We start from the raw sequence: 72089 nt of genomic DNA, 5'->3' as shown, positions 1-72089 counted from the left end.
CAGACATAGAAGTACTATAATAATAAAAATAAATTTGTGATTTAAAAACATATCAATACTGTGTATTGTTTTATCAATATTACACCAAAGTAAAGTCAATTGAATATTATTTTAAATAATTATAATAGAGCTTGGCAACCGACGTCACTGCGCAGTGCATTCTGGGACGTAAACAAGACGGCGCCGCCATATTGTGAGGCCACATCGGGCGAGAATTAGAGTTTGAACATATCTGTAAAAATATGTTGAAAAGTCAATTAAAAGAACGTAATGTACTGTACAGAGACAAACTTCTACCGGACCCAAGAAAACGGTACCTGGAAAAGATGGCATTGATTGGAAATCTGGATCCGTATGAGGTGCTTGCAAGAGAATGTAGTCAAGACCCCGACGATTTACCTCCTCTGACATTTGCAGATATTTTTGTATATCTAGTCTGTGGTGTGAGTGCTTATACTGAGGCTCAGTTTCGTAATTTTAAATCTATGGAAGCCCACGTTCAATTTACAAATGGCTGGGTCCATGACTTGGATGCCTACAAGCCACTGAGCCGTGAAAACACCGTCGTTCGCACAAGGTGTGTATCATCTTACTTACCTACCTGTGATTAGTGAAACACGCATCTTTACACAATATTTAATCAGATTTTTATAATATCCTCCTGATAACCAGCTATGGTGTTTTATGGACATTATGTTTTAGCGATTTCTCTGAGACATCAGTTTTAAGTCTGGATGTCCTGTACAGAGCATGTTCAGGGCTTTTCAGAGATAAATGATTGGATGTTTCACCATGGCCACTCCCTCTCCTTGGTCTTTAAAAATGGATGACATTAATTTAGTGATCAAGTGTAACACCCTTTTGGAAATATGATAATATTTTGTGCTATTATTATTTTTTTTTTAAAACAGGACTTTTTAAAGTCCAAATGTCCTCTACAGAGGATATGGCATAACATATGAATAAAATATAATTTTTCTTATGCCCTAATCAATGTAATGACTTGACAAAATACTAAATTCATCCATTTTTTCCTGGTAGTCAGGAGGATAATGTGTGTGTGTGTGTGTGTGTGTGTTCTTTTCATTTACTATTGTTCTGTATGTACACAGGTTATGCACTCACAGAGATTGAGTGAGCCTCCTCTAAAGCCCTGGGTCATTGTGAGCAGTGCCGGGAAGGTGGTGTGTGCCCATTGTACCTGCATGGCAGGGGTAGCTGAGACCTGTACCCATGTTGGTGCTCTCTTGCTTAAGTTGGAGGCAACAGTTCGAATTCGCGGCACAAAGACCGTCACTGATGTGCCAGCATACTGGGTTTTGCCTAGTAACTTGAGCAAGATTCACCCAGAAGTGGGATATAGGATCGACTACACCTCCTCAGTTGCACAAAGGAAGACATTAGACCAGTGAATAAATACAGTCCACAGCACCAGCCATAAGGAGTCGGGCACAGAAATGGAAAACTCCTACCGGTAATCTGGAAGATTTATCACCACTTCTTGATACGTTACTGCACCATAGCAAGGCCGTTGGTTTGTCAGGGATGGAGAAGTACTGTGCACAATACACACAACACACAGCTGCTGCACCATCCTCTGCTTTACCTCCATGTCTGGCAAAATCCCTGTATGATGAAAGCATAGATGCCAGTGACCTGTCGGCTGTCCTGCTGGCCTGTGAGAAGAACATGAATGCTGTATGTGTGACGGACGAGCAGGCAGCAGCTGTAGAGCAGTACACCAGGCAACAACATCTGTCTGTGTGGTATGATTACAGAAGCGGAAGAATTACAGCGTCAAAAATGCATGCTGTATATGCCACCTCTCTGGAGACGCCATCCCACACAGTTTTGAAGCAGGTGTGTTACCCACACGCACAGCACACAATATCACCTGTCCAAACCAGATGGGGTATCAGTCATGAGGGTGATGCTAGAAAGGCCTACACTGAATCCACAGCTGCATCTCACACACACTTCAAAATCAAACCACGTGGCTTCATAATTAACAGCAGCTTCCCTGAAATCGGAGCATCACCGGATGGCCTGACTATGTGTGAATGCTGTGGAAAGGGCTGCCTGGAGGTGAAATGTCCTTACAAGTATCGGTCCTGCAGCATCCAACAGGCATTGGCCATGAAGGACAAAGACTTTTGTCTCCAGTTGTCCTCAAACAACCTTCAGTTGAAAAGAGACCACCGCTTCTACACACAGATCCAGTCACAGATTTATGTCACCCAATCAAATCACTGTGATCTTGTTGTTTGGACTGAGTGTGATTTCACTGTGGTGCGGGTCTTTCCAGACCAGGATTTCTGGGAACCTCGTCTAAAAAAAGCACAAGAATTCTTCAAGAAAGTGTGCGTCCCAGAACTTGTGGCAAAACATTACTCGAAGAACATGCAGCCTCATGTTCCCAATGAAAAAGAGCAGTAGTAAAGAAGTGGCTGTTGTTTATAAAAGAATTGCCCTTAGGCCTACTCAGTTAAGAGTTTTTTTTAGTTTTGTTAAGTGTTATACTTGACTCAAAGAATATTTGTTTGTTACTTGAAGTTTAGTGTTTCAAAGTAGTTCAACACAAGATACTAAACATTGCAATTTGCTGGTGTTTTTTTTATTAAAATATAAGTTTTTAATTATCAAATTGTCATCTGAAGTATTTCATGTACAAAGAGCATACCATGTTCATTCTAAGGCAGGTACACCCCCCAAAAAAAAGTTCAATCTCAGGAGGGTACCACACATTCACACACACCAAATAGAAAACCATCATTTCTCCTGGGGTCTTTTTACCATTCAGCATGTACAGTACATTTTTCGGTTTCATCTGGCCTTACAACAACACTTGGACACATGTTAACTAGAATACAGCAAACATTAACAATCTTATCAAGAAGGGTAAATTCTTCATCCTTACAGGGAAGCAACAAACTAATTGGTACTGTGTTACGTAATAGTTTGTATTTATTGCACAAGCTACCTATTACCCTTTCTACGTGTATCCTAAGGTGTGCTATAGCACGTGTGTCTTCCACATCCTTAGCATCGAGTTGACATCTGCTTTTAGTGATTGCAGGAGTTTTAACTTCCGCGCACATCATTCCCACACTGTCTTTAATATCAAAGACTCGGTCAGCTAACACTAAATCACCAGGCAACAGTTTGTTAAGAAGTCCACAATTCTCAGTTATGTGCTTGTCAGATGCTTGTCCCCCCCATCCCTTTGAAATAAATTAAATTAGGCCTTGGGGTGTAATTCTGATCAAGTATTTCATTGTGTGTGTACCTTTGTAGTGGGAAAAGGATTGTGCGCACGCCATTCAATTTGACGGCCTCTCTGTACGTATTTCAAAACAGTCGACAATAATCGCAACACGCTTTCCAAAAATTGATGTGGCATTGTGGCTTGTAAACAGTGTCTCTCAGGTCAGTACACCAACGGAGAAAGGCGTGCATACAGCACATCGATGGTGTTGGCAAAGGTAGCAGAAAGAGTTCTACGTGACACATTAAATATGTGTGAAAGATACTGGATTGGAAGATCGAGCCTTAGACGAATGAGTGCAAGTAAAACCATTTGAAATTGTGACAGCTTCTTTGAAACTGGCAGGAAGGGCTTAACTGTAGCAAACATTGACAACAAAATTGCAAAACATGGAAGCCCTGTATAATATCGTACCTTCTCTGTATTATCTCTGAAAAATTCTTCATCCATCTTTAACTTGTTCAACTCAGACCTAAGCTCCCTATTTTCCTGCAAAACACAGGTTAGTTCTGCACTGCTTTGCTCACAGAACTGGCATTCTACTCTAAGTCTCTTAGCTGCTGGTTGGTCTGTTTCTGTCTGTTCACTATATTCCTCCTCTTCCACAGCTCCTGCCTCTGCATGATCCACATGTTCCTCTTCTTCTGCAGCTTCTGCATGTTCTAGGACTCCATCTCTCTCATCTTCATTCATGTTGTTTTGTTCACTTTGGCCTCCTCCCTCAGATTCTCTCAAACAGTGTCTATGTTGTCTGCGGCCATGCCGATCTGACACTGTGGCCGTGACTTCACAGTGACCCAGGTGCAGGGTTGGAGCCCGGTCTGGATGAGACTCGTCCATCTCATATGCTGGTTTACCTTTGGGAAGACAAAAGTATCCACATTGAAACAAATTATTGCAATCAACAGTGGAAATACTATATGTAATGTTATACAATACTACATATTATGTTATAATGTAATTATTTATGTTTATTTAATATGAAGACTTCAGATGCAAAAGCCTCTAAGTGCCGTCTGAAATTTCAGACAGCACTCAGAGGCTTTTGCATCTTAAAAAAAAAAAATAAATAAATATATATATATATATATATATATATATATATATATATATATATATATATATAAAAATTACGTACTAGATACTATGCTTTCAGTTCCAACTGAACTCATGAGGCAACATATTTAAGTGTTATTAAGAGAATTTCTCATGCTTTAGTCATAGTGATATGGCTGGGTTACACCTGGTAATATCTGAGTGGCTCAGCTGAGTGCTCTGTTTTGATCACATGCATTTATTTGAACTAGCTTTACTTAGCCTGCTCTTGTTCTAGTGTTTAGTTACAGGTAACAGAACAAAATGAGAACACAATCGTTTGCTAAGTGAGGTTTATACACTTACCTGAATGAAAATGCCTGGAACACACTAAGTGATCTTGGGATGTCTGTGAAATGTATGTCCGTACGTCTTATGGCGGATATCCAGGCCATCCATCTCTGCTTTGTTACATCAGACACATGACTCCCTTAATTTTGTTTCCAGGCCGGAAAACAATAAAAAGAAAGACCATTGTCTATTTTTCTCCCACGTCGATCGTGTGAACGGACATTACATCCAACAACACAGCAGGTTCTTCCCATGACTAAAACTTCGTCGGCGCTTCAGAACAAGTGGCCTCACAATATGGCGATTTTTCCCATCAGCCATCGCGGCGCTAGAGCCGTGACGTCACGCCCCCATACTCTATTGCATTTATTCTGATGAAGGTAAGGTTTTTGGCATGTCCCTTGAAAATGGTCTTTTTCAGCAGGACTTTTAATTTGCAAATTGAATGCAAAATGACACAAAAAACACATTTGCATATTGTTCTAAGTATAATCTTGTTAGCAAGCAATGTTTTAGCATAATTATACATTATTTTTCATAAAATATAAATCATTTTATCGGTGTCCCCTATTTCATGTCAGCCCTGTTACCCTCGCCAAAAAAACCCCAGTAAAATAATGGTACATTCCAGTGACATCACTTCCAGGAAGTTACATCATTTCTCAATCAGGATGCCAACTGTTAGAACACAAGGAAGTTTCTATCTCTCTTCTATGATTTTCTATTTTTGATGATTTATGAGGTTTGACTGAGGGGGGATATCCTGCAATGTCAAACCTGTTACCATTTTTGAAGTTTACATTTAAACACTTGTTTATTTTATGTAATATAATCGTTATCTACAAGTAACATCCTTTCAAAGTGTACGACATGTGCTTTTGTGATTTGGTCTGTTAGCTAGCAAATTAGCTTGAAATTGTCAAACCTGTTACCGTCAACCCTGTTACTTTTCCAGAGTAACAGGTCTTGACATGTGGGTAACAGGGATGACAGTCACCTTAGCCACACTGATTTTCTGATTTGTCTGTGTAAATTTGAAACATTTTAAAAGGTCATACCATGTGTATTATTTATCTTATGTCTTTATTATTCATTGTGGGTGGCATATGAACATCAGTTACATATTTTAGTTAGTATTTTTAGTATTGTTAGTATTAGTATTGCTGGTACACTGAATCTCATAATTTAAATAGTTAATACTTTAATAGTTTTAACATTGTGTTAATTTTATTTTGATTTTATATTTTCACTATAATACACTTTCACAGATGATAGTAGCATGCCATTAAGTGCAGCAGAAAAACAAAAGGCGCTACCGCACTTGCCGAGATGCGGATCCTGAAAGAAGGGCAAAATACCTTGAATGTGAGAAGCAGAAATGGAGGAAAGACAGAAAGCAGGGGAAGAAAAAAGACATTCAAGAGTGCAGCGAGAGAGAGCAGAGGTTAGAGTGAAGAAAATGGAGAGCAGCGCAGGCAAAGTGTAGGGCAGCTAAAAAGGCAGCTTCAGTTGCACTCAGCAGCCTGTCCACACCTCCAGTGAGCCCAGAATCACAACAGCCAGATTGACAAGAAGCTGGTCCTTCAAGGTCAGAATAGTAAAAAAAAAAGTGTGTATATTATATATATATATATATATATATACACACACACACGTATTCTTGAATGCATTGTCCTATGTCTCAATGCACTGCTTATACTGTTAGTCTTATACTGTTTGTCTCATCATTACAAGTATAGAATAAATAGAGAGAGAATATACAGACACAAGTATAGAATAGCTATAGATCAAGAATAGATATAGAACAAGTATACTACACAAGACCAAGATTTATCCTAGTGGAATTCAACTTATATATAAGGTTAAAGTTTTTGGTTTATGATTACATTTCAGGCAACATCAAGCAGGAAGAAAACGTTTAAAAAGACACCACAAAAAAACAACTGTCCTTTTCTCACGCCTGGAAAGAGAGCTGCAAAAGGAACGTAAAGAGAAGGAGAAATTCAAGAAGAGATACCAACGTCTGATAAAAAAAACACTGTCCCCAAAATCCAAGTTCAACCGTGAGCTGCACACTTTGCCCAAAGTTGTTAGAAGACGTATAGTTTTCCATACTGCCCTAACCAAAGACCTCAGTGACCGGTATCACAATGCCAGTGGTGAAAAAGAGAGAAAGTTAATTGCAAAAATATGTGCAGGTGGAAAAATAGTACAGAAGTACAGGCTTAGAAAGTATGCTCAGGCGGTTTTGGGGTTCTCAAAGAAAAGGTGGAAATACTCTGACAAAACCCCACTCACATTCATACGAGAAGGAAACATTTGGACAGCTGATGCAATAAAAGACTGTGTGAGGCTGTTCTTTGAACGGGATGATGTGAGCCGTTTGACTACTGGAAGGAAGCAGACAAAGACAAAAAGCAAACTTAAAAAGCAAAAACGATTCCTCATTGACACAATGAGAAATGCGCACAGGAAGTTCTTGGCAGAATACCCAAACAGAATAATTTCTTATTCTTTATTTTGTCACCTGCGTCCATTTTGGGTAGTCAATCCAAGTCTGTCTGAGAGAGAGACTTGTTTGTGCAAGATGCATGAAAACCTTGGCTTCATCACAAACAAGCTCTACCACCTGAAGATACTAAAACACTACAACACTGAGGAGTTGGTAGAACAGGTTGTGTGTAACTCCAAGAACAAGAAGTGCATGTATGGCCAGTGTGAAGGGTATAAGCAGAATGGACGTCCTGTTATCAGAATCAGAATCAGAAATACTTTATTGATCCCCGTAGGGAAACTCTTTGGCTACGGCAACAGGCAGCGTGCGGGCTGGCGCATGCTCACTATATCATTACACCATACAATCAAACAGCCCTTGTTTCATATTCCCAGTGGATAACAGAAGAGAAGCAACGATCAGAGAGTGGCAAAACTCAGTCATTCATCACTGGCAAAAAAGAGATGGAGACCACCACGGAAGCCCTCATGGGCATCGGGTATATAGTGATGATTATTTCTGTAACAGGGTTGACAAAAATATCGAAACATGAGGAAGAAAAGTAGTAATAAAATAAAAAATGATATAGTCTGAGATGGCCCAATACAATTTCTTGTCATTTGAAGTTGTCTTCATTCCATATATATAATTTTGTTTTTAAATTAAACTTATTTTTTTTTTTAATTTTTCAAAGTTGAAAAGGCACCGATTTCGTGGAATGACCCATAAATGCTGTTGGAAAATTTCCTAAAATGTAAGTTTTTTTGGTGGGCAAACAAGTGTGTCCCAGCTATGTCTTGAAGCGTTTCTTTATTTCCTGTGTTTTCTGTATTTGGTTGTTGTGTGTATTTTCTTAAGTTGCAGTGTGTTGAGCTCACAGGGCCACTGTATATGCATGATACAACGCAGTGTAGCTAACTAACAATATTAGTTCTAAAGAATATAAATATCTTATATTTTATATAAGTGTGGTTCCATCCAACTGTTTTATGCGCATTTTCAATTTGTGCATAGAAAAGCTGAGTGGAAACACTAGAAATTCAAAAAAAGGAAAAATATTGCAAAAAGGTGGAACAGTTGGTGTAACAACAAAATGTGATATGGAAACAGACTTAGTGAATAAATCATGCAGTACATGAAGCATATCACTTAAACGTCACCTCAACATCAGATCTGTGTGGAGAGATGAGGAGAATGTAACCTTCCTCAAATGAATACATGAAAACAAACAAATGTTATATTTCCATCAACTTTTCCACATGGTTTTCATTGCACTCTTTTAATAAATTTAATAAAATTTAATAAATCACTTTGTTGTATCCTCTTCTTCTGCAATGGTTGAATGATATCTGACACGAACAACTATTTGTCTGGATGTGCCCAACTCTTAATATTCACATAATAACAATAGTGGATGGAAACACTCATTAATTTGCATAATCTTTTGCAGATTATCCGGAGATTCGGTTAAAATTTGTGCTAAACTTGGATGGAAACATGACTATTGATTGTGTAGATGGGAATGACTTTAGTGTGGGTTGACAGGATGGCTCATTTATCGTCAAGAGTTTAGGAACCGGCGGACAGGAGAATAGCATCCGGTTCAGGAGGGCTATCCAAGGTATAGTGTTGCCAAGAAAGTGCGTCAGGTTTGGTGTTCTTGGATCCAGGACGGTAAGTAAGGGTGAACGTAAAACGGCCGAAGAACAGGGCACAGCGTGCCTGGCGGTAGTTTAATCATTTAGCCGTCTGGATGTATTCTAGGTTCTTGTGGTCCGTCCACACGATGAATGGTTGCTCAGCTCCCTCCAACCAGTGCCGCCATTCCTCCAAAGCCAGCTTGACAGCCAGGAGCTCTCTATTCTCTACGTCATAATTCCTTTCGGCCAGGGAGAGTCGTCGGGAAAAGAAAGCGCACGGGTGGAGTTTCTGGTCAGTGGGAGAGTGCTGGGAGAGAACCGCTCCGACGGCAGTGTCCGAGGCGTTTACCTCTTCTGTAAATTGTCGTGTGGGATCAGGTTGTATGAGGATTGGTGCTAAGGTGAAGAGGGCTTTAAGTCATGCCAAGACCGCGTCTGCCTCCGGGGTCTAGACGAAAGGGATCTTGGAAGAGGTGAGTCTTGTCAGAGGAGCTGCCACCCGAAGCGCTGTAGTTGTTTTCGGATAATGTGTGTTGGCCAATCCACTACTGCTTGCGTCTTGGCAGGGTCGGTCCTCATCTGACCACTTTCAATGATGTAACCGAGGAAGCTCACCAAGCTGACGTGAAACTCACAGTTCTCCACCTTGACAAATAGCCGGTTCTCTAATAGCCTTTGCAGCACCTGTCGAACATGGAGGACATGGCTGGTTTGGTCCGGAGAAAAGATGAGTATGTCATCCAGGTAAACAAAAACAAAACGATTTAGGAAGTCCCTTAGTACGTCGTTGACCAATGCCTGGAAGACAGCCGGGCGTTTGTAAGTCCAAACGGCATTATCAAATATTTGAAATAGTCGTCTAGCCGTCTTCCACTCATCCCCCTCTCTAATGCGCACCAGGTGATATGCGTTCCGGAGATCCAGCTTCATGAAAACCGTGGCCCCCTGAAGCGGTTCGAAAGCGGAGTTGATCAGCAGGTATTTATTTTTGATGGTGATCTGATTCAGACCTCTGTAATCAATGCAGGGGTGTAGTGTCTTGTCCTTCTTCGTAACAAAGAAGAAGCCCGCCCCTGCTGGTGAGGAGGACGAGCGGATAAGCCCAATGTGAAATGAATCCCCGATGTACTTCTCCATGGCCCCCTCTCCGGTCGTGACAGGTTGTACAATCGGGTCACTGGCAGTGGGGCTCCAGGGAGGAGGTCAATAGCGCAGTGATACGGGCAATGTGGTGGTAAGGACAGCGCTAAATCCTTGCTGAACACTTCGCCTAGGTCATGATACTCCTTGGGGACTAGAGACAGGTCCAGGGGGTCCAAGCTGAGTGGGGGATTGCCGCCCTTTGGTGGTGATTGAGCGGATTGCAGACAAGTAGAGAGGCAAAATTGGCTCCAACCCATGATTCTTCCCTTGGCCCAATCAATGTGTGGGTTATGGCGATGCAGCCAGGGGAAGCCCAGGACCAGTGGTGTGTTAGGGGATGAGATGAGTTGGAGCTTGATTATCTCTCTGTGGTTTCCGGAAAGCACCAGGGACTGTGGGTGACTCGAGCCAGAATCCTGCCATCCAGTACCTCCACATTGCGTGGGACGTCCAGTGCTTCCGTGAGGAGACCGGCCTGTCGGGCCAACTCTGTATCCAGAAAGTTTCCCTCTGCTCCAGAGTCGATTAGAGCCAATAAGGGGAGAGACTTGTTCTGGTAGTAGAGGGTGGCTGGAATCTGTAGTCTGAGCGGACCTGGGTTACGGGTGTTGTTGCAGCTCACCAGAACCCCAATTGTGACGGTGAGCCTAATCTTTTGGTCTCCGGAAACACTTTGGTGAATTCCTGGTGAAAAACAATTTCTTTAATGCTTTTCAGTCTGGATTTCAACAACATCACAGCACTGAAATTGCACTTGTTAAAGTTTTAAACGACATTCATCTGGGCAGTGACGCATCAAAAATTTCGGTTTTGGTATTACTGGACCTCAGTGCTGCATTCGACACAGCTGACCATAACATACTTCTCGACAGGCTAGAAAAGTGGGTGAGACTCTCTGGCACTGTGCTAAATTGATTCAAATCATATTTACAAGATAGGTACCACTAAAGCATTATGCCGACACTATCACAAGTAAGGTCATTGATATTAATTATTCATTGATATTAATTCCTCTCTTATTCTCTTAACCAATAAACAATTGGTTAAGAGAAAGATTGCGGTTATGGTTAAAACAAGAGTAAGAGTTTACAACCATGCTAGCAGCTCTGTAAGGCTGTACTTTGGCACAGCTGTGCTTTGAGCTAAATGCTAACATCAGCATGCTAACATGTTCCCAATGACAACGCTTAAATGCTGATGTTTCAGGGACATCTTGTCTCAAAATGATGCCAAAAAACTAGTGCATGCATTTGTTACTTCTAGGCTGGACGATTGCAATTCCTTAATATCAGGCTGCCCGAATAAGTCCCTTAAGACTCTAAGACCATGACAACTCAGAGTTGAGACCAGGAAGCAGAGTGGCAGTCCTACATGCTTCTCTGTTCCTCCAGAGCAGTTACCCACCCAAAACTCCTTAGTGACTGTGTCTGCCCCCCAACCACTTAAATTAATAAAACCAAAAGTTAACAGAAGAGGAGTTATGCATAAAAACCTAAACAAAAATGCTGAACTAGCGCTACAAAATAGGAGAATTAAATGTGGACTCTTAAACATCAGATCTCTGTCTGTAGCTGTACTAGTGAACAAGTATCATATTGACTTATTTTGTCTTACTGAAACCTGGCTGGGTCATGAAGAATATGTTAACCTAAATGAATCCATTCCGGCCAGTCATATTAATGCTCACATTCCTCGAGGCACCAGTCGAGGAGGTGGAGCCATCTTCGACTCAAGCCCATTAATCAACCCTAAATCTAAACTAAATTATAACTCATTCAAAAGCCTTGTTCTTAGTCTTTCACACCCAACCTGGAAAACACGACAACCAGTTTTATTTGTTATAGTGTACCGTGCTCCTGGTCCTTATTCTGAATTTTTATCTGAATTCTCAGTTTTTATCAAGTTTAGTCCTTAAAACAGATAAAGTAATTATTGTAGGTGATTTCAATATTCATGTGGATGTTGAAAATGATAGCCTTAGTACTGCGATTATCTCATTATTAGATTCGATTGGCTTTTGTCAGAGTGTACATAAACCCACTTACTGTTTTAACCACACCCTCGACCTTTTTCTGGTATATGACATTGAAATTGAACATTTAATAGTTTTTTCACAGAACCCTTCATTATCAGACTATTTAATAACTTTTGAAGTCCTATTACTGGACTACACGCCATTAGGCAAAATCTCCTACTCTAGATGTCTATCTGATAGTGCTGTAGCTAAATTTAAGGAAGTGATCCAATCTGCATTTAATTCTATACTATGTCTCAATATAACAGACTCCTATGCAAATCGCAGCCCCTCCCAAATTGACCATCTTGTTGATAGCGCTGCAGGCTCAATGCGAACGACACTCGATTCTATTGCCCCTCTGAACAAGAAGATAATAAAACAAAGAAGGTTAGCTCCATGGCATTTAAACCAAACATCGAGAAAACTTGAAAGGAAATGGTGTTCCAACAACCTGGAAGAATCCCCTGAAGAATACCCTTAGTTAGCACTTCTTTACTGGATATGATCAATCTGTCTTTATTAATAGGCTATGTACCACAGTCTTTTAAAATAGCTGTAATTAAACCTCTTCTTAAAAAACCCACTCTTGATCCAGGGGTTTTAGCCAACTATAGACCTATATATAACCTTTTTCTCTCTAAGATTATTGAGAAAGCAGTCACCAATCAGTTGTGTGACTTTCAAAATAACAATAGTTTGAGGATTTGTTGTCAGGATTTAGAGTGCATCATAGCACAGAGACAGCACTGGTGAAAATTACAAATGACCTTTTAATTGCATTGGACAATGGACTTGTCTCTGTACTTGTCAGATCTTAGTGCTGCATTGTGACCATTGACCATCACATCCTATTAAAGAGACTGGAACATTTAATTGGCATTAAAGGAACCGCACTAAGTTGGTTTGAATCCTATCTATCAGATCGATCTCAGTTTGTACATGTTAACGGTGAGTCCTCCGTGCACGCCAGAGTTAGTCACGGAGTTCCACAAGGTTCTGTGCTTGCTGTTGTGTATCAAAGTTTCATGGGGAATATCAAGGGGGGAGGCTCGGCCATACATCCGCCACTGCCATGTCAGGTTTTGAGCGAGAGAGGGAAGGGGGGGCGCAATGAAAATTCCACCTAGAATTTAAAATTGTAATAACGTAGTGGTAGTGGTAATATCAATATGAATAAATTAATAATAACAGGAATGACAGTCATAGGAATAATAATGACTAATAGTAACAGAGCCAATAAAAACAACTGTAGTAGCAGTTGTCGAGCAGGAATAGCAGGTGGCCCACAACCACAGATCCAGTCTCTGCAGCTCCGCAGGTAGAAATACCTGCTCCTCATCTGGGTCTGACTGAGGCTCAAACATGTATGGCCGGATCTCTCCAATGTTTCCTCTAACTCTAGCCATCTTGACGTGCACTGCTCTCTCACCATGGATGTATGTCTCTCACCCACATCCATGAACTCACTGGTACCAGTCAGCCTAACACGCAGCGGTGGTGAGCGGGCCATTCAGATATTCAGAATTTCTCAATGAGGGAGAAAGAGTAGATGTGCTTCCAGGTCATTTTCAGAGTTTTTGTTTTTTAAAATTTTTATGTGGGATAACCATGTTCAAATATTATCATAGCAGAGTATTTTTACATACTTTTAAAGTGTGTCTGGAGGGGAACTTTAAGGTTGTTTATTATTGTTTATGTAAGGGGTCTGAAATATTTTTCAGGTGCAAAATAATATTTTAAGGGATTCAAGTTAACCCACATTTGGGATAAATTAATGGATATATTAAAGGATTATAATATATTAAGGGTTTTAATGGTTTATCTGTAAAAGCCTTCAAATTGACCAAATAGTATGAAAGTTAAGCCTTAATTTTAAAGTTAAGTCCCTAGTAAGACATAAATTAATGGATGGCTTTCATGTTATCTGGTCAATCTGGGGTTTGCACATTAAATTGCCCTTAAACTGTGCAGATAATCCAGAATACCTAAACATTACTTTATTCTTTAATTATCTGCCTAAAATACCATTCAAAATACCTAATTTACATCATTATTTATAGGCAAATTAACAACAATTAAACAATGACAATGGACACAAAAGAATGAGAATTAGAAAATAACTCTATTTTCACATCTGATAGTTTATTCCATGTTTCCATGAATTCTGACAATTAGCACTCTGCTTCTTGACTGCAACACCTGCCACAGCGAACAGCAGCACATAACCACACAGAACCACAACAACCTGCTGAAACAGTTTCTGCATCTGTGTGACCTGTGCTAATGGTTAAGTTCTCATCTCCAGTAGAGCAGAGCATTGTGTTTAACAGTTGAGCAGGTGGTTATGGGGCTCTCGCTGTGCAAAACATCCTGTGTAAATGTCTTCAGGTTGTGACCGACATCAATGCCTTTTTATATACCAGCTTTATTTGATGCTAAATTATCAAATTGGTGTTGAAAAGCTAAATACTAAAATTAAACTTCTCAGTTCCACTACCTGATGCATGATTGAACAGTTATAAGTCAACTATATGATTTGTTGCTAATAGTACTGAATAATCATTAATGTGTTACTAAAAATATTGAGTTATATATACATATATTTGATTCCTTGCTAAAGTTGCTGGATTGAATTTGATTAGTTGCTGAAGGCATTGAATTGTATTTGATCTGCTGTTACAGTTATTGATTGACTTTGACTGGTTGCTAGAGGTGTTGATGTGTAGTTGATTTGTTGCTAGTATGTGATCTGAGGATTGATTTTTGAATTTAATTGGAGTTTTTGTTAAAGTGATAGAGTGTTATCAGAGGCTTGATACCGCCTCTTTTTTAACCGGGCGGGGCTTTTGAACCCAGTGTCGAGTCTCCCTCAGGCAGTCTCTTGTTTGTTCTAAGACTATTTTCATATGAGGAACTCTAGTGTCTCTCTCCGTTGTGTGCATGTTGTCCTTGTCTCTCTCTCCCTCAGTGTGTGCTTGTTCTTTTCTCCTACCTGTGTGAATGTTGTGCTTGAGCTTTGCTCTTGTGAGTCTGTGTAGTCTGTTCTCTTCCAGGTTTCCATGGTGGAGAAGAGGTGGTGTGGCTCAGGTCCTATCTGTTTGGCAACACCTGAAGTTGCTCAACATCATCCTGGATCCATTCTTCATATATCTTTAAAATCGAATCTATAAATTTGTCCATCCTGTAATTTTACTATGTTGGTCTATTTAACATCTATTGCAACTATTTATCCTACCCTATCTTTTGATCAGCACATTAAAGAAATCACCAAGACCACCTTCTTTCACCTATGCAATATAGCTAAAATTAGGTATTTTCTGTCTGTGGCTGATGCAGAGATCCTAATTCACGCCTTTGTTTCATCCTTCCTCAGTTGCTCTTCCTGAGGTTTCTTAAATTTTTTTCCCTGTTTTTTTTTGGAGAATTGATTTTCAAGGGTCTAAGGATAGAGGGTGTCGTATACTGTACAGATTGTTAAGCCCATGGAGGCAAATTTTTTATTTGTGATATTGGGCTATATAAATAATATTGACTTGGCTTGACCTGCCACAAAGAGATGCAAAATGACTGAAAATGTCGTTTGTTGTTGTTTTGTGTCTCTTTCATTCTGGGTCTTTAACCTATGTAGGAGGGGGTCTGTGCACAGGGGCCCATTGTCTCAAAATCCATCCATGGTTGTGGCAGTTCAACATGATGAAAAGTTCAGGATGTCAGCTATTCATCCATCCCTGCTACAGACCTGTTGTTAATGGTTATCCCATCTAGCTTCCCCTCCCCTTCTTATTATTGATACTTGATCTCTGCCTGTTTGTCTCCCAGTCTCAATGGAATCATTAAACTCATGCTTAATTAGAACTGAAATTTGGAGGCGACGCATCAAGGTTGCAAATAAGGCAGCATCTGCTACAGCTCAAGGCATGTTTTCTCTTAGTGTATCACACAGGACGTGTTCAAGGCTGTGCTCTGAAAGAGTAATGCAATGGCACATTAGCATGGTTCAGTGCTTCCAGAACCACTCTGGAGATAATTGCATTGCAGTGTTTACAACACGTTAAGACCATGATGTATAATGTATTCATGTCCAGAGAGTCTGTGTGTGTTGGTTTTCTGTCTCTCTTGATGAAGACAACAGCAGCTCATGCAGCACATGTAGCAACCACAGAAAACAGTGAAACAAAAGTAATCATCACACTTTTTCTTCAACAAATGCCCTGCTGCATCAGTCTTAAATTGCAAGAATACTTGTTAGATCAACTCTGGGTCTGGAAATTTAGTTTCCAGGTGATTGATTAAGGGGTGGACAAAATAACAGAAACACCCTTTTGTTGGGTCTGTCTCAGAGACAGTGTTGATCTTACTGTATACACAGTAGGCAATATGAGGGGAGATACCATGCCCCTTGTTAATAATAATAATAATAATAATATAATCGCCACAGTCTCAGAACATATGAGACATACTGGTTTTGAACTACCTCTGAGTAGATTGAACATGTAAGAGTCTGTCCATTCTTGATTAAAAGCTCTTTCTTCAATGTCTATTTCACTCTTTTTAGAGCATGCCATGTGAAATTATTTATCCAACTTGTCTCATCTCTACCCTGTGTTTGCAATTCTCATCAGAATGCACAGATTTGATTGGCTGAGTAGCATCATGTGAGATGATTTACAACACATGAAATCGGTCGGTGAGTTTCCTGGTCCACTAAAGCCGCATCGGTTAAACTAGAAATGTTCTGTCAAAATGTAAAAATTCTCAATAATTTAGTGAAAACATTTCACTGCATATGTAAGTGAAAATTTGAGTGTATGAATTTGAAAAATGATTTAGGTGTTAAGCTACAATGCTAATTATCATTAACAAAGCAGTGTACAAAACCTAATTTTTATTCGCTGATAACCGTCACTTGACGCAGGTCATATCAGCTGTCAATAATTAATTTTAATTCCATGAGTAACTTGATAACAGGCCAAAAACTTAAACTTGCCTGTTGTTGGTAGGAGATAATTTGTAAGGGAAGGAACTTATCTCTCTATCTATATCTCTATAAGCTATAGATAGATAGATGATAGAGAGAGAGAGAGAGAGAGAGAGAGAGAGAGAGAGAGAGAGAGAGAGAGAGAGAGAGAGAGATCTATATGTATCTACAGTGGTGTGAAAAAGTGTTTGCTCCCTTCCTGATTTCAGGTTCTGGTTTCAGATCATCAAACAAATTTAAATATTAGTCAAAGATAACACAAGTAAACACAAAATGCAGTTTTTAAATGAAGGTTGTTATTATTAAGGGAAAACAAAATCCAAATCTACATGGCCCTGTGTGAAAAAGTGATTGCCCCACCTGTTAAAACATAACTAAACTGTGGTTTATCACACCTGAGTTCAATTCTTTAAAAGATCTTCAAAAGCTAGACATCATGCCGAGATCTAAAGAAATTCAGGAACAAATGAGAAAGAAAGTAACTGAGATCTATCAGTCTGGAAAAGGTTATAAAGCCATTTATAAAGCTTTGGGACTCCAGCGAACCACAGTGAGAGTTATTATCCACAAATGGCAAAAACATGGAACAGTGGTGAACCTTCCCAGGAGTGGCCGGCCGACCAAAATTACCCCAAGAGTGCAGCAACGACTCATCCAAGAAGTCACAAAAGACCCCACAACAACATCCAAAGAACTGCATGCCTCACTTGCCTCAGTTAAGGTCAGTGTTCATGACTCCATCATAAGAAAGAGACTGGGCAAAAATAGCCTTCATGGCAGAGTTCCAACACAAAAACCACTGCTGAGCAAAAAGAACATTAAGGCTCGTCTCATTTTTGCCTGAAAACATCTTGATGATCCCCAAGACTTTTGGGAAAATACTCTGTGGACTGATGAGACAAAAGTTGAACTTTTTGGAAGGTGTATGTCCCATTACATCTGGCGTAAAAGTAACACATTTCAGAAAAAGAACATCATACCAACAGTAAAATATGGTGGTGGTGGTAGTGTGATGGTCTGGGGCTGTTTTGCTGCTTCAGGATTTGGAAGACTTGCTGTGATAAATGGAACCTTGAATTCTTAACTACCATGAAAAAGGCAGTTCATGCTCGAAAACCTTCCAATGTGGCTGAATTACAACAATTCTGCAAAGATAAGTGAGCCAAAATTCCTCCACAGCGCTGTAAAAGACTCATTGCAAGTTATCGCAAATGCTTGATTGCAGTTGTTGCTGCTAAGGGTGGCCCAACCAGTTATTAGGTTTAGGGGCCAATCACTTTTTCACACAGGGCCATGTAGGTTTGGATTTTGTTTCCCCTTAATAATAACCTTCATTTAAAAACTGCATTTTGTGTTTATTTGTGTTATCTTTGACTAATATTTAAATTTGTTTGATGATCTGAAACATTTAAGTGTGACAAACATGCAAAAAAATAAGAAATCAGGAAGGGGGCACACTTTCACACCACTGTATCAGGTTGCTGGCCAATAAAAAAACTCAGGCTCTAAGAAAACAGTCTGGAGGTTTTCTTTTACCTTTGCTGTCAGTGGTGGTGTCGATGTTTGGAGAGCTGCTTGGAGGGCTTATTAGAAGATCAATCATGAGTCAAAAGATGTTTTTGATTTCGCCTCAACAGCTAGACCATCTGAGTCAGTCGGTAGCTTCTGCTCCAACACCAGGAAAACGATGAGATGTACGGCCAAAAATGATTTGGATGTAAAAATGAGGGATGTGTTAAATGAAAAGGGTTTGAACACCCATGATATTTTTTTAAAATACAATGCTATGCTGCAAAGATACCTAGCTTTCCTCAAACAAGATGAGAAAGAAGGCCGTCGTATCACTTTGACTCTAACCAAAGAATCTAGGGAGCAAGACGATCAGCGAGAAGACAAACAAGTAACGCTGGATGAAACTGCTAGTGAGGTGCTGCAAAACCTACCTGCTTGCTACCGTAACAATGCAGAGCACATTATGGAAACATTAACCAAGAGTGGATGGGCTCCCTCTGGAGAGTTTGTCCGTAAGGGAGAGATTGTGAAAGGCTCACACCTACTAGACCTGTTTAAAAATCTCTCCGTCACGCATAAAAAATCGTTTGGAATTGATCTCCAAAATAGACTCGTATCAAGCATAAACAATGAGGGAGTAGTAGGGGGCAAAGGTTCCCTGAATTTTTCAGGTCGCTTGCCTTGACCCAGCTGTTGAATTTCTCAGGCCAGTTTTTCCAACACACCAGCATTTGTTTTTTACCCCTGACAAGACGCTTGTCCAAAATTTCTTCCACTTGAAACGCTTTGTCTTTACCAACCTTGACTTTTTGCAACTCTGCTTTGTAAAACTTGCCTTGGATAGGTTCTTTGTCATAATCTTTCAGTTTGTACACAGGGGGTTGGCGAGGTATGCGTTCAGTTACTGTAAACAATTCATTGGTATAACTCTGTTGATATTTTTTATCAAACACTCCTCTCAGTTTGGATATTCTCACCAAATCTCCCTCCTTAAAATTCATCTTTAATTTGTTTTGTCGAGTATGGGAAATGTACCGTACAGGTTTTCAAACACTTGAGAGACTTTTTCTGACGTCACCTGCATAGGCGTCATTATTATACTTTTATGATAACTGTTATTGTAGCTGTCAAGCAATTCCTGTAAGACTTCCGCGTACCTACGGCAGTTCGTAGCCGTAAAATACCTCCACATTCGGGTTTTCAGCGTACGGTTAAATCTTTCAATAACAGACGCTTTCAGTTCACTGGCTGTTGCCAACCCCTCAAAGCTCTTGTTAAAGGACTCTTTAACCGCGTCCGTTTGTAACTTTTCAGGGGTACGGTTTTCTTTTATTATAGAGTCAAAGGCCTTAGAGACCTCAACCCCTATTTTTGTCTTTAAGCCTCGGGCATAAGCCCGTTTTGAAAATACATCGATGACCATTAGTAATAATAATAGAATAAACTAATAATAATTAGTAAAGGTCTGCCTGGAACTGATTTAGAGGTTGTGGTACAAACACTATTTCTGACAAAATGTATCCTGGCTGATCTATGCACAGTATACGAGTCCGATAAAAAATCTTTGACTCGTTTTACATTGTCTTTTTTCCCCCTTTCATCCTGCACGGCTCTGCGTAGTCACTGCACTCCCCCACACGCTGTCTAAAAAGCACCTTTATGAAACTTCCCGACTTTCAGCAGGAGAACTACTTTTAGGAGAGAGTGTGACGTCGGTGTCACACTTCATGTGTATAGGTAAATAATGGAAACTAAGTTATTAAGGTTCTGTATACAATAATCTGATTGTTTTTTAAAAATACATACAAATGCATTCGGCTGTAAGTAAACACTGGCAAGCCACTCGCATGAATTAAACAATAAATGTACAGTATATATCATTTAAATTTATAGGCTTGATTATTTTAATCAGCTGCGAGACACTTCCAGTTAGCCATATCCAATAACATTGTTTTACAATGCCAGTGATGGTTTTGCAAACACACTGGGACACATGGGAATTTATCTTCTCATGCACTGTCCAACTCACCTTTCAATTCCACCTCCTGTTAACTTATGTATCCTTATATAGGTGGGGAAAATTATTTCTGTAATGTTACGCAGTGTTGGGAAAGACACTGTAACAATACAGACATATATTTTAAATATAGCCCAAACAAATAAATGAATAAGTAAACCCATGATTTGCATGAATGCAGCTTGTTTTTTCATAACTTGATGCTGAGTGGTGTGGAAATGAATCAATCTGCGCATTATCTGAGGCGCTGTAAAAGTTTGATTTATTACTGCTGAAACTGTTGGTTGTGACAGACCCATCACTGTTTCAAAACTACATTTTAAGTTCAAGTTAAGAAAGTTGATAAAATGCTTTTACTCCCAGTCCTTAGTAGGACCAAAATTGTGTCACACTGAGAATTTTGGCCAGTTAGGAGTAAATGTTCTGCTCTGAGACATTTGATAAATACGGGTGAAGAGCTATGAAAATAAAACTTGCTGTAATAAGCCGTATTTTTGTTTAACCTTTCCTTCAACTTCTTGTTTTAGACACTAGAAGTAGTCTTTGTTGGGATGTGCCAGAAAGTGAATGTGACGGAACTGCTGTTTCTTCAGGGTTGATGTGCATCCTGATGTATGGACTGTTAAGATGGATAAAGAAGTTAAAAATATAATTTGGACAAAAACAGAATAGGAACATTTTTGAGACTGACTTTGTGGGATGCAGAGCAGAGCACATGATCTCTCTTCACAAACCAATGTCCTCACAACATTACACTTTTTTGGAACAGGGAAAATGCAGCTGTGCAACAGTGATGATTCTGTCAGAACCAATCATTTCGGAAGCCAAAGATCAAAATGATCTCAATGATGCACCGCATGAAGAGGTTCATCAAACCTCATAAAGATAAAGCACATGACGAGGTTCCTCAGTGAGAGTGAAGTATGTCACCTGCTTAATGAAGGACATCGCAACTTAATTATAACAAGTAACATTTTTATTTATTTATTTTAAATAATAGCACATAAAACCTGCAACTGCAACTGTCATAGAACTACAATGCCTCATCACAGTTTTGTACTTTGTGGCTAAAACAGCATGTTGCTGTTGCTGTTTCAGCAACATTGTTATAGTAGTCATTCTCCTTGCTGAAAGTAAGTGTAGGACACTTCATAAGTAACTCTAAAGTCCTGCTCTGAGGTAGGAGTGTTTTTTGTCCTAGGATCACTTTCAGCGTGTTTCCCTGTAGTAGTGGTGTTAGATTTGTGAACGAATCATTCTTTTTGAATGACTCTTAAAGAGGAACAATTTAACTCCATTCACAAGCGGAAGTTAATCCAAAATCCTGCTTCTGTATGGCGCATGGGCAGTTGTGCATAAGAGCCTGGTTAACTTACAGAACCAAAAGAGTCGTTCATGAGTCGGTTCGCTAGTGCGGGTGAACGAAATGAGCCGGGTTACTTAAAAGAACCGGTCTTCTCATCACTACCTAGGAGTGATTCTGAGATGCTTGATAAATATGGGCACTGAACTCACCAGAAACTCAGTTTCTTTCTGTTATTTCACTCTACTCTCTCCTTTTTACTCTCGTCTCTATACATTTATGAAGCAGATTCATAACTTTGGGATAAGTTAATAAGTACATTTTTCGCTCAAGTTGAAATATTCTTAACTTGCATGGACATGTCTTCATGTCAATTTGTGCCACCACAAGTGAACTTGCATCGTTCCATAGACTTTCGAGCCACCTCTAAAATTTGCTTTGTTTTGTCTGAAGACACATTAACATTTTCTTTACACATCTTCTTGCACTGTATGGCGAAATAATCATAACTCTCCGTTTGCTGTGCACTATAGACATGACATTTCGACTTTCATGGCAATGAAAATGTCTTTAATCCACCCAGAGGAGGCGATCTAGAGCTGATAAGAGAAGCATTCTGGATCTATGAGCTGCAAACACTTAAACCAAAAGGTCACAACTAGGACTTCTCTCTCAGTGTGATGCTATATTGTATACAAATATTTTTGTCTCTTATGATGTTGTGGGCAAGGCCCTCTTTCAACTTGTAGATAAGATGGATCTTCTTTTTATAATCAGCTTTTGAATTCTAATATCTTGATTGCCTGTGATGGCCCCTTCAACCCCTGTAACCTCCAGTATTTACAAAAGATGTATTATTTTTTTTATCTTTTTGGATTTTGTGATTGGTGATTAGATTATTGGGAGCTTCGAGTTGTTATTTATAAAATAGGATTTTTAGGCTGTCAACAGGTCCTCCAAATTAAATGACAAAATATAGTAGTAAATAGTTTGTAACTACCCTTTAGAAAGACACATGGGAGCATTTTCTGATCTGACCCTCCTATCAGCAGGACGACATCCTTTGTCTGTGCCGTCAAAAACCGTTATATATCGATGTGGAAAAATAATTCTGTTTCATGATGTGACAAGACGATAACACTTGGTTAAGGTTAGGAAATGATTGTGGTCAGGTTAAAAGAAACTCAAACTGACTAGGTATGAAACAGGAAATGAACAACAGTCTCCTGTGTTAACATCAGAAGTAATACCACAGATGAAAAAAATCATTTTGTGAACCTTTGAAATTTAGAAACATGAACTCAACATATACAATTTTCAAAGACAAACCTCAAATTTAAACAGATCCACCAACAGATAACAAACAGATACAGCAAATACAGAAATGTACACATTTAAAAAATCAGACATAATTTGAAAGCCTTGAGAAAGTGACACACATTAATAATTTAACCTCTCTTATGTGGGTGATGTCCAGGGCTGGCACAAGTCTTTTTGGGCTCCATACAGTGCGTTTCCCTACACGACACCTCAAGTGTATTTTTTAAATTTTTTAAAATAATTATTACACACACACATTCCCATAATTAGTAGAAGGCATTGCTTTTCTTTTAAATCTTGTCTTCATACCTCCTGTTTTGTACTGTGGTTTTTATTTTATTTATTTATTATCTTGTATGTTGTACTGACCTGAGCAAAATGAATTTCCCTTTGTGGAATCTATTTATCTATCTATCTGTGTTATCTGTAGTTATCTGTAAGTAAAACTAGCACACTATGAAATTAAGCTTGGTAACACTTGTTGTCTTTCCCCAACAATTTTGAATTGACCTTTGTGTTGGACGTACCAGCAGAACAACTATATTTAAAATAGACTAGATCAATTACATTAAAAATTTTGAAAGAGAGATTTGAAGGTGGTGAAATTTAAACAATATCTGCTTAGTACAGTTTCCATTCTATGTAAAGTGTTATTATAAAGACAGTACAAATAGGCCTAAATAAAATATTTAGTTGAAGATATACCTCCTGATTTTATGTAATGCCCAATAGCACCCCTTAATTTCCAAATTTCCTCCCAGCTTATGTTTGGTCCATTATTGTTTATTTTGTATATAATTGATTATGCAAGGTGTCCAAAACAGACAATAACAACAAACAACTTCTGGATACAGTGGAAAAGAAATTGGAGCTTTTAAAGGGTTGGTTTGACTAAATTTGGTAATCATATAATAAATTCACAAAGCAAGCTTATAATAAATTATGTTTAAATTAAAAGGGTACATTTAATTTAATTTTGGGGAATGATAACACATAAAGCATGCTGCAAACTACGTATAAATTATGTCACAGTATGTTAAAATGCTCTAAAGATGCTTAAAAAGAGAGCCATAAGAATTATAAACAAAATTACCTAACAATAACCAACACTGTTTATCAAATTAAAAGGCTCTTGAATTCAAGTTTCTGTAAATTTTAAACTAGTCAAACATAAATCTTAACCTGGTGCCAACTGCTCACCAGAACAAAGAAACTAATCATTCACACACACCGAAGGCACAGCCCTCAGGAGCAATTTGGGGTTCAGTATCTTGCCCAATGACACTTCAACATGTGGGCTGGGGATTGACCCGCTCTACCTCTAAGCCACTGCTGCACCATATCTCTCCCGCCAGCTTCTCCCGGATCGTTCCTAAGCAGCCTCTTATACATAGGGCTGACTATAAGTCACATCACAGAATCATAATGTTAATTTTGTGCTTATGTTCACTTGTGCAATACATCCTTTCCCACTTGAAAACAGAAAATTAGTAGGATCCTTACAGTTATATACATATTTTTCTTTGTCAGTTTTTCCCCCAACATGTCAGTCAGCTGGACTGGCTGCTGTACTGTATTTTTGCTGCTCATTTTGCTCCATTAGCTGTTTTGTAGGGTTTCTCTACTTTGTGGCCCATCCCAAAATTCTCATGACCCCTGACATTAAAGAGTTTACATTTTGTCAAGTCAATTTTTGTATGGCACACTTGTGTACTCAAGTGGATATTACATATAAAGGACGATGTATTCGGAACCTATGTAGCTTAGTTTTTTATCACATGTATATCACCCCTGTGCAATCCCAAAGTTGAAAAGCTCCTCTTTAGGTCGTGGCTACTCCTCGTTTTAGGTCCTGTTCTGGTTGAATGTTACACTGTGGTTGTACGGGAGGTATATGTCCCATTGCGAAACACCATATCAGAAGCCATACAATCCTTGGGAAAATCCAGAGGGCTACATGTTGCTTGTCTCTTTAAAGCTATAGCACAGTAATCCACCTGCTCCGCATCCAACCCAGACTCCAGCCACCGGAAACACACAATACGCTGGAATGAACGCCGGAAATTGTCGGACACAAAGCCGTACAGTATAGGATTGGCGCCGCTGTTGGCGTAACTCAGGATGACAAAAAGCTGAGTGACCATGGGGTCTGGGGGCCGGTGGAAAACACTGACCAGCTGGACAATATAAAAGGGCATCCAGCAGAGGACGAACACCGCCACGACTAGCAGCACCATGCGGGTGATCTTCTTCTCTGAGCGCCGCCGTTGAAGCCAGCCTGCTTTTAGCCCCACTGCTCGCATCCTGGCCACCATTAAACAGTAGCATAAGCAGATAGCTCCAACCGGCAGCAGAAACCCCAACAGGAAGGTATAGACCACGAATGCTTCTGACCACGCCGGTTCAGGCCACAAGAAATTACAGTCCACGCCACCGTCCTGCGCTGGGACAGTGTCGGCAAAGATAATGATGGGCAGGATGACTATGAGTGACAGCCCCCATACACACACATTGACTACTTTGGCTACAGTGGGTCTGCGGTAGCGGGCAGCCTTGATAGGGTGGACCACTGCAACATAACGGTCCACACTCAGCACAGTCAGGCAGAAGATTGATGTAAACATATTGATACCATCTACACTGAGCACCAACCTACACATCAGTGAACCGAAGGGCCAATGACGAACGGCAGCTGATGTGGCCAGAAAAGGAACACTTAACATGAACAACTCGTCAGCAATTGCTAAATTGAGGATGTAAATGTTAGTGGCTGTTTTCATTTTGGCATATTTCAGAATAACGTAGATGACCATGGCATTGCCAGTAAGACCTACACAGCAGACAAGAGCATAGATGGATGGGATGATGATTTTATTGGCGTCAGGCCCCTGGTAGTAGTCCTCATAGTCCATGCTTGTGTTATAGGGCAGTCCTGTTGGATAGGACCCATTGAAATCCATGATTACTTTTGGTGGGTATGTGATGCTAACTTTAAGTTTGAATGATGCTACCCAATGGAACTATAGAGAGCTGAAGTGATGGCAAACTTTGGGCTTCTTGGCATTGTAATGCCACATATTAGCAGTAAAACATTATCATGATCAAAAGTAAGTTGTGCGACCCCCCTACATTTATCTAGACAGGGAAGGGTTTTTTTTATTTTTTATAAACAATGTAAGGTTGTTGTTTATTCAATAATTCTGTTTTCAGGAACACCATTTCCCACAAGCCCAAGCCAGTCAAGTGAGGGACAGGGAGTCCCGAATGGCGTAGCTGTGTTTATCGTATTTGTTACTGTCATCCAAGAAAGAAGAAAAAGTCCATTGTTCCCTCTTCTCACAGTCCATATGTCCTCAAATCTCCTGGGTCTCTTGTGCCTTTGCTTGTCAGTGATTTCTCATTGTAAAGTCCAGACAACCTTGATCATTTTTTTTCCTCTTAGCTATTGAAAAACTGGGTATGCAGCAATTGCTCTCAAGGTACCTACTGTACACCCTGATTCACAGGATACTTAGTAGGCAATCATGCGCCATTCAATTTTCATCCATGAGTAAACACATCTTAGTGAGGGTAAAACCATTTGGACAAACAGTACATACAAAACACTCCATCTGTTGATTGAAACGGGGTGTTCTGGCAGGTCAAATGACATTGAGTGTTTTCTTAAAGGTGGTGTTGTTTGGCTCCTGCGCTCATGTTGTCTTGTTGAGAGTCTCACAGCCCTTGCAGAGTGCAGAGAAATCACAAGGTTCCTGCCGAAGCTTCCCTTCAGGATACATTATGCTCCCATTTTCTGTGACCTGAATTATGAAGCCCTGTGAGAAAACAAAGAACTGTCACTTAGTTTGCCTTTGACAAACACCAAGCACAACATCAAAGTACAAGTCAGTCATAAGAGAAACTGACACTGCATTAGTTCTCCTGAGAAGCCAATGCCTTTACCAGGAATTTATAAGCCTGAAGACAATTATCTGAATTATGAGCAATTACTTGAATAAAAAATACTTACAGCACACAGGCAATAAAACACATGCACTACTAACTCTCAATGCATTGCACATGCGATACAATATCAGAATTAGAAATACTTTATTGAGCCCCAAGGGGAAACTCTTGTTACAGCTGCTCACGTCAGTGCACACAGGAATAGAAGTACCAAGCAAATCAAAATATAATACACTATAATAGGCAAGATAAATTAGGTTTTTATGTGCGCAGGTTCACGTGACGAGCCACCCACATGGTCACGTCCATAATCTAATCCATATCACACACACACACACACACACACACACACACACACACACACACACATCTACATACCAGCATCACATGCTTGCTGATTGTTGTATGCCTTTATTGTTCTTTGAGTTGATAATAGTGGTTTATTGGCTGACATTTATTGATTATTGATCGATGCTAAAGTTAAATTAACTCTATTGTACCTTTAAAGAGCAGTTGCTGGTGGTTATTTGTGTATGTGTTGTAATAACAGCTGGTTGTAACGGTCAGTGATCGGATTCACCCTTCACTGTCCATCTTATTAATGCAAAATAGTATTTTAAATATTGGCATTTATAAGTGGACAACCACTTTTGAGACCCCAGGGTGGTAATATTAATAATGTATTAATATTAATAAATGTTTTATGTTTGCTAATAACTAAACCTGCCCTACCAGATTCCCAACATCTGTGTTTAAAGGATAGAGCTGGAGTCAGAACAGTTAGCCTAGTTCAGCATAAATAGGGAAACGACTAGCTAGCAACTCTGTCCAAAGTTCAAAAATACACCTACCAACACCTCTAAAGCTCACACACATTGTAACTCATTTGTTTCATCTGTACACAAACAGTATAGTAACTGTTACTATACAGCTATTTTTTTCCAAAATGTTTAACTATTCTTAAAAAATATAGTAGTTGAGTTTTTTGATTGATGGACCCCAATAAATCCCAAATTGATTTGCCTTAAGGGCTCACATTGTGATATTTGAGAGAATAGTTTTGAGTATGTGTGATACTCAAGAAACTTTGGTTTAAAGCCATTTCTTTTGCAGAGTTTGATTGATTGACTTTATTGCTTTTTTCTGGGTTCACTGTAGGTTTGACCACTAAATTGAAAAACAGCAACAGACTGAATTAACCTCTCTCTGACCATCTATCCAACCCCCCACAGTCTGGCTAACAAAGGCTAACAAAATTACTAAATCATCACTAACACCCAAATTTGGCACAACTCTGATTTCCACTCACAACCAACCCCCATTCACTTTTCGACATGGCAACGGAATGAAAAACGTAAATGATGTGCATGTGCTTCCACAGAAATATGAGCCCAATCGGGCACATGTAATTAAGTAATTAAGGCCCAAAATGCTATTTTGAACAGGGCAAGCCCCTCACACCGTTAGTCTGAATGACTTGAAATTTCCAGCTCAATATGCTCTACAAAAAAGCCTCTTGGACCACTAAAGTCCGCCTAACTAGATTTCCCACTATTTCGAATTTTTGGAAAACACATTTTTGACATCTCCTCCTAAACCATAGGTCTGATTGCTACCAAAGTTTCGGTGGATCATCATTGGACGAAACATATCAAAAGTTGTATGAAGCTTGTTGATATCTTGTTTTGTTTTCAAGATATTGACCAATTAACAAAAGGGGCGTGGCGCAGCACATAAATAGACCAAAGTTAACAACTGTCAACAGTCATCACAAAACTTACAGGATATGTCCACGGAAGTACCTAAAACATACCCGGAATGTTTCATTCAAATTGACTGCTAGGGGGTGCTACAAATGCTAAAAACTGGGCATGGCAGTACATGTACTGATATGTTTTTCATTGAATTTTATTGTTGTAATGTCTTTTAACTGGTGATTTGGTAGCCACATGCTGAGTTTAACTATTCTCTTTTACCTGGGCACCATTACCCTACACCGATCACACACATATACACTTCAATTTGGCCTTTTGACATAGCCACACTCTTTATCAAACATGGCCTTAGCAGCCATTGTGAATTAGTTTTCCTTTGTCTAACGTTGTTACATCTGACAGACAGGAGGGAGACACAGAGGATGACTGGTATACACTTTATTGAGAAACAGCCAGGAGTGAGAGGGTTAGGATAGGGGAAACGGGTGTAGGGAAGTCACTGGAGGTCTGGTGAAGCCACGGAAGACTGGAGACCGGAGATACACAGGAAACAGGGGACAGTACTGGAAACAAGGGAAATCGCTGAGCACTGACACAACTAACACTTGTGTAGTCAGGCACATGGAGTCCTAAACACGAACAAGGTCAGACACTGAGTGAGGAGAGTGGAGTGGTTTTATACTAGGTGTGATTGGGGCTGATTGAGGGCAGGAGTGTAATTAGGAGCAGGTGTGGGTGATTACAGGCTGCTGAGGACATGACAGGCTGTGACAAACGTCATGTGGCTTTGCTGCCATTTTTGAATCTAAGCAACCATTTTGGATCACACACACCTGTATAAAGTGCATTTAGAGCTAAAAGACAGCATAGGGACACAGCACACACCTACACAATTTGGTGCCCCTTTAACCATTGTAATTCCCAACACTGGAATACTGGAAAACATCATTTTTCTATGCTTTATTTTTTAATGCCTTTCTGTTATTATTATTTTGTTGTTTTTGTTGTTATGACTTTATTATTGCCATTGCCTGGTATTATCATTTTCATAACTATACCTCCATTATTCTATTTTATTGGGGGTTATGTTGGCCCAGACAAATGAGGTTAGCATTTAACGGGAGGCCTTGCCTAACAAAAGATGATGATAATAAGGATGAAGATGATGATGGCAGGGGTCATTATTGTACACTCTGAAACCCACAATGGACAGGCCCCCTTTTAAGGGATCTGGGTGCGGCTAAAATAGGGGCGCCTCACTCTGCTTCACTTGTCAATGAGATAAAATTAATTGAATTAAAATAATATAAAAAGAGAGACAAACTGTCCTCACCTCTGACTGCCCAGGGTCATCTCATGCCTTCTACCACTGGGAACTCAATTCCCTATGCCATCCCACCTCCTCATCACCTCGCCCCATTATCCTTACCCCTGCCAAACATCTGTCAGCTTTTATTTTATTTGAGAATTCTTTTTTATAACTTCTTTCTCTTTCCCATCTTTCTCTTTTTTTGCGAGTCACAAATCCAACTGAGTTAAATGTAAATCCTACATTAAATGTGACATAAAAGGATATACTGAGGGATAATCCATAACAATTTGTTGTTGTGATAATCCATGTGAGGGGTGTTTCATAATGGTCACTTTCTAGTGAACAAAACATACATATATAGATTATTTATGTTTTTGGGTGATACATCCTTTTAAAGAAATGCAAAGATCTGACTTTTGAGTCTCTTCAATCTACATCAGTTATCAGTGTTTGCTGGCCCCTTCAGAAAGGGGAGTGTAGGAGGCAGGGAAGCCCGTATTCCATGCTGTTTTTCACCTCTTTCCTTTTATCGAATCCTACACCATCCTCTGTGTGGTTGCAGACTTTTGTGAAATGTATTCAATAATGATTTGAAACTGAGAAAAACTAGTAATTGTATACTGAAGTGTCACAATTCAAAACAGAACTCAGTAAAGTGACCATTTAGCCTTTGCCCTCGCCCTCCATACTGATTTTTCTCACTACAATGCAATTCTAGATGGCAAGAATGAATTGCAATTGTCAATCTTCCACAGTGGTGGGAGTACTAAGGGCATTTCATATTTATGCCTAATGATATATCCCAATTAGGGCTTCAGTGAATTCCCCTAGAAGGCATGGGACGTCGCTTATAGTCTTTAGCGTTGCAATGTCTGATTCATAGAGTGAAAGATTTTTGTAGTTGTCTGTTAACAGCACACACGTAGCTTGTTGTCTTAAAAGCACTCTACTGCATCATAATACATGATTCATAGATAAGAGATGATCCTATCATGCTGTCTCATTGTCTTGTGGTGCAGATGAGCATATGTTAATACAGGACAAGAATGATAGCTGACAAGCAGAGACAGTAGCCTGACAGTCTTGACAAAGTGCCACATCCAGTTAACAGCTAGACCTCTGTGAAAGGTTACATCCATATTACAGACAAGACATGGTATCCAATTAGAATCAGAGAAGGTCTTATCTGTTGTAACTGCTGACATGTCAATTCCCCACTCACCCTGAAGCATTTCTCTGAATGCCTCCTCTATGCTATCTGCTCGTCTGTTAATATCTACTCAGAAGAATCACCATGGGTGTTTGCCACATATGAGGTAATCTGGATAGTGACAGCTTTGTACAATTGCATCACTTTGCTACTCTACTACAAATTATGTTCACATGCAACTATTTAGCATTGTGCTTTGTGGGTAATGTAATGCCAGATGAATATTCACTCCACAGAGGCTGCACACTGGTTTTTACGCTGCCTGGGGGCTTTTTGCCTGTTAATCCAGTGTTTTCTTATATGTTGAGACAGAATCTTGGTTTACTCTTGTGCGCACAGAGCAGCAACTAGCCCGCTGTTGACTTGTGGAGGTGAGGATATAAAAACAAACGCTCTGCACAGAGAAAGTACTGACAGGTGCTGATTCTGCGGACAGATAGGATAGACATCTACAGTATCTGAAACATTATTAACACTGTAACATGTTGAATAAAACACCACAAAGTAAGTGGTAGTCGGCCCATATTATCTCCACACAAGTTTCAGATTTAACTATAGAAAATGTACTACATCTGTCAATTGTTTATTCTAAACATTAATACATGCGTGGATGTAAGCACTTTCACTCGTCCACATATGCAAGGCAGCCCCCCTACTGAAAATACATTTCTGCACACATGCCTGCGTCCGAGGCATGCGGAACAATCACGGCCACTTTACACAACCATTGGCCAGATATGGGGAGAAGTGAAAGTAGGCCAGATTTGAACTCAAGCTCTCTTTTTTTCATTGTTCACGCAAATTCACATCTGTGAACAGCGGAGGCAGTGAGACTGTCCAAAAGTGTGTGTCATTGTACTCATTTGTGCAGTTCATTGTGTCAAGACACAATGACAAAGACATGAGAAAGACAGACGGGGGAGTCAGTGGGATGCAGTCAGGAGGAGGCAAAATAAAGTGGAACTACCTTTGTGATCAGTTCGTTATGACCAAAAAGAGGATGGTGAAGGGGAAGCAGAGTGAAGTAGCTACAGGAGAAAGGAATGTGCCTGTTCTGCTCTGTACACCCAGCTGTCCTGGTTGTGCCCCCTCCCCTCTCTATCTCCAGTGTGGCCATTTGGAACAGCTAACACATGGGGTCAGATGATAAGTCGTAGAAATTTTTTTTTTGTCATTTACTCCACATTGCATTACGAGAATGTCATTGCCAGGGCACCCTGGTGGCACAGTGGTTAGAGTGCCTGCTATGAACGGCAACATCCCTGGTTTGTGATTGACTGGGGACATTTGTTAATGTCGTTCTCCATCTCTCTCTCCCTTCATCCTCTGTCATCTCTCTACTGCCAGCTATCTAATAAAGCTATAAACTCCGATAGCTTTTGTAGCTTTTGTGCAATTTGTTTTTAGCCACGCTACCACTCTGAGTAGTCCCCAGAGTGTGTATAGTGCTAATGATCAAATATTAGTACAGCAAAAACTTTGTCCTTCACCCTCCGCGGGTGGTCTCATCCTTCGAGCTCGGGTCCTCTACCAGAGGCCTGGGAGCTTGAGGGTTCTGCGCAGTATCTTTGCTGTTCCTAGTACTGCACTCTTCTGGACCGAGATATCTGGTGTTCTTCCAGGGATCTGCTGTAGCCACTCCTCCAGTTTGGGGGTCACTGCCCCGAGTGCTCCTATGACCACGGGCACCACTGTTGCCTTCACCTTCCAGGCCTTCTCCAGCTCTTCTCTGAGCCCCTGGTACTTATCTAGTTTCTCATGCTGGTTCGCCATTACCATTCTGTCAGTGTGAATCTGGAAGTCCCACAGGATCTTGGCTCGGTCATTCTCTACCACCTTTGGAGGTGTTTCCCACTTTGACCTCGGGGTTTCCAGTCCATACTCAGTGCAGATGTTCCTGTACACTATGCCAGCCACTTGGTTATGGCGCTCCATGTATGCTTTTCCTGCCAGCATCTTACACCCTGCAGTTATGTGCTGGATTGTCTCAGGGGCCTCTTTGCACAGCCTACACCTTGGGTCTTGTCTGGTGTGGTAGATCTGGGCCTCTATTGCTCTGGTGCTCAGGGCCTGCTCCTGTGCAGCCATGATGAGTGCCTCTGTGCTGTCCTTCAATCCAGCCATTAGTAGGACTTCTTGATATCAGCCACTTCAGTTATGTTCCGGTGGTACATCCCGTGTAGGGGTTTGTCCTCCCATGATGGTCCCTCCTCCAGCACGTCTTCATCTGTTCCCCATTGCCTGAGACATTCCCTGAGCACGTCTGGCGTCCCTGGGTGTATATATATATATATATATATATATATATATATATATATATATATATATATATATATATATACTGTACTGTACTGTATATGGATATTCCCAAAAAAACTTTTAACAGGCACAGGTCAGAATGGTGCTGCTGCAAATGACTTCCTTTGTCTTCCTGATGTCTATACATGACAATGGAACAACATGAAAGCTGCTGTACTCATTTACATTAAAAAAAATTGTATAAAACTACAGTACATTAATTCACACATTTGTCAACAATCATGTAGTCAATGTATGCAATGTTGCACATAATAATCATAGGGTATGGTCCCTATTCATCCTACATTCTTCAATCATCCATTCTTGTCTGGACACTGAGGGTTTGTATAAATAGTCTTATCTGTAAGACACAATGGGGTAACACAATGGTATACATCGTAGAAAAGGTTTCAATCGTAGTCATCTGGACACTGTTTTCAGAATCAAGACGTTTCGGCTCCCATCCGGAAGTCATTTTCAATTTTGAACAATGGTCAGAACTCTCAGAAAATTTAAGCTAATCTGTGTTACTAAAGCCCTGCCCTCAGGAAGGAGTCTTCCGAGGGCAGCCGAAACGTCTTTATTCTGAAAACAGTGTCCAGATGACTACGATTGAAACCTTTTCTACGATGGAACATTCCTGGACGAATGAGGGACTACACCGTCTTACAATGGTATACAGTACATTCATACTTCCTTGTTGGAGTGATTGTCTAAGATACAAGAGCTACAACGCAGTCTGAAAAACAAATTAGGAGCTGTGGACGCAAATAAAGTTCCCAAAGTTGTGTGCTGGAGGACTTAAGGCTCCATCGTTTAGCAGCCCAGCTGCAGGTTACGCTCCCAGGTGACTCTGTGAAAGCAGTTGGTCACCTGAGACCTAGGTTCCGACGGCAAAGGTCTGGGCCAAGATGTTCGAGTCACATAAAATTTATCTGGCTACACTACCTCATTTGGCTTGAGTTTTTATGTTTGCTTGATGAAAAACTTCAAATACGAAAATACTATCAAAACCACAAGGCTTAGTGGTACAAAAATATAAAAATCTAAAAAGAAACAATTCTTCAGTTTAATACTGAGGCACTCTGAGACTTGCTTAGAAAAAGTTTAGATTGTGCACAGACTTTAGGTGAGGAACAAAAGAAACTTAAAGGAAGATGAAGATAAAACAAAACAAAGTTTCTTGAGCTCAAGTCGAGGCCCAGCCTGACCGACAGAGGTTGGTCAGCTCTTTTTTTCAACCAGTTAGCTGGTCTGGCCTGGTCTTTGATGGTCTAAACTGGTCTTTGGATGGTCTAACCTGATCTTTGATGGTCTCTTAATGATCTAGACTGCTCAATGAAAGCTAACACAGTATTTTAGATGCTGTAATGTACTGATCATGCTCTGAGTAGCTCAGGATAGAGTTAGAGCACATGACAGTCTTGCAAAATAAAAAGTGACATAATTGTTTCATGGGCTGGTGGTAAGGGTTAGTGCTCTATTTTCATGCCTGAAGCAAGTTCATCCTCAAGGTTTCTCATGAGAACGGGCTCCTAAGAATATGATTTCATCATCAACACCAACACCTTTTGAAACTATTGTACTGAATGACTACTGCTGTGAGAGTAAAGTTAGTAGTCATCTTATCACATTTCCTCGTGTAACCCAGCTGGACAAACTGATTAAAATAGAAATGAATAAAGTTGACAATTTAATTACATTTTAAATTAATGCTTTTATTTCTGTTATTAGATAATACAGTTGTGATAACTTAGTGGAATTTGTTGTTTCACCCTCTCCAACCCCTTACTAAAGTTAACAGGAAGTATTGAGGGCAGTTTTGCGAGCGGGGGGAAGGTCCGTAATACCGAGACAGAGTGCCTCAAAGTCGCCATGTTGAGCTGGAAGTAGTGGCTCTGTATAACAACGTTGAGCTTCACAAAAGTTGATAAACAGTAAGAACTAAGTCAAAGCGGTTGTTGAAGTTAAGCAGTTGTTGAGCAGCTAACAGATGACAGTGACACGGTTTCCCTGCAGAAGCCACGAGACCACCAGAAGTGTCGGTTTCTTCTGAATTAGTTGCACTTCACATGTCTCTGTAAGCTAACTTCTCAGTTTTATTTTGCTAGTTTCGTTGTGTGTTAGCAACAAAGTTATTTCCATGTAAAGGCCATTCTTGCATTTTACTGTGGTTTGTGAATATCAAGTTTCTAAAGGGAAATGTATTTTATGCTTAAAGTGTAAGTTTCATAGTAATATTCACAATGTTACTAAAAGAAAAAAACGGGAATTTGTTCTAATGTGGAGTTCTAAACCACTTTCTCCTCACATTACTAGTGATGATTAAGTGATTTGTCAAACAATATTTTTGATAAGAAATAATGGACTATGAAATTATTGTTTACTCAATTGGTGAAACAGGTACGGTGTTTCTACAGAAAATTACTATTTTGCTTTAATTGAGAAAGTAAGGTTTGTAGGTTAAATGTTTATTGTGTAAGATATATGTGCTTTATTGCTTACTCAGATATTGGCTAAGCTGAAACAGTTTAATTCTATTTTCATGTCTAATATTTATATTGTGTCAATTTATGCTAAGCATATTTTCTGAATATAATAATTTTATCATTTAAGAATTTGGAAGTTGAACTAGAGAGCAACAAGTTGGTGAGCCTCCCAACTAGATTTACAGGAACCCGGATCTACAGTACATTGATACTGAAACAGCCGGATGAACTGTCTGCCTTGTGTTACGATTATGGCAGTCACCTGGATTGGTACCAGCTCGAACACACATAATACATAAAGAGTGCACTCTGATTCATCCGACTCTAACAGATCAGACCTCCATCTGATCTCAACTAAAGTTGACTTGAATTTTTCTCTATGGTCAACAGACACTGACTTGGGCCCAGTTTTTTATTTTTCATATCCATGTAAATGTGTAAGCTCCTTCTGAACCTAGAGCGAGGTGTTGACTCACCCAGTAGTGGGTTACAAAGTGCTTTCTTTCTGGCAAGTTTTTTTTTTTAAACATTAACTGATCTATTTAAGACAGCAAAATGTTTTTAGTCATTACAGCATGTTAGAACAAAACCATACAACCATTCACATATGCAGCGATGACATTCACTTGAAAATGAACCTGGAAATATGTGCTGTGCATTTATTTTGTGAATTATGCTGATCATGTGTTGGAAAGTCCTGTGTTGTTGTTTGTTGTTTATTTGTTTTTATAATTATTATGATAGTTAGGATGATCTGATGACTGATAATGTGATTAGGACAGGTGAACAGGTATTCACTGGGGTGGAATGCTTAAACCGATCATTCAAGATCCTGTCTTCGGAGATATCCAAGACTCTACTGGAGGTACAAAGGGGAGAAAACCCAAAACAGACTTGTTGTATATGAAATCAAGCAGCAAGAAAAGTTTTGTTACGGCTGTTACTCCAGTCATTGCCAATGCAGAAGCCAACTTGAGACAAATTAAAGTCACCAGTACGGTCAACAGGGATGCTTTTGTCAAGCCTTATGTTTTCTGTAAAGGAGATGCGATGGAAGCATGCCAAGCAATGTCAAAGATTCTCCACAAGGAGAAAGTTGAGTTTCTAAAGAAACATGGACTCTGCTTTGTCTGCTTGGTTAAACGACATATGAGTAAAACATGTAAGAAACGTCTTACCTGTCATTCCTGTGAGAAGAAATATCCCACTGTCTTGCATATTGAAAACATTACTCCAGAGAGCACTGCAGGGAACATCAGAACATCCATGACAACCAAGAAAGATACAATCATCAAGAGCAACCCTGTTACCATTGCTATGGTGTCAACCGAACATACAGGGGCCAGAACCACAGATTACAATTTGGCAGTTGTACCCATAAAGGTGAAGGCAAAAAGAGTGAATCATGATATTGAGAATGCACGTTGTGAGAATTCTACTGACCACTCCTAACAAAGTTGAAAATTTCCCTTCTGAACACCAGGAACAGAACACCACATTGAAAGGAATGTGGGTTGATTTAGGCCTGCTGACTGCTCCTAACAAGGAGCTTTAAAAGGTGCCCGTCGGTGCAACATGGGGAGGTTGAGAGAGTTTAAGTTTTATGCAAATGTCCTCTAAAGCACAGGACTAACATCATGGCAAAAACCAATCATGCTCATATCGATTAACTTGTGAAACAAAACCACATAGTTGTTTTCTCCACTCAACTATGTAAAAACACGTCAAACAAAATGGAGAAAAAGTTGATAGCCGCTTCCCAGTTCTCTACAATACAGTGGGTACGGAAAGTATTCAGACCCCTTTAAATTTTTCACTCTTTGTTTCATTGCAGCCATTTGCTAAAATCAAAAAAGTTCATTTTATTTCTCATTAATGTACATTCAGCACCCCATCTTGACAGAAAAAAACAGAAATGTAGACATTTTTGCAAATTTATTAAAAAAGAAAAAAACTGAAATATCACATGGTCATAAGTATTCAGACCTTTTGCTGTGACACTCATATTTAACTCACATGCTGTCCATTTCTTCTGATCCTCCTTGAGATGGTTCTACTCCTTCATTGGAGTCCAGCTATGTTTAATTAAACTGATTGGACTTGATTAGGAAAGGCACACACCTGACTATATAAGACCTTACAGCTCACAGTGCATGTCAGAGCAAATGAGAATCATGAGGTTGAAGGAACTGCCCAAGGAGTTCAGAGACAGAATTGTGGCAAGGCACGGATCTGGCCAAGGTTACAAAAGAATTTCTGCAGCACTCGAGGTTCCTAAGAGCACAGTGGGTTCCATAATCCTTAAATGGAAGAAGTTTGAGACGACCAGAACTCTTCCTAGACCTGGCGTCCAGCCAAACTGAGCAATTGTGGGAGAAGAGCCTTGGTGAGAGAGGTAAACAAGAACCCAAAGATCACTGTGGCTGAGCTCCAGAGATGCAGTAGGGAGATGGGAGAAAGTTCCAGAAAGTCAACTATCACTGCAGCCCTCCACCAGTCGGGGCTTTATGGCAGAGTGGCCCGATGGAAGCCTCTCCTCAGTGCAAGACATATGAAAGCCCGCATAGAGTTTGCCAAAAAAACACATGAAGGACTCCCAGACTATGAGAAATAAGATCCTCTGGTCTGAGAACAAGATTGAACTTTTTGGCGTTAATTCTAAGCGGTATGTGTGGAGAAAACCAGGCACTGCTCATCACCTGCCCAATACAATCCCAACAGTGAAACATGGTAGTGGCAGCATCATGCTATGGGGGTGTTTTTCAGCTGCAGGGACAGGACGACTAGTTGCAATTGAAGGAAAGATGAATGCGGCCAAGTACAGAGATATCCTGGAAGAAAACCTCTTCCAGAGTGCTCAGGACCTCAGATTGGGCCGAAGGTTCACCTTCCAACAAGACAATGACCCTAAGCACACAGCTAAAATAACAAGGAGTGGCTTCGGAACAACTCTGTGACCATTCTTGACTGGCCCAGCCAAAGCCCTGACCTAAACCCAATTGAGCATCTCTGGAGAGACCTGAAAATGGCGGTCCACCAACGTTCACCATCCAACCTGGAAAGTTTCTGCAAGGAAGAATGGCAGAGGATCCCCAAATCCAGGTGTGAAAAACTTGTTGCATCATTCCCAAGAAGACTCATGGCTGTACTAGCTCAAAAAAAGGGTGCTTCTACTCAATACTGAGCAAAGGGTCTGAATACTTATGACCATGTGATATTTCAGTTTCTTTTTTTAATAAATTTGCAAACATTTCTACATTTCTGTTTGTTGTTTTTGTTTTGCTTTTTTTTCTGTCAACATGGGGTGCTGAATGTACATTAATGAGAAATAAAATGAACTTTTTTAATTTTAGCAAATGGCTGCAATGAAACAGAGTGAAAAATTTTAAAGGGGTCTGATTACTTTCCGTACCCACTGTATAAGCTACCAGGACTTGAAAAAGACAAAAGATGCATGTAAAAATCGCTCAGGGAACTAGTTTACTGTGTGCCTGTATAGTGGCAATGCAAGAAAATAACTGCCCAATCAGAGCTGAAAATTACCTGTGTTAAACATGCCTATAACCTTCAGTTTAATGGGGTGCAAGAGAGTGCCTGCGACATTTAAATCCTTATGTGTTAACAGGAGGGTAGGAGGAGGAGGAGGAAGAGAGTCCACTTCAACCTCCCCTATCCTTCTGCCAGCTTTAATGACAAGGCAATCATCCTTTTGAAATTGCATTAGAGCTGCTTGGCGGAAGGAATATATCAGACGTGTGTGTATGTGTGTTAGAGAGAATCCTTTACGAAGGTCACATGTGAAAACCACATGTGAGCGCCCAACATGTGAACAATTCACAGGTGAACCGAAAACACGGTTTTTGGACACGTGTTTTTCATGTTGGTTTTTCCACATGTGAAATAATCACATGTTTTCAGTTCACATGTGGGACAACAACATAACATTGTGCTTGCAGTTCAAATTTGAACAGCCAACATGGTTTTTTGATGTTGGCTTTTTACATGTAAACTGCAGAAGTGATAATTTCAAAAATACATTAAAAGATCCAGTGAAATAAAGTAATGGTTTCATGTTTAAACACATCTATTCTCATGTTTCTGTCATATGTGTAAGTTTTAAAAGTAAAGCACCAATGAGGAAAATAAACTCACTGAAAAACATAGTCACATGATTTTAGCAGAATATTTGTCTACAAGCAAAAAACAACAGATGTTCAAGGTAATGAACATGTCCTTTTATTGAAGGAACAACAACAGTAAAGGCAGGAACATAACACTGACATCTGTCTATTTTTAGAGATGCACTCTGAGGCACCCAACTGCATAGATAAAATGGTCACCACTTTAGAAGACAAATTTCAGCATTGCATAACATATATATTAATTCTATTCTGTTTCTTGTTGTGAGCAGTTTCATGTAGGAACTATCTGCAGAGAGAAAATAGTTCCTACATGAAACTGCTCACAACAAATTTGTGGATTGAGTAAAGGAGTCATGATTTCTGGAAAGAGACATTGCTATTGAGTTTTTCAAATGTACTTTTTTGGCACAATGCAGACATCTCTACGGCCGAGGTCATTACTCAAAGGGTGTAATTCCTATTGCCTTGTAAATAAATGTTCATTACAATGTTGTATGAAAGAAGTGGAACATTTCAAAAAAATGTAACTTTAAAGAAAGTTAAATATTTGAAAAAGTTTAAATGGGATTTAAAGCTTCCTCCATACTGTATAAAAGATATGATTCATTTTCTTCCTGTGTTTCCACCAGCTTTGTGGTTATACTTTATAATATGATAAATTTCACATGTGAAACGGTGAAGAGGAAGTACAACAACATGTACTTTTGTTATTTTTCTGCAAAAGAAGACATTTTCCTGAAATTTCCCTAGATTTTTACTGTAATTTGTTTTGAGTTATATCATGGCCTACATAAATACTCAGTTCTAATTGGTTGGAGGGGTGTTGACTAATGAGTTATTAGCTCTCAAGATCAAAGAACATGTAGTCTCGTACCATGGTCATTACATTTCCTGTCTGAGTTAATAGTCCTAATGTGAAAATATCAGATTCACATCCAAAGTAGGCCTAAATAGGCCACATATAACTAATATTTGATTATTATTCTCACAGGAGTGTGGAATTCATGTGAAGATGCAAATTTCTGCAGACTTCATGTGACATGCTTTGTTCTCCTTTTTTACATGTGAACCACAAGTTTCATAGACACCATGAGAAAACATGGAATTCATGTAAAACTCATATGTGATTTCATGTGACATGTTTTCTTTTCACATGTAAAAATCTAGTTCACATGTGAAAAAGCCACATGAGAAAATGTGTAATTCAAATGTTTAGATGCAAATTTACAAGTGATTTCATGTGACAATTTTAGTAAACTTTAGTAAAGAAGCCAGTACCAGTAAAAATGTAGAATTCAGATGCAAATGTCACATGTGAATTCATAATGTGTTTTGTTTCCACATGTGCAAAAACAAACAATCACATATGAATGTATGTAATTCACATGTGAAAATGTATAACCAAGGCTGGTGTTGTCAGTATACCATATTACCATGACAATTCTATGTTTTCTGTAAATGTTGCTGAACCACACATACAAAAGACATCCATCAGCTGAAGAGATAAAAGCCTTGAAGGCTTTGAATTTTTGTTCCATTAGTGGAGGGGCACACAGGATGAGAAAGTAGTCTGTTAGTGAGACCATCTGTCTGTTCAACACTTTGGTACAGAAAAATTTAGTTTTTAAAGATCTAAGTCTTAAGTAGGAACCAATGGGCTTGGAGCTGCCACAGACAGGGCAGGAAACTCAGAAAGTATTGAGAGATGGACTAACATTGTTGGTTTAAGTCTTTTCAAGGGATTAATTGACAATAAGGAATCTGGAATAACACCAGCCTTATCCTAAGTAATGTCTTAGCTAGTAAATACATTTTTAATGGTGTCTAATCAAAGGCAATCTACTATGTAAACTATTATATTTATATAATAGCAAGCAATACATTAAACAGTATTGTGTTCATCCTCGCCATGATCTTATCTTTCAGGTCAGTCGCTGCCTCGTTCAGCGTGATTTCTCTTGGGGCTTCGTACCCAATCTCTGGTTAGGGAGTTGCTGGTTGCTCCCCTCTGACCTGTAGTCCTGGCTCCCCCTTGCCGTAGCATTTGTGTTGTACCTTGTGTCAATCTCAAGTTGTGATAGCAGTTGCCGCTTGTGGATGTTGGAACACTGAGCTACTAGTTGCTTCGCTGTAAGCCTTGATTGTGGGTTTCCAAGTAACCATTCATCCCACATCCTGTGCATGTAACCCCTCTGACTAGGGTTACTGGAGTAGTAGCATTCCAACAGAGCCTTATTACCGCATCTCGGCCATCTCCGTCTTGTTCCAGTAGCCCATTTGTCGTCTCGATGCCCTGACGCAGACCTTGTTTGGCTGGGCGACGTCTGAGCCGGCATGTCATATATTTCATTGTCACTCATCATCATCATGAGGTAGGCAGCAGCGTGAAGGGTCTTGCCTAAGGACCCACACTGTATGGGGTCATTGCTCAATGCGTGCAATGCGATTCGAATCCGGGTCCCCCCCGTGTGAAAGTCTTGTGACTTACCAATTGAGATATATATGGATCGACTCATTGTTCCACATCCAGGAAGGAATCTGCATTGCAGCTAATGAAGCACACCTGCTCCCTATCAGCTCCTAATCATAGCGAGCATAAAAAGCCCAGCAGCGCTCAGAGCACTCACCTCAGCCAGTTGTCTGACCTCGTTTGGTGCAAGGACTCTCCATGCAATAGTGCATATTCCCTACGTCCCTTCTCCAGCGATTCCCTTCTCTAGCGATCTCCATGCCAGCGAGTCTTCCCCATGTCCATACCTGCACACGTGTCTTCATATACTATATCCTAAAAAAGAACCATCTATCTCCATATCGGTGTCTCCTGCCTGTCTGTCCATAACAGAAGGTTGGACCTTACCGAAGGACTAATACCTGCACTCCCTTAGTTATTCCATCACCTCTCATTACGCCATGCCAAGGGCCAGACCGGTGGCCTTCTCTGATTTGGTGGTGGATAGCAACGGCGTCCTGTGGCTCTATCCATTGGCGCCAGACAAGAAGTCCACAGGGCAAAATCCCTACCGGGGTACCCGTCTGGCTCGAGGTGGTCTACACAGTCACCAGATTGCTCTCCGGTCTGCCAATCATCAGCCAACTTCTCTGCCCAGCGGTTCGTTGGCTTCACCGCCCAGCAAACCGCCAGCTCCACTGCCGTCTCCCGTCCCCAATCATCACTCCTTGTTGGATCGCAGCAGACAGCACTCCCTGTCGGATGGCAGCAGGCAGCACCCCTTGCTAGACAGCAGCAACTCCTCGCTCCCGGACTCTGCTGGATCGCAGTCACCTACTTTCCCGGCTGGATCGCAGCTGCACCAATCCCTAGCCGACGCTGGATCGCAACCATCTCTTCTTCTGGTTGATCGTAGCATGCCGCGGGACCGTCTGCTGGGTCGCAGCACGCCGCTGAGCCGTTGGCTGGGTCACAGCAGCAGCAGTACCCTCCTTCTCTGCCGGAGTGGGGGGGGGGGTACTGTCACGGATACGCCAGGCTCCACCGTCAGCTAATGAAGCACACCTGCTCCCCATCAGCTCCTAATCATAGCCAGCATAAAAAGCCCATCGTTCACCTCAGCCAATTGTCCGACCTCGTTTGGTGCAAGAACTCCCCATGCAACAGTGCATATTCCCTACGTCCCTTCTCCAGCGATCTCCACCCCAGCGAGTCTTCCCCATCTCCATATCTGCAAACCTGTCTTCACATACTATAACCTAATAAAGAACCATCTATCTCCATATCTGTGTCTCCTGCCTGTCTGTCCATAACAAAACTGAAGATGGATATTAATCTCACGTTTGTGTGTTAAGTACAGATCTGGGGCCTGCGAGAAAGCTCTGTTGCATGGACAGCTGATCATGTACAGTATATAAAAGTGTTGAAGCTATTTCGATTTTTAGTTTAATCTTTTACTGGATAAATAAATGTTTGTGTTTCTGGTAAATTTGCAACTGATACAATTTCCACACTTAAATTTCCCAATTGACCTGTCACCTGTGACACCTTTGAATTTGTTGTGGGTATATGGAACTGCTTTGACCATCCAAAAATTAATCATTTGTTTGTTGTTAAAATAAGTTCTAGTTGTGACTAATTTTGTAAAATATGCCAGTGCTTAAAAACAACATTCTTTATATTACTGGTTTTGGGAGTATAAGAGATGGTTTGTTAGACAGTCTTCTCGAGTCCTGTCTTCAAGTTTTAAAACTACATCACTCAACCAGTCTTGTCTATAGCCTCTTTCAATAAATTTCTCCAACATCTTCAGCTTGTTGTTTTCATGTAGTTCATTACTGTCACAGATTCTCTTTAAGTCTAATTAATTGCCCGACAGGTAGGCTTTTTTTTCAGAGATGGTGGATAGAAACTGTTTCTGTAAGTTTTGTGTACTCTCATTAGATTACTGATAAAGATTCAGCCTAGAGTATGCAGGGTGTGTTTTTACACATTCTGTAAATCATCCTGATGAAGGCCCTGCGCCGAAACGCACTGGTGAAATAAAGAAGATTGTTCCAGTTAGTCAACTAGTGTTGGTGAGTAGTTTTTTCACATTTCACTCTGGATTTAAAACAGGATTCTAACAAACAGAGATAGTTTACTAAACTGACATACTAAAGAATGGTGATTACAACTCCATATTAATTGCATACACTGTTAAATAGCTCAGTAAATTGCAACATTTTGGTCAGAGACCTTATCTGGCATTCACTCCTTTTTTTTTTACTATCTTTACTTTTCCTCTCTGATTTGGCAGAATGACTTAACTGATTTTAACGTAATTACCTCTTTATAATATTTTGTTCATCATGAGATAAAAACCTACCAAAATGTCATTATTCTATACTGAACATGCTGAAAATGTCAACCATATTTACAGCAACTATAATCAACATTTTCATGATAACAATGTGAAAAGGGTCGCTCGGAGTGATGAACCTACAGAAAATTATCAGATGAAACTGCATCCCCCTGTGGCTTTACGGAGCTTTATAGTGAGTTTCAGCTGATTGTTTAGCTATTTGGCCCATAACTTTACCGTTTTGATTCACTCTTACTGCTCTCATAGCATTGTTTTAGGCACCAGGCAGCTGTTTTCAGAGAAAAAGCTCTAAAAATCCTATGTACCATACCTAAATGACAGAACAGATCGATTGTCATTGACTCCCACAGTGACATTTACTGTACGACCGTTTCCCAAAACGACATATTCGACTGTTGGAAAGTACCAGCGACAGGCGTACCGCTTAAGTACGTTACGTTAAGTCACGTGACGTAAATCACATGTTAAACGTGATTGAATGTTGTGAAACAGTCGCAGTTTGGTTAGGTTTAGGCAACAAACTACTTAGGTTTAGGAAAAGATCATGGTTTGGGTTAAAATAAGTTATGTAAGTCACGGCATGTAAGTAACGTAAGTCATGTGACTCAACTCACATGATGTAAGTCAACTACGTAACGTTATTTAACTTTAAACAAGTCAGTGTTGACTTGTTTTCACACGGGACACAAACCCCGGTCTCCCCAGGTCTGGATGAAAGTTCTATTTGTTTGTCCCATCCACCAACCCAACCACCTCTCAACGCTGACTATGTTGCTGTTTATACAAAGTCACCTGACTTCCTCCTTTGCCCCCGTCATAATTACTACAGCCACTAGAGGTCGTGCCCTAACAATAAACGTAAATATGGGTAGTAATAAGCTACTTTCACAATAGACCTATACGGCCGTTTTTATGGTGAGGATGGGCTGCCTGATCAGAGAGAGACTAGATGGTGAACATAGTGGAGCAGGGACGTGCACAGACCTTTTGAGGGGCTGTTGCTCAAACCTGAAAAAAGGGCAACCCCCTTTTTAAGCTTCACACTGCCATCTATCAATTTGATTGTAAAATATGTCTACCTGTATGTGATCGCATTGTTCCAAAATGGAACAATGGTCTTTCATTTAATTACTTGTTATAGACAGCAGAAGCTATGTAAAGCATTCAAACTTTGAGGAAACATTTCTGAAACCAAAAATATGAAAACCACAATATTCAAACTTCAAACAAACTCTTTGAACTCAGATGATTATGAGTTGATATTGTGTACATCATGTAAAGTAAAAATTTTGAAGTAGATTTTGTAAATTCTAATCACTGGAAATTTAATATAATTAACTGTATCATCCACAACCAAGTTTTGATTGTAGTCATATCTCATATCTCCATGAATGAATACCAGTGTTGGAATGAAGGGGCACCAAACTGTAGGTGCAATCAATTATGGCTATCAGAATTATCAAAGATAATCATAAATAATTACTTTAATGAATAGTCCTCAGGGGCACCACTCTTCTTATAGAAGAGAAATGATGAGAATGCCAATTCATTGATTCAGTCTCATAAAATACAATAAACTATCAATTTGGAACTCGATTAATAATTAAATTAATAACTATAACCAAAATTACCATTAATAGCTAGTAGGTTGAAGGATTTGGAGTTCAACATAGAAGAGGTTTGCAAATAACTCACTCTTGTGAAACATTAAAGAAACCAGCATATTTATACACAAGAATTATTTATTAAAAGATAAACAAAGCGAAAACACACATCATCATCACATGTGAAATCTACTCTAAATACACTAAACTACAGAACAAAGGGTGTAACATCAGTAATGTCCAAATGTACAAACGTTAAACAGTCCTTTGCTTGGCTATTTACACTGTTACTCTATGCTATGCCCAGTTGTTACCCGTTACCCATATGTGGGAGGGAAAGAGAGGTGGCTTTGGTGCTGCTGTTAGCTGGTGGTCAGTCTGTTGTAGACGAGCCAAGCTGGGAAGAATTGTGGTTCCGCTGTGGAAGCATCTTTTGCTGCGTAGTCTCCGCTTGTAGAGATCAGAGAAAGCCGAAAGAGAGCACGCCTGTGGTTGTACTTACAGAGTTAACAGCTCAGTGATAACTTGCTTTGTGCTCCTGTTAGCATGTGAAGTTAGTTGGCAGGCTTTGTGTGTGTTGTTTCCTGGAAGTTCATAATATCTTCTCTGTTGAGAGAACCCCGGGTACTACAGCAAAAAACTGAATTAACAAACAAAACAAGACAAAACAGTGTTCAACAACACACTGAGGCAGCCATCCGCAGGAAGAGATGAGATTATGAACATCAGGGAAACAACTCTAGTGGATTTATTTCCCACTTTTTTTTACCTCATCAGTGGAGTTATTGGACATTCTGGTCAAAGGTGACCTCACCTTTGTCCATGCAGTGAAACGCAGGAGGAGGTGGAGAAGTGCCACTGCACTCATGTGAGCCCGAAGGCGCAGACTTCACACACCTTTACCCAGAATATTTCTCTCCAATGTGCGATCTCTATGCAACAAACTGGAAGAACTTCAATTACTGGTGTGGAAAAGACTTTTCTTCATCTTCTGTTTTAATGCTTCATGGAAACATGGCTATGTGGATCGATACCGGACTCTGCATTGCAGCTGGCAGGCTTCCAATTTTGCAGATTGCAATACAGAACGGGTGTCATGATGTGACAGTGATTCTAAAGTACTGTTCTCCAGATCTGGAATCTTTTTTCATCAACTGTAAACCTTTCTACTCCCCCTGTGAGTTTGCGTCCTTGTCTAAACCTGTTGTGAGGATATTAAATAAGTGGAACAGTGAATCTATAGAGGATGTTTGGGAGTGCTTGGACTGTACTGACTGGGATGTTTTCAGGACTGCTATCAATGGTCTGGATGAGTTCACAGAGGCTGTGACGTTCTACATCAGCTTCTGTGAGGACTGCTCATCCATGTTGATAAGGAGATTGACCATTCGGTGACCTGGTGCAAACAGAACAACTTGGAGCTCAACGCTCTAAAGATAGTGGAGACGGTTGTGGATTTCAGAGAAAGCACAGCCCCAATCACCCTGTATGATTCCCCTGTCAACACTGTGGAGTCCTTCCGCTTCATGGGCACCATCATCACCCAGGACCTCAAGTGTAATAATATATTATTACACTATTCTTCTCTGCATGTCTAATCCAATGGGACCGCCAGATAATCACAGCAACTTTAAAGCAACTTCTTCCTTTAAGGACTGGTAACGTAACCACCAAACATAACTGAGCATAATATAGCATAGCAGAGTACAGAGTACTAAGCACAAGACTGTGTTACTTTTTTGAATGTATATTAATATTGTTGTGATGTGTTTTCACTGTAACCCTGCATTACTTGTGGTTCCTAGAGTCTCCAAAAGTAGAATGGGAGCCAGAACCTTCAGTTATCAAGCTCCTCTCCTGTGGAATCAGATCCCAGTTTGGGTTCGGGAGGCAGACACCATCTCCACATTTAAGAGTAGGCTTAAGACTTTCCTCTTTGATAAAGCTTATAGATAGGGCTGGCTTGGGCGACTGTTTACTGTTTATGGTTATTTTGATTAAAAAAATAGAATAGAAAATAATTAAAATTTTCTCTTAGGAGTATACATATTCTTCTGTGTTTGTTGGTCATTTTTATGACCTGTGAGTGGAGTGGTGAAGTATTTTAATTAATCGCTAAAAACAGATTTATTGCCAGACTTTTACTAGACCTTTGAAATGGTCCAGTGGTTCAGTCCTGAAAAATTCCCTTGACAAGTTTTCACAAGCACAAAATTTCAATAAATTTTTCATTGTACTTCTATCCTTAATCTATATTTATAGGAATGCATTTTATTTGTTGATTCGTATTACAGAAAAAAGGTCCACACTTGTATGGAATGACAAGGGTCCACTGTTGGCTGGTACATAAAGACACAAGTTCCCTCTTAGATAGAATGGAGTGATAGCTTGGCATCGTCAGACTAATTCGTATTAATAATTGGGTCTGGAACCTTCCAGTTCATTTTGGATTTCCAAGGGGCGTTATCAACGAGCGCAGACCAAAATGCCACTGGACGCAGTTGGAAAGACCTACAACCAATCAGAGCAACGAAACATTCTGAGTGACACATATGAGTTGGGGAAGTGTGTGGTCCATTTTCAAGCAGGAAAAAAATGACCTGGTCACAAACTTTCTCAAATCACAGCTAAACAGTACACTAAAATGTGTTTCTGAAAACATTTGAGGAGGGAAATAGGCAACGCAGTAACAGAATCTTGATTCATATTTGATCAACAGTGCCTAGTTTGACAGTTTCATCTGAGTTTCGTGAGCCTGGTTCCTGATGCTGTATCAACTAGAGCAGTGAAACGCGTGACATGTGACTTCAAATCTGGACCAGTAACACTCCTCTGTCATCGCATCAAACTCGCCCTATATTAGATAAACGGCTGTGATTGGCCCATTGGATTGAGCACATTCACACTCCAGCATGGGTGAATACAAAAGAAATAAGAAAAATGGAAAATTCTGAAGAGTTATTTTTTAGTAAAGTGGCACCAGCAATGTCATTGTAGCTTTTTGAAATGTGGTGTGTATTGTGAAAACACAATGGCAACCTATCATTGTTAAAAAAAATAATCGCTTTTAATAATTGCCACGATCTTGGAACTTATGAGACATACTGGTTTTGAACTGCCTGAAGGAAGACTGAACACTAATCTGTGGATTCTTGATTAAAAGCTCTGTTTTCGCTGTCTACTTTTCTCTTTTTAGAGCACACCATGTGAAATTATTTGTCCGACTCATCTCATCTCTACTCTGTGTGTGTGTATCTAACTCACTGACTCGAGTTGCAATGCTTATCGGAATGCACAGATTTGATTGGCTGAGTAACATCACGTGATATGAGTTACAACGCATGCAATTGGTCTGTGAGTTTCCTGGGCTGCTAAACCAGTGCTGTAAAGGCTAGAAAAGCTGTGCCAGTTAAAATAGAAACGCTCCGGCAAAAGTTAACTGGTATGTTAGTGCTTTTAGTGGGCAATGAAATAGTGATGAGCTGCCTACAGCTCATCTCTGAAACATCACAACAGGATACACACTAGTAGAACATTGGCTCTTTATTAGTCATTTTAAAGCACTTAGTAATGCCTTATTCTGTATGACCATATCCTACAACTACTAGGCTATTAATTACAAGAGCCTGAAGTTTGATCCTGCAAATGAGACCCTGCTGTCCTTTGCTAAGAAATGTGATGCTCACATTACCCCTGAGAAAAAGACTATTATAGAGGACATGAAATCCAGAGGCCAACTCCTTCACTTGTTGATGAAGAATTAAAATACTAGTTAGCCACTTTGTAAGTTAAAATTATGTTAAATTATGTTGTACTGGAAGCATGGAAAATTGAAAATGCTAGTTCAGCTACAAAAGTTCATATTGATATGTGTAGGTTTTATGAGTTAGGGTGCTAAATGGACCCTGTCTCTGAGAAATAGGCCCATACTGAGCAAAGCATATGAGGATCTTAATTCATGTACAACAACTTCATTACATACTGTCAATAAGCAGTAACTAGGAGGTTATTGAGGGAAAAAGTTAATAGCCTAGTAGTAGAATATGGTCATGCAGAATAAGGCATTAATACGTGCTTTATAGTGACTAATAAAAAGCCAATATGCTACTAATATGCATGCTAATAAGCAACTAGTTAATGGTGAATATATGTATCTTAATATAAAGTGTTACCCAAATTTATATAGTCCATAAAGTTTTTGCTGTACTGGAGTTTTTTTTTTTTTACTCCCTGCCTTCATTGTTGTCATGGGAAAAATACTTCAACTAAACTGTCATTTGTTTTTTTTCTGATCATTACAATCTTTGTCACATGACATACATTTATTGCAGAATAGAGAAGGCATATTTGAGGATTGTCAAATGGTGCAGCATTGTAGCAATGGAACTGAGTTTGCATAATGTGAAAGACACATGCTGCATTAAGTTCACACTGATACTCAGCAGGTATTTGTCAACTGAATGTTTATTTAGCATGTACAGATTACCTGGTATGTTAGTGCTTTTAATCGGTATTAAAATAGTGATGAGCTACCTACAGCTCATCTCAGAACCATCACAACAGGATACAGATCTATGAATAGGGCTTTATATGTTACTTTTGTTTGCTACTGTTTAGTTGGACTGTATAGAATGGCACTGGTCCCCTGTTGAATTGTATGGAACGGCACTTAACCTGCCTACTCTTCTATTGTTTTAGCATTTCTCCAGTGTTTTGATGAACAACCATTTAATCAGATAAACAAAAATGAACAGTCACTCCATAAATGTGCTGGTAATTTTACATGTCAGTATCATCTTTAAAAAGCTCCCCATTCACTTCCTACAACAGAAACCTTACTAGGTAGCACAGAGTAGGTAACAATCCATTCCAAATCTTAAAATTAGATTGGAGAAACAGGTCGTAACAAAATATTACTGTAACTCTAGGTTAAAATTGAACTTTTTATTATGAGCACAACAATTAAATTAGAATTTGAGTCAATAAACCTGCAACATCACAATGGGCCATGAAATATATGATAATTAGTAGGTGTTAAAATATGTGTGAAATGTGAAAATATTCATAAAAGTAAAAGCCAGTACTCAAACTAGTTTTGGAAGCTAAAGTGCTCCCATAAATGCATTTAAAGACTTTCTTCCAGCCCTTCTGACAAAATGCTATGTTACTATATATTATTACTATGTTTTGTTTATTTCCTGCAGTTTGTTCTCTAATTGAGAAGAAAATGGAGCAGCAGCTAGTTTGACAGCAGAGAGCACAGAGAGAACCAGTAGCTGACAGCAGAGAGCACAGAGAACCAGACTGGCAGCCGACCTGTCTGAACAGACTGCAGGCTCTGGATAGCTAGCCAGCTGGGTAAGAGTTGGTCTGCAGTCCTTCACTCTCTGCTCCATTCTGTCCATTTCCTACTTCAGGTAGGGTCAATTAGTCAGACATACAGAGTCACTGTGAGCCAAAAAGCTCTACAGCTTTAAAAAGCCATGTTATGCACAATCACATTTCAATTAACTCAATAATATTTTAAAAGTCATTCAACTTGTGGTGTACTTAATTATTTATTGCTCACATTAGGGGCACACAACTACAATTCTTCTTTAAGGATGGAGTTTAGTCATTCTCTCTGCCTACACACCTTTATTTTATGCTGCACCATAGAGATTAATTCAAGAGTTCAATTTTAACCTAGAGATATTTTGGTGGATATTTTGTTAAGACCTTTTTCTCCAAACTAACCTTTTGAGATTTGGAATGGATTGTTACCTACTCTGTGCTACCTAGTAAGGTTTCTGTTGTAGGAAAAGTGAATGGGGAGCTTTTTAAAGATGATACTGACATGTAAAATTACCAGCACATTTATGGAGTGAAATGCATCTCTAAAGGAGGCAGATTGTTCATTTTTGTTTATCTGATTAAATGGTTGTTCATCTCTCTGTGATTGGCCAGATACATGACCAACTGCAACAAAAAGTAATAAAAAATAATTGCAATTACTTAAATATATATATATAACTACCAGATCTATTGATCTGATCCACAGTCAGCTTGTTAAGCAATCTCACATTCCAGCCTGTGCAGGTCTTACACTGTGAAACACTTGAGAATTTGGGTGACTAAACACCATCCTTGAAGAAGAATTGTAAGGCATGGTAGTTGTGTGCCCCTAACGTGAGCAATAAAAAAAACAGAGCGAGGGGATGTTAGGTATGCCTGTCTGGACACTCAGAGAGTTGTGAGGTGAGAGTGAGAAATTCAGTTTACACACTTTATATAAACTTTGGCTTAACATAGTTCTGCATTTTTTGTACTGTTTTCTATTTGTGGTTGTAGGAACCTGTGTTATGACTATTGCCATCCAACGCGGACTTAAGCCGAAATGTAATTTTTTTTTTTTTAGAAAAGTAGGCAGGTTAATGCAACCGCAAGGGGCACAAGCCAGTGTCTTCTTGTGCCAGTCCCAAGTCTGGATATATGCAGAGGGTTGTGTCAGGAAGGGCATCCGACGTAAAACACATGCCAAATTAAAAATGCGAATCGTGACAATGATTTCCATACCGGATCGGTAGGGGCCCGGGTTAACAACGACCGCCACCGGTGCTGTTGACCTACAGGGTACCGGTGGGAATTGGACTACTATTGGTCAAAGACGAAGAAGGAGAGGAGGAAGGTGTGTTCGTAGGCAGAGAGAGAAGAGGAAAGCTAAGAATGTAGGACTGACTGTAGGGACTTTGAATGTTGGGACTATGACAGGGAAGGCTAGAGAGTTGATTGACATGATGCAGAGAAGGAAGGTGGACATACTGTGTGTCCAGGAGACCAGGTGGAAAGGTAGCAAGGCTAGAAGCTTAGGAGCAGGGTTCAAGTTGCTCTACCATGGGTCAGATAGGAAGAGAAACGGAGTAGGAGTTATCCTGAAAGAGGAGTTTGTGAGAAATGTTCTAGAGGTGAAAAGAGTATCAGACAGGTTGATGAGTCTGAAGCTGGAAATTGAAGGGGTGATGTTCAATGTTGTGAGTGGTTATGCCCCACAGGTAGGATGTGAGTTAGAAGAGAAGGAGAAATTCTGGAGTGAGTTAGATGAAGTGATGCAGAGCATCCCCAGAGGTGAGAGAGTGGTGATTGGTGCAGATTTCAATGGGCATGTAGGTGAAGGGAACAGAGGTGATGAGAATGTGATGGGCAGGTTTGGTCTTCAGGACAGGAAGTCAGAAGGACAGATGGTGGTAGACTTTGCAAAGAGGATGGAAATGGCTGTAGTGAACACTTTCTTCCAGAAGAGGCAGGAACATAGGGTGACATATAAGAGCAGAGGTAGAAGCACTCAGGTGGACTACATCTTGTGTAGACGTTGTAATCTGAAAGAGACCAGTGACTGTAAAGTAGTGGTAGGGGAGAGTGTAGCCAGACAACACAGGATGGTAGTGTGTAAAATGACTCTGGTGGTGAGGAAGATGAAGAGGACAAAGGCAGAGCAGAGGACGAAGTGGTGGAAGTTGAAAAAGGATGAAGGGAAGAATGTCGTGTAGTTTTCAGGGAGGAGCTGAGACAGACTCTGGGTGGTCAGGAAGTGCTCCCAGATGACTGGACCACTACAGCTAATGTGATCAGGGAGACAGGTAGGAGGGTACTCGGTGTGTCATTTGGAAAGAGGAAAGTGGACAAGGAGACTTGGTGGTGGAACGAGGACGTTCAGGAGTGTATACAGAGAAAGAGGTTAGCTAAGAAGAAGTGAGACACTGAGAGGACTGAAGAGAGTAGACAGGAGTACAGGGAGATGCAGTGTAAGGTGAAGGTAGAGGGGCAAAGGCCAAACAAAGAGCATATGAGGACTTGTATGCTAGGTTGGACACTAGAGGGAGAGGTGGATTTGTACAGGTTGGCCAGACAAAGAGATAGAGATGGGAAGGATGTGCAGCAGGTTAGGGTGATTAAAGATACAGTAAGGATGGAAATGTACTGACAGGTGCCAGGAGTGTGATGGGAGATGGAAGGAGTACTTTGAAGAGTTGATGAATGAGGAAAATGAAAGGGAACGAAGAGGAGAAGAGGTGACTGGTGTGGAGCTGGAAGTAGCAAAAATTAGCAACAGTGAAGTGAGGAGGACGTTGAAGAGGATGAAGAGTGGAAAGGCAGTTGGTCCTGATGACATACCTGTGGAGGTATGGAAGTGTCTAGGAGAGGTGGCAGTAGAGTTTCTGACTAGTTTGTTCAACAAGATCTTGGAGAGTGAGAGGATGCCCGAGGAATGGAGGAGAAGTGTACTGGTGCCAATTTTTACGAAACAAGGGATATGTGCAGAGCTGTGGCAACTACAGAGGAATAAAGCTGATGAGCCATACAATAAAGTTGTGGGAAAAAGTAGTGGAAGCTAGGCTAAGGGCAGAGGTGAGCATTTGTGAGTAGCAATATGGTTTCATGCCTAGAAAGAGTACAACAGATGCAGTATTTGCTTTGAGGATGCTGATGGAGAAGTACAGAGAAGGTCATAGGGAGTTACATTGTGTCTTCGTAGATTTAGAGAAAGCGTATGACAGGGTGCCGAGAGAGGAGCTGTGGTATTGTATGCGGAAGTCTGGAGTGGCAGAGAAGTATGTTAGAGTGGTGCAGGACATGTATGAGAGCTGTAAGACTGTGGTGAGGTGTGCTGTAGGTGTGACAGAGGAGTTCAAGGTGGAGGTGGGTCTGCATCAAGGATGGGCTCTGAGCCCCTTCTTGTTTGCTCTGGTGATGGACAGGCTGACAGATGAGGTTAGACAGGAATCTCCATGGACTATGATGTTTGCAGATGACATTGTGATTTGTAGTGAGAGCAGGGAGCAGGTGGAGGAAAATCTAGAGAGATGGAGGTCTGCTCTGGAAAACAGAGGAATGAAGCTTAGCCGCAGTAAGACAGAATACATGTGTGTCAATGAGAGGGACCCAGGTGGAACGGTGAGGTTACAGGGAGCAGAGATGAAGAAGGTGCAGGACTTTAAGTACTTAGGGTCAACGGTTCAGAGCAATGGAGACTGTGGAAAAGAGGTGAAGAGGCGAGTGCAAGCAGGTTGGAACGGGTGGAGAAAAGTGTCAGGTGTGTTGTGTGATAAGAGTATCAGCAAGAATGAAAGGAAAGGTGTTCAAGATGGTGGTGAGACCAGTGATGTTGTACATCTTAGAGACAGTGGCACTGAAGAAAAGACTAGAGGCTAAAGGCAGAGCTGGAGGTAGCAGAGTTTAAGATGTTGAGGTTCTCTTTGGGAGTGACGAGGATGGACAAGATCGGAAATGAGTACATCAGAGGGACAGCTCATGTTAGATGTTTCGGAGATAAAGTCAGAGAGGCCAGATTGAGGTGGTTTGGACGTGTTCAGAGGAGAGACTGTGAATATATTGGTAGAAGGATGCTGAAGTTGGAGCTGCCAGGCAGGAGGTCTAGAGGAAGACCAAAGAGGAGACTTATGGATGTAGTGAGAGAGGACATGAAGTTAATTGGCGTGAGTGAAGAGGATGCAGAGGACAGGGTTAGATAGAGGCACATGATTTGCTGTGGCGACCCCTGAAAGGGAACAGCCGAAAGGAAAAGAAGAAGAGAAAAGTAGGCAGGTTAAGCGTCGTTCCATACCATTCAACAGGGGACCAGTGTCATTCTATACAGTCCAAGTGTGGACCAACTTTTCTATATTAGAGAGCAAAGTTCTAAACAAAAGTAACTTATAAAGCCCTATTCATAGATCTGTATCCTGCTAGGGCCCAACGGTCCTTCCACTTTCAGTGCTCGGGCCCTAATAATGTTTCAAGAGACTGGTTTCTTCACTCAGTAGCCTGTTTAATAGCCCCTCTACAGTCTGAAAGACTACCTGGTCCTGCAAGACATTCACAATGTGGGGGAGTGTTCAAAACAACATGTGTGAGTCGTTAAAATCCCTGCTCCAGCCTGCAGGGGCACTGCTGAGTAAGGACACTCACACACCTGCTGGTCCCCTCTTGACTAGAGTAAAAAAAAAAATCACCAGAGGGTTTTAGACATGATTTTAGCATGACCTCCAAAATGTCTCCTCTTGGCTTGGTGAGTGTGTAATGACACCAAGGTCCACTGTTGGGCAGGTAGTTAAGTGCGCACACACATAATTCCTTTTTCAAACGTGTGAAAATGAAATGCAATTAGGAAGTGAACTTGGAGAGACTTAGGGATTCCTTTTGGAGCTTTCCCCCCTCTCTCAGTTCTCTCTCTAGTTATATCATAACTTTGATTACATTATACCTCACTGAATACCAGTTCTTGCTACCGCAATAACCACATTTTTTTCACCATTTCATCTCATGTCATTTTAAGCATTTCACTCTCTGTTCTGTTGATGTTATATGTAATTAAAAATGAGGCCCCTCTTACGTAAACATGTTCCTATCCAGATTGAAACGCTCAGAGTTAAGTGAACCAGCTTTATGATACCAGCTTAGTCAATGTTAGAGAACAAGACTAAGTTGAATTTGCTTTGTGATACAGGCCTCATGAGTCAGGATGTGATTAGCATAGCTTAGCATAAGGACTGGAAGCAGGGGAAAACATGGCTCTGTCCAGTTCAAAAGAATAAATAATAATACATCAGACAAACAAAAATACATCAGATTAATTTGTGGTTTTAGAGAAAGTTATGAGCTGGAATATTTCTTGACTTTAAATATTTGGCATCATATATATTTTGTGTTTTTGCTGCTACATCTTTCCTATCTTGGGAAGAAAAAGTGTTTTAAGTTTCCAAGCTGCTTGGAAATGAGCAGAGATCTGTTTAAGAGGAATGGGAAAGTTATTTGTTCTTACTGTATCAATACATGATGTCTCAAGCCACATTTACCTTAGTTTCATAACCTTTAGACATTATTTGATTTTTCTATCTTTTTGAAACATCAATTCCTCCTAGAGGGCTGCCTCTGCTGCCCTAATGATCATCTGACAAACCTAAAGGAGCATTTGTCAGACTCAAACACTAAATTAATCCCCAGAGCAGAAATTAAATTGACCCCCTTCGAAAATGTTCACCCTATTTTCATAATCATGTAGTCAGTGGCACAGTGCATGAAAAATTAAGTGTGAGGGAGAGAGCGCTTTAAAATCCTCTTTCTCACTTTCATTTGTATTCCCTACTCTCACTGCTATGGTGGCTACCATTTACATGCTGGGGCCTATTTTCATCACAGCCCAGAGTGCAGATTGTGATTAATAAATATGGGAAAAGCTTCAGCTCTGCCTTCCAGCTACTCTGATATTAGCTGAGGTGTTTGAGGGGCATCTGATAGTGAATGGAGAACAGTATTGTTAAGTATTTAGTCAGTAAGATTTAATGGGTTCACTCTTATGATTTATTGTTTTAGGTTTTTAGTTATTGTTTTAGGGGATACACAGAAATACTGTCTTTGACTTTTTAAATCTATTAAGTTCTACTCCATCATTCAGTTATGATGCTTTTACTCACCAGCTTAATTGCTGAGATCTGGAGAAACAAAAACCGACAACTACTGTAGCTACAGTACCATTGAGGTCATGTCATGTCCAGTTTCTGGGAATTTGGGCATTTTGGCAACCAACTGGAATTATTATAAAAAAAATAATAACAACACAAAACACATTGTGAGTATATTATAAGACTGATTTCAGTATTTTTAGATTCATTGGGCCTCATGCAAGAACATTTTCATATTCCTATCTCAAACTCTTCTTACCGTTATCTGTGAGGTTTACTTGGACAAGTTTTCCAAGTCAGACTCACCCAACCCTTTTAACTGGACAAAGTAAACTATTAATTTCAGTCTGATGAACGTCACCTGTTCATGAGGAGGTGCACGTACACAACAAGCCTTAAAATTGCCATGTTTTGCTCCATTTGAGGGCAAGTTTCATTCACAAAAATGTTATGAAATAATACAAAGAATTTCACAAGTCACAAGTCCTGCTGTCAGAAAACGCAGGCAAAAAGATAACACATGTATCAGTGTCAGTAGTCGTACTGGGGACACGAATTAAAGGGACTAGAAATAAAATTCTGTGAGCGCATTTATATTTCCTAGGTGATGAACAGCTTTGTTTTTCAAGACCTAATAACCCGTCCCTTAACTTAAAGTAATAACACCCTCATCCTGTAATTATAACTTCAAAGAGGATACAACATATCATCGCATACTGTATGATGTAATAGTCAAATATTAAATAGTTTCATGTTTTTACATTCCATGGGAGTCATTAGAAAGCCAATTCTTTTGATTCTTTATTTGATTCTTATTTGAAAATTAGAGAATTGATTTTCCCATGTCAAACATCAAGTTTCTCTGGAGAAAGGATCAAAAATCCTGAGTCCATTTAAGAGAAATGGCTGTGTGATTTATTTTATGTTTACTCAGTTGACACCTCCACACCACCGTCTGCTTTAAATTAGGCCTGGAATTGCTGGGCATTAAAAACAAAGCTTAACAATGCACACCTTTACTGTAGTTACCATAAAACACATGCCTGTCCTCCAGAGGCATCGAACACATTTCACATACAGCTCCTTCAGAATTGTTATGCAGCCAGGAAGGGAGGTAACCTGACGCTAGATGGTTTGTTACACAGAACCATCAGAGAAGTCGTCCTTGGAAACTGTTTGGAAAAGGGCAGCCACTTTTAAGATACTTGGCAGGTGATTGGATGAACTATCTGTCTATCACTGTCGGGCTAACTTTAACCAATCAGATCAATGAACCATACGATGTAATAGGAGAGCCGGAGCCAGTCGGGAGAAGAGCGAAAACAACTTTTCCATTGAGAAAAGCCTTCAGTGCCCTTCTTTGCTCTTCTTTCAATGAAGAAATAGTCTACAGTTGTGATATAACTGATGCAATAGCAGCATCTATCTTTAGGAGCCAGTAGTTCTCCATAGGATGCTGATTGTTCCGAACCACTGTGGTTCAGCTACAAGCACATAACTTGAAGCCAGGCAAGATGGATTCTCGCGTGATCTCATGTGATCTCGTGATCTCGCAAATCCAGCTGCCTCGCAAGGTAAGAAGGGAGGAGGAGAGGGGAAAATGCTGAGTGTGGAATAACCAATCAGGCTAACTCTTAGCACTGTTATGCTAAACCAATTCTTGGCAATCAAAGCTGTCATATACAGGTACCATTCACCCTATCAGTCAACACAACTCTTCATGAAACATGTTTCTCCTCCCGTGTTCGAAAATCCCCTTCAAAAACACATCACACATAGATGTTAGTCAATAAGGCTTGTGACACAAATGTTGGTCCAAAAGTCTGTGCAAAGTAAATATGAGTATAAAGACTGAATGAGCAACACTTTCTATGAGCTTGACTCGTGACTAAACTACTGTGTGAGCCCAAAGCAGATTCAAGCCATAATCAAGCAGCAATTCACGAGGATGCGACAGTTTGTTAAACACAAAATGATTTTTGAGAGGAAAATGTACAAATGGGGCAAAATATGCCCTCACAGTTTCCTGCAGGTGTTTTTGAAGAGTCTGATTACTTGAGAATGTTAGATGGTGCACGCTAACAATTTCTGCGTAACTCACTTCAAAGGACGTGCCAAGAATCCTACATATTTAACAGCTGGATCTGAAAACGAATGGGAAAGCCATTAGTAACAGCCTGGAGTTCTTCCTTTGGCACCTGGTTTTAATTTAGTTTTAGGCTTTTGACAAAAATGTATATTAGTTTCATTCAAATTTTAGTGTGATTATTGGTAATTTTAGTCTATATCCTGGTGTCCATCTAAATGTAATGCAAATTTTAACCAAATTTCCAAAAATGGGCAAAACAATTTGCAAATGAATGCATGTTTAAATCCACTACTGTTCTGTACTGCTTCATCATGAAAAAATTCTGGTGTCAAAATGTTAGTCTAGTTTTAGTCAACAAAAACTAAAGACTAAAGTCTGGTTTACTTACGTGAAATTTTACAGGTGTTGTGGCAATTGCCCACTTTACACTATCAGTAGCCCATCCTTAGTCATGGTTATATGTTGCAAATTGTTGACATTAAGCTGACTGTTGGTAAATCCTCAAAATGTATACAAATCTCTGTTTATCATGATGTTTATGACTGCAATTTTTAAATTGTTGCTTCAGGATTCAGCAACAAAGTCAGGAGAACGACTTACTGTATTATGGTATTTGTTGCTGTTAGCAATGTTACTATTATCAACAGAAACGATGGCCAAACCCACAAAAATAAGGTCCACCTTGTAATGACATGGAACTATCCTTTTATCCCGACCCGGCTGAACACAACTGATACAGCTACATTTTGAGACCCGAACCCAAATCCAGGTCTGAGGCTATATTTCTGGTTGAAAATGTTGACTGTCTATGGCCAACTGTTTCAGAACAAGATGAAAGTGTCACTGCAGAGAGGACTTGCCAGTTGTATTGCTATCATGGAAGAACACTTGAATTCTCTATACTGTCCATAGCCAGTGGGATTTTTAGCTCTTGTCAAGGTCTCTCATGGTTATTATTTTCCCACAGTGCAAATGCCTTCACCATATAATTTGTCGTCTTTTGCTATGGTTTAATAATGAACCACTGCTAATATTCACATAACAGCAGTGGATGGAAATGTGCATAAATTTGCATTTTCTTTTGCCAATTCTGGAAATTTGGTTAAAATTTGCTCTACATTTGGATGGAAATTTGACTACTGACAGCTATTTTCGTAGGCAGTAAATTCCCTAGTGTTTTCCTCTTCCCTGTGTTCCTGGTGCTCCCCTGTCTGGCTCTCTCTGTCCATGTACATCTCAAGCAGGGGTGAAAGTAGGCCGGCCCATACCACTAAAATATTCAGTGCTGGTACGCAGAAGAGGGTACAGCAGCTGCCTGCCAAACCCCACATACAACAATCTGTCACTTTATTGATGTCATTTGCACCGGGCATGCCTGTGCAACTGTCGTCATTTTTTTTTGTTTGTTTTTTTTTAACCTTTATGTATTCAGGGAACTTTCACTGAGAGTTAGCCTCTCCATTGCAGGAACGCCCTGATCACATTCACACAGTTACACACATTCTCAACTGGAAGCTGCCCAGTAGCCTACAACCACAGTCTGATCTGCTTGCCACTGAGCAGCTCCACTGGAGTGGTCGGGCTTAAGGGCCTTGCTGGATCAACTGTCAGTCGGCTTTAACAGCTGTAGAGACTTTTGATGGAGTTTGTGTCTGCACACGTGCACTGTGCTAACACTAATAAAGACACACAGTTCACTACCAGAGCAGCAGTGTTTTCTCTCTGTAGCGACGATAAATTATGTAAAAAGTGTTTTTTACTGACAGACTCCTCCTCTCTGGCTTGAATTGTATAATTGTATCCATAATGAAAGTTAATCGGGGAAATAACAGATCATGAAAAGAAAAATCTTTGTAATAAATGAAGAAAGTTGTTTGTGGTCCTTTTGTTATTCAGACCTACAATTAACACAGATTTTTAACTAGATGGTGAATCAGAAAACAAATTAAATATAAAACTTGGGAGTGATACACTTGAGTTTAATCTGTTTTCACTCCGGTATGAAACTCCAGCGATGTTGTGATGTATCAGATCAGTCTGATCACCTGCGGCGTCCAATCAATAACTGATATTCAATAAGGGGGCGTGTTGGTCAGTAAAAGACTTCCGTGAAGGCTGCTCTCGTGTCTCCTCGCTCATGGCTCCTCAGAGATCCCTCCTCGATCCTCGGAGCAGAAATAAGAGCTTTGGGACAGACTGCAAGATGGCGGACTAGAACGACTTCCAGTTCAAGGATCAAGGAGCAAGAAAATATCAAATAAAAGATATGAGATGTACTCATATGTTTCTGTTTGTGTATATGTTGGCATGGGCGTGGTCCTCCCCTCCTCGCTTTTGGCTCTGCTCCTCCAGCACACCTGTCTGCAATTGGCTCATCACCCCTTCCAAATCCGTGCAGCTATACAGGTTGTTGTTGTTGTAAATCATCTTAGAGAAACTCAGTCATAGATATAGGTTTACTGTTCATGGTGGCCGCTACTAACTCTAACCCTAACCCTTCTGTGTTGACTAAAATTGACACTGACAGGACGGAGACGTTACTCATACTTCCAAAATACTGGCTACAACCCTGGATCCCAAGGAAATGGATACAGAAGTAGATCTTAACAGAACACATTGAATATTTACAGTGCTGTGTATACTGTACCTCTATCATTGGCAGGGCCACTCCAAGTATGACCAGCTAATCAATAAGATAATTGACATGCATAGCATTAGAACCAATAGAGTACAGTCAGTAAGCAGCATGTTAGTACTGACTCTGACTCAGCATAGTCTTAATTTTAACTACTCTCTTGCAACAATCACCGTCACAGGAGCCTGAAGATTTCATTTCAGAAGATAATAATGACATCTGACCCACTTGATTTCTCCCCTTGCCTGGATGCAGTGCAGATCATATGTGATTCTGAAAATGACAGTGTGATGCTGATCAGAATGAACAGCCGCAGTAGAAATGTGTTGTACATTCTAGATGATGCTGTTGTACTGATTTTCTACCACACCCCCCAAAAGCAACTGTCTGGTATTAATATACCTGGTTGAGTAGACAGAAGGGCCACCTTTACAGTCATGATCATCAGATTACTATTCTTATTATGATTGTGCATTTTTTTAGGCATGGCATGACAGTTTAGCAAAGATTTAGTGGTGATAGAAATTTTGATAATCAATTTGTTGTTTTATTTAGGCCATTTTTTTATTTAACCTGCCAATTATTTTCTTGACTAATCTGATCAATCATTTGGCGAATAAAATGTCAGAAAATAGGGAATTACAATTATGAGATTCAGAGGTAACTTCATCAAATTTCTTTCAGCAAATCATCAGTGCCGTTTGTCTTTCAGCAGGATTAAACTACAGGAAAAACTACTGGCCCAATTTTCATGAAACTTGGTGGAAGGGTGTAGCATGGGCCAAGGAAGAACTCATTAACTTTTGTAGCGGATCTGATTCATGGGACGGATACACAAATTATTTTTCACTTTCGTTAACATTGCGAGGTCATTTGTAACACCAGAGGCATAGCGCTATCGATCCCCTCGTCATAATCCGACTGTGAGCAGTTCACCTCTCGTCCTGTAATCAGAAACATTAAATCAAAAATGACTGCAACATATTGCTTACCCGGGGCCAAGGTTCTGGACATTGTTCAACAGATCCCATCTCTTTTAAGTAAACATCCTCAGCCCAGAAATGTTATTCACGTTGGCACCAACAATACCGCCTATCAATAGTCCGAAATATTAAAGCTGATTTTAACAGTCTTTCTAAATTACTCAAGGACTGCAAAAAATCAATTTTTATCTCTGGGTCGATCCCCTCTTTCCATCGAGGTGTAGGGCATTTTATCAGGCTTCTCAGTCTCAGCACATGGCTACAGTCAGTTTGCTACTCACATAACTTTGATAATTGATATTTTCAATCTTTTGTGAGAGTGTGCATCCTTTTTTAACAGAGATGGCATTCATCCCAGTCGACAGGGCACCCGTGCCCTAGCTGCAAGCGTTGTTCATGCTATCAAATCATTCCTGCAGCACACCTGGACACACCACCGGTCCCTGAAAGGAACTCTTCGTCACTGCCACTGACATTCTCCATCTTGCTCACTAGCTCCACTCACCGGCGTACAAAGCCATCTCCTCCCAGCGCTGTTTTACATAGTTTTGATATTCCTGTATAACTCCTAGGTCTGTCAATCGAAATGCGCACATTTCACACAGAAATATTAATAATCTATTAAAGATTCAGATAAATGCACCAACTTTAGCTCCCAGCAAAAACACACTTAAAATGGCACTCTTCAATGTGAGATCTCTATCCAATAAGATGTTAATTTTAAATGATATTATTTTCCCTGCAAACCTAGATTTTATTTTTTTTTACTGAATCTCAGTTGCAAACTAATGCCCATAGCCAGCTTGTTGAACTGTGTCCTCCACACTATGATTGTTTCAACCAACCCAGGATCAGTGGTCGTGGTGGTGGCCTAGTGAGTGTGTACAGGAAGAGCTTTAAATCTCATCAAGTGCCATGTGATGAATTTTCTTCCTTTTAAACTCTCCATCCAGGATGTACTTCCTGTGCCAGCTCAGGAAGTTCAACCTGCTTCAGGAGCTGCAGATCCAGTTCTACACTGCAATAATCCAGTCTGTTCTCTGCACATCCATCACTGTCTGGTATCAGGTACAGACTACAACGGACAGTCAGGACTGCAGAAAAGATCATCGGTGCCGACCTGCCCTCCATTCAGGACTTATACACATCCAGAGTCAGGAAACGAGCGGGAAACAGATCCATCACACCCTGGTCACAACCTGCTGAGCAACCTGAGCACTGTACACCAAAACAACCAGACACAAGAACAGTTTCTACCCACAAAAACCAGTTAAAACCAGTCACATAATTTCAGGAACAATCCCTGTGCAAAATCCCTGTGACACTAACATCCACTGTACCTGTAAATTTATCTCATTGTTTATGTAAATATTATCACTTTTTAAATCTATGCATGCTGCACATACTGTATATACTCATATCCCCCTACCTCATGTATATAAAGCAACCTGTTACATTATCATATTTATTTCAGCACCATTTGCACTGATTGTCTTACTGTTTACACCCCGTTCAAACCAACTCTTCTCTCTACTAAGAATCTTCACCTCGCTGTCTTCAAATGTGTGGTTTGTAGCTTTTAAATGCAAATGCACGGCGCTCTGTAATCCTGAGTTAACTCAGAAGAGTTGGTTTGAACGGGGTGTCAAGGAAGCCATTTTTGTGAAAAAAGAGAACCCCTCTTTGAACAGAAATGGTGGTCTGAGATTTAATCTGCCCAAAGTCTATCAGAGTGTATTATCACCTTGGTCACGCCAATCATATGCTAATCAGGTACTTAACAGTGATGAAGTAGATGCAGCCAGAAAACAATAGGCCTGATTACTGATTACTGGGCCATCTTGAAACAATTAGGTCAGTTTCAGGTGAAACTAGCTATTTACAGATACTCAGGCAGATTCCCTCCTGAGGGCAGGGCTTATGTAACACAGAGTAGCTTAAATTTCCAGTTCCCATCCAATTTTTTCACAATTGAGAATGACTTCTGGATGGGAGCCGAAACGTCTTGATTCTGAAAACAGTGTCCAGATGACTACGACTGAAACCTTTTCTACGATATATCTGGCCAATAAAGCTGATTTTGATTCTGATTCTGAATTTTATAAAGGAGTTATTGTTACACTATACAGTAATAATACATTTAAGGATGCGAGAACACATTATTTTTCAGAACTTATTTCTACCCATCAACATAACCCTAGATTTTTATTTAAGATTGTCGATCAACTGGCAAATCCAGCCCCTCCTTGTGCCCCAGCTGAAAGTGATGCTGATTGTGAATTGTTTTTTTCTTATTTTACTGATAAAGTTGAGTCAATTAGTGCCTCTTACCCCCAATGCCACTTAGTCTGATGTCCTTCCCTCACAACAAGATAGTTTTAATCAGTTTTATCCCATTACCTTGTCTGAAGTTTTAGAAACAGTATCGCATATGAGAGTGTCTTACAGCCCTCTTGATGTAATACCAACAATGTTTTTACTAAAAGTAATGCAATCTGTCGGGCCCTGTTTGCTTTCTGTTTTTAACATTACCAGTTGTGTCCCTGATTATTTTAAAACTGCTTGTATGAACCCACTGATTAAAAAAAAAAACCTGGTCTGGATCCCTCCCTCCCTTAAAAAGTTTACTGGTTACCTTTTTATATGAAAGAATATATAAAAAATAGTGTCTAAACAATTTCTCTCTGCACTGGAAAATAACAAAATTTTTTCAAGTTTCAATCTATCACAGCACTGAGACTGCCCTGCTCAAGGTCACCAATGACCTTTTAATGGCTGCCAATGATGGCATGTGCTCAGTCCTTGTACTCCTGGACCTTACCTGTCGAATAGGAGGTTCTTTGTCTCTGTGAACAACTATGTCTCTTCATTTTCCTCTGTTAAGTATGGTGTGTCTCAGGGGCTGGTTTTGAGACAAATTTTATTTTCTTTATACATGCTTCCCCTTAGGCACATTATTCATATACATGGTGTCTCTTTTCATTTTTATGCCGATGATACGTAGATGTACCTGCCTGTTAGATCCACAGACCCTGGAAAACTGAGTTGAGTTTACAACTGCACAACTGGATATCAAAAAATTTCCTTCAGCTGAACTCAAACAAAACAGAGATCCTTGTCATTGGGTCACAGCACATAACAAAAAAATTCTGCTGGTTCCCTATAATCTGTTCCCTACACATTAAGCCTCTTGCAAGGAATCTTGGTGTCTAGTTTAATAATAATTTAAGTTTTGAGCAGCACACCACAAAGCTTGTGCAATTGTGTTTTTATCATCTTCGAAATATATCAAAAATAGGATCTATCTTAACTTTTAAAGACATAGAGACCATTTTACATGCCTTCATCTCATCATGCCTGGATTATGGCAACAGCCTTTTTACTTGCCTGAACCAAAAATCTATTGATCAACTCTAGACTGTACAGAACTCAGCTGCCAGGCTGTGTAAAGAGGCTAAAACAGGTTTTAGCCTTTTTACACTGGCTCCCACTATGTTTTAGTACATTTTCTGCAGGCATTGTGGATGCAGCACAAGCTGGCCAAGTTTAACAGGCTGGATTTTTAATGTTTCTTTGCAAATGCATCACAAATCAAAAATGAATGATGAATGAAAGGATGTTTTGCTGCCTTTTCATCTTTACTAGTTCAATCATGAATCATGCAGATCTGTAAAAAATATATTTTATGGTCACGCTAGCTTCTCTGTCCTCCTCTCTGTGTGTTTGACTGAGGGCAGGGCTCTCAGTCAGTTGTCATCAAGTCAAGTAAAATGTTACCTTCACCTGGTTCACTGTCGCTCTCTGCTCTGCTGGCTTACAAGCCAGAAGAAATACTTTCACTTTCCATTGATGGCGTATTAAAAGCGTATTTAGTCTATGCAGAACAAATGTAGGCTACACACTGTATAAATATCTAAGTCAGATGATCAGTGGAATGATTCTGATATATTAACAGAATCCTCTTGTTGCACAGAGCATGTCTTTCTTTTGATGAAAATTAGCCTCTTTTCTCTTATTTGCACTGGTTGCTATTTGTTTTATAGCAATGCCCGATGGTGAATTCATTAAATAGAATGTTGCCAGTGAAACTGATCTTAGCTTTCACTCAGTAGGCTATCAGTTGTTACTTATTCAGGAAACAATTATTTTTTGAGATCTGTAGGATGACAGCAAATATGTGTGGATAAAACAGTCCTGTTTGGATTTATGTGTGACGCACAGGTCTCTGTCCATATATATAGTCTTACCCTACTTCATTCAATAATGGGCTGCTCCATTCCAGCTCTTCCAACAATGGAGAGCCTCTGTGTAGAGCAGTTTATTTCTTCCCTTGCACAGAGCCTAAAGCCTGGCTACCCTGAATTCATCAGCAGGATCAACTTGCTCCTCAGTGACAAGTGTGATGTGCAGACTGTATCCCCTTGTTGACATGTTTGTTTCTGAACTTCCACAGGCAAACCAGCCTTGCCTTTCAGAGCAAAGCAGCCCTAGAAATGGAGATAGAGTCCCTTAAAGCACAAAATGATTGTGTCCTCCACGAAGTTCAGACGGCTAATAAGAAAGCCATGCGCTACTTAGAAGACCACCACTCAGCATAGTCAGATCTCTTTTCACACAAGGAGAAATTGTTAGGGATTAGATCAGAACGTTGTCCTTGTTCTTGTGCAACCTTTACCCATGTGTACGCACTCACGGTGTACTTATGACGTATCAAGATAACCCCTCAATGCAGGAGCTAAGGAAAATTACACAGATGGCTTGGGAAACTGTTGTCACTTCCAAAGCAGCAGGGAAAACCACTGAGCCTGCCAGCTCAAACACTGCAGCATCAGAGAGACCTACTGCCTCAAAACAGCACCCTCGCAACTACTCAAAGGGGGGTCGCAAAAGGCAGCACAGGGACACAGAGCGTAACAGCCACAATAGAAGCTGTAGAAGGCCACATTCAGAAATCCTGGCCCAGCAGTATGACCAGCAAATCAACTGTTCAGATATTGACCGCAGCATCTCTGACCATAGTTCAGAACATGGTCATAATCCATCAGGCAATGACAGCGCGTCTGAATGCTTCTCTGCCTCTGGCTACCAGGAGCGTTACAGCCCTGAGCCACAAGTTAAGAAAAACTCAAGGCACAAGAGCTCCAGAGTTAGCTTTTCACAGTATTAGCTAACAAGTCCTACCCTGTGAGATAAATGCTAGCTCAGTATAACTTACTTTTCTTGCAGTTACATAGGCAAACTTGGTTTTGTTAGCAACAGCAGCAAACCTCACATTTCTGAACTCAGTAATAGCCAGACATGCTATTAGCTGAGAAAAGCCTAAATTCTAATTGGACTTAGACACCACTGTCCAATTTTGCAAGTACACTTGGACCAGCTCCTTGGTAGTATTTTGACAGTAAGACCAATAGTTTAAAACAATGACACTGAACATGTATAAACTGAGATCAATCTAATAGATAGTATTTAAACCAGCTTAGTGTGGTTCCTTTAATGCCAATTAAATGTTCCAGAGTCTGTATCTATCAGATCAATCTCAGTTTGTACATGTTAATGGTGAATCCTCCGTGCACGCCAGAGTTAGTCACCTTATATATGCTTCCTTTAGGCAATATTATTAGGAAACATTCCATAAACTTTCATTGTTATGCGGATGATACCCAATTATATCTATTGATCAAGCCAGATGAAACTAACCAGTTAGCTAAACTTCAAGCATGCCTTAAGGACATAAAGACCTGGATGACCTGCAATTTTCTGATGTTAAACTCTGAAAAAACTGAAGTTATTGTACTTGGCCCCAAACACCTCTGAGACACATTATCTAAAGACATAGTTTCTATTGATGGCATTGCCCTGGCCTACAGCACCACCATAAGGAACCTCAGAGTTATCTTTGATCAGCATTTATCCTTTAACTCCCACATGAAACAAACTTCAAGGACTGCCTTCTTTCACCTACGCAACATTGCAAAAATCAGGCACATCCTGTCTCAAAATGATGCCGAAAAACTAGTGCATGCATTTGTTACTTCTAGGCTGGACTATTGCAATTCCTTATCATCAGGCTGCCCGAATAAGTCCCTTAAGAGTCTCCAGTTGATCCAGAATGCTGCGGCATGTGTACTGACAAGAACTAGGAAAAGAGATCATATTTCTCCAATATTAGCATCTCTGCACTGGCTCCCTGAAAAATCCAGAATAGAATTTAAAATCCTTCTCCTCACCTACAAAGCGTTAGGGCTGGCTTGGGTGAGTCCTGAACCATTTCCTCTCTCCTCCTCTCCCTCTCCATCATCATGCATTTTTATCCCATTACTGCATGTTACTAACTCGACATCTTCTCTCTCCCATAGTTTTGTGCTTTCTCGTTTCTCTCCTCTCTCCTTTTGTCGCTTTCAGCAGGTATTTCTACCTCCGGAGCTGCAGAGTCTGGATCTGTGGTTGTGGGCCACCTGCTGCCCCCGTGTTCCTGCTCGACAACTGCTACTACAGTTGTTGTTATTGGCTCTGTTACTATTATTGTCATTATTATTCCTATAACTGTCACTCATTCACTATTATTATTAATTTATTAATATTAATATTACCACTACCATTACATTACTATTCTAGGTGGTATTTGCATTGTGCTTCCCCAACTTCATTTTGTATACTACCATTATTATAGAAAGCACAATAACTAATTCCAGCATAATTTTCCCTTTGCACAATTGATTTAAATTGATTTGAATGTATATAAATTCTATCTATCTATCTATCTATCTATCTATCTATCTATCTATCATTTCCACCACCACTCCTAAAACCTACATTCTTGTATAGATTCTGAAAAAACAAAGATAACTTAATCACTCAGGACAGTAAGTGTTATTTGCTGTCCTTCAAAGAACACTATAGTCTTATATGGAGCAGGTCTGATTAATGAGTGTAAACATTGCAACTGGGCAAATTATCGTAGCATTTTGACAGAAATTGCAAAGATGATTAACAAAAAATAAAAAAAAAGGGAAGGGATGAAAATGCTTAAAAATTAATAATGGAAGTGATTAAATGTATGTGAATTGAAAAATAGATTGATAAATTGTCAATTGATTTGATAAACTTGATTGACATTTTATTTGAAACAGTGTTGCTCTGATAATCAACTGGGTTGTGTTACTGTCTACTGTCTACCATTCATCATTCACAATACCAAACTGACATTTATTGTTTACAGCAAGCAATATTTATTTCTGCCCTGCATCTATTGTTTTTCCAACCCACTTTAGATGAAACCACGCCCACCTCCATTTTATCAATTAATTTTTGTTACTTCCATCCCTCACACAGTAGACGGTATTGAGTTGTCACTGATGAAATGACTGAGTTCAGGCCAGACAAGATATGTTTTGTAAAAGCTGCTGAGAATTTTATTCATTTTGAATATGAGTTTGGGCTTGCGTTTGCAGGGAATGTAACAACCCCAAAAATGCATTTACACTGAGCATCCTATTCAAATAGTATCATAGAACATTAGAAAAAGACAGAAAAATTACCTGAACCTGTTCATAAACACACAACAGCACACTAAATCTGATGATTAACATTCTTGCAGATGTGTGTTGGTAACTTACCGTCTATCTGCAGCTGCAGAAATGCTGCTGTCCTCCCATCCTTGTCACTGTGATGATGAAAATAGACAGTATATCTGGTCTCCTCCTCTGTCTCTCCTCTGGAGTGTGAGAATCTTGTATTTTCTGTATCCCTCTTCCCATCAGCAGCTGTGCATCTGTCAGCATCCACTGATCTCTGAGCTGCTTAATGCCACTACACTCTCCTCTGCCTCTCCACACGCTCTCAGCCCACCCTCTCTTTCATCTGCATGTTCTCTTTCTCTCTCTCTCTCTCTCTCTCTCTCACACACACACACACACACTATCACTTGCTCGTTTAGCTCCTATTTTTCCAATGTTTCAAGTCTCATCTCCACCTCTGTCTGGTACATTCTGCTACCTCTAAGGGACACACAACCCACTCATTTCCCTGAAAAATACATTTTAAGGTGAGATAAAAGGAAAACGATGAAAGGTTTATGGGCTGAAAATGGGTTGTTGCATTGAGTTAGAGGGGAAAAGAAAGATGGAAGATAAATTGGAATACACAGTGGGGATTTCAGATAGGCGGCAGAAGGATACTAGATACTAGAATTAGTTTAGAAGAAATGTATGTATGAAAAAGTGGAGAAAATTCAAAAAGGAGTGCAAATTAACCACAGAACATACACAAACACAAAAACGAATGAAAGAGATGAAAAGCGAAAATCAGAGGGCCGATTTTCAGAATTTAACCTGATTCTTG

The 72089-nt window shown here is 40.1% G+C and overlaps 2 protein-coding genes and 1 long non-coding RNA gene across 4 annotated transcripts; 1 reads left to right on the top strand and 2 right to left on the bottom strand.

The window, feature by feature from the left end:
- The first annotated feature begins 149 nt into the window (after positions 1-149).
- LOC122870751 lies at positions 150-2636 on the top strand. Its single transcript, XM_044185164.1, has 2 exons — positions 150-577; positions 1113-2636. The coding sequence occupies exon 2, from the start codon at positions 1546-1548 to the stop codon at positions 2434-2436; it is 891 nt and encodes a 296-aa protein (XP_044041099.1). The 5' UTR covers positions 150-577; positions 1113-1545; the 3' UTR covers positions 2437-2636.
- LOC122870752 lies at positions 2593-5229 on the bottom strand. The gene is made up of 2 exons (XR_006376662.1): positions 4667-5229; positions 2593-4122 (listed from the first exon to the last, which is right to left on the bottom strand). It is a non-coding gene; the product is annotated as an uncharacterized LOC122870752 (long non-coding RNA).
- A 16789-nt stretch (positions 5230-22018) lies between these two features.
- Positions 22019-71573, bottom strand: sstr1b (somatostatin receptor 1b). 2 transcript variants are annotated; one of them, XM_044185163.1, is made up of 3 exons: positions 71366-71573; positions 37223-37287; positions 22019-26890 (listed from the first exon to the last, which is right to left on the bottom strand). In XM_044185163.1, the coding sequence occupies exon 3, from the start codon at positions 26033-26035 to the stop codon at positions 24944-24946; it is 1092 nt and encodes a 363-aa protein (XP_044041098.1). In that variant the 5' UTR covers positions 26036-26890; positions 37223-37287; positions 71366-71573; the 3' UTR covers positions 22019-24943. The 2 variants fall into 2 exon arrangements, with proteins under 2 accessions (XP_044041098.1, XP_044041097.1); XM_044185162.1 differs by lacking the exon at positions 37223-37287.
- Positions 71574-72089: the final 516 nt, after the last annotated feature.

This window comes from Siniperca chuatsi, linkage group LG22 (genome assembly GCF_020085105.1).
Source record: "Siniperca chuatsi isolate FFG_IHB_CAS linkage group LG22, ASM2008510v1, whole genome shotgun sequence".
NCBI classification, from domain to species: Eukaryota; Metazoa; Chordata; class Actinopteri; order Centrarchiformes; family Sinipercidae; genus Siniperca; species Siniperca chuatsi.
Note: the sequence above shows the minus strand (reverse complement) of the source record. Positions and strands in the feature narration are given on the sequence as shown.

Bases quoted from the DNA above. Each gene is read 5' to 3' on its own strand.
- sstr1b (XM_044185163.1), bottom strand. From the start codon at position 26,035: ATGGATTTCAATGGGTCCTATCCAACAGGACTGCCCTATAACACAAGC.
- LOC122870751 (XM_044185164.1), top strand. From the start codon at position 1,546: ATGGAGAAGTACTGTGCACAATACACACAACACACAGCTGCTGCACCA.